Genomic DNA, 72,089 nt, shown 5'->3' on the forward strand with positions numbered 1-72,089 from the left:
TCAACAGTAGCTATTCTAATCACAGCCTGTACATATAGCAGACTTCATACTAAGACAATTGTGAGTGTTCTTTTCATACAGTGGCACACTATTCACAGGCAACGCTGTCTCCGTCGTGCAGACTGCACAGTTCACTGACAGATAAGGAATACGCCATCTGGCAAGCACGTGCGGTCCAGAGCTAAAGGGATGAAACGGGGGAAAAAACCTCACGTGTTAGCGCTGTTTTCAGCCGCAGGGAAATCACTGTAAGTGGGTTAGTGACTCAGACGAAGACCCAGACGGGAGATTCGCTCTGACTAAAGCGCACACAGGCTGAAATGTGTCAGTGGTAGCCCCCGCTGCTTTGAACGTACCAAGTAGCATTATTCTAAATTAGTCGAAATTTCTGTGTGGTCACATTTAACGATTTACACATAAGCTTTGAGTACCCTTATCTTTGGATTCTTAGTTTCAATTGCATGCGCCTAAACAGAATGGGAGAAAGGTTTTTAGAGTTTTTGTTTTTGTCACATCTAAATGTGGTTTATATTTTAAGCCAACAAATACAAAAAAAGTGTTTGAGCCAGTGTCGAAATTCTGGATATGATCACCTACTTGTCAACATGACTGTTTAATAATTCATAAAATGGGTGATTCGCCTAATTCACATTGCAGGCTGGACAACCCGAAGTTCTTAAGAATCTGCAGGTTGTCCAGCCTGCCCAAAGCCATCAAGGGATATAATGTAGCACCGATGTCATTAGAAAAGGCATCCCTGGCTGCATACCCACTGTTGAGCCATTCTCAGTTTACTCCTGTTTATATGTGTTTTACATGCCTTTATCTCAAGTAATTCTAACCTGTGCAGTTCCAGTTTTGTCCCAGTTTCATTCAGTGATGTGTACCAGCATAAGGGGGTTTGATATTATGGGATACTCTGACCTCTGCTGGCCAACCACTGTATTAGCCTAGATTTATTATTCATTCATTCATTAATTTTAAAAGCCGCACATCCTAATTAGGGTCGCGGGGGTGCTGGAGAATATCCCAGCGTTCATTGGGCAAAAGGCAGGGAAACAGTCTATCGTATGGCGATGTCTCTTCGCACGATTTATGTCTTTGGAAACCCACGCAGACGGGGAGAACATGCAAACTCCACACAGAGAGGGCACACCTTGCCAGGAATCGAACCCAGGATCTTCTTGCTGTAAGATAACAGGGCTACCCACTGCACCACCGTGCGCCCTAAATTTATTGCCTCATGTCAATTTATACTGCTTATTAATTAATAGAGCAACCTTTACATTTCAACAAGGAGAAATACTTGCTCAGAACTTTGCCCTATGGAAGTAAAATGTTCAAAATGTTTGCTGTTTGAAGTGGTTCTACGTGATTGTATAACCACACCATAATTTAACAAAGAAACAAATAAATGAATAATAATGTAAAAGTTAGTTACTGATTAACTGACTTTTATTTGTTTTCCTGCATAAAATGTCTTTCTTTTTTTTTTCACAGGGCTGCATATATTTAAGTCCTGTTTAAACACTCCATGAGATCTTTTGGAATCTGCTTTTAGAAGTTAGGTGGATTCCTATAATGTGGTAATTTCATTTAACCAGTCTGCCCAGACAGGCCAGGCACACACTGAAGGAAGTGAAAGGGAAATGATAACCATCTCAGTGCACTGGAACTCAGTCATTCAAATCAAAACAGTGCCCTGATCTTACTAAAGCCTGGTGAGACTACTGTTAATTTAATTGGACGTGGCAAGTGAGACCCATGCAGAAGTTAATCACCCACCCGATCAAACACAATCAAATAACTGAATTAAAACTGCTTTACCGCAAGGAAGCATCAATCCCTCAAAAATAAAATTACATCAACAACATGCCTCACCATCAGCTGCAGTTTTGAACTATGTAAAATGTCAATAAAATATCAAAACTTATCATGGTTCTCAGAGCAGCAGGGTGCAAAGCATTCACATTTATTTTAGACACTTTTGGCTTCAACCAATACGTCTGCGAACCCACTCATTCCAATGGCAACACGTTAGATCTTATTCTAGCTCGCGGCCTAACTATCTCTCATGTGGTTGTATCCCCCTATTCCACTGCCCTCTCTGACCATTTTCTCGTTACCTTCCAGCTCCCCTCTCCTCCTGTAGTCTCTACCGTGGTTCGTTGCTGCCGCCGCATCGATGCTTTCACCGCTGCCGCGCTTGCTAACCTGCTTCCCGCTGCCCTCACCTCCTTCAGTCATCAACAAGAGTCTTTGAACGATCTGACAGACAGTATAAACTGTACCATCCATAATGCATTAGATATGGTAGCACCATTAAATATATAACACCCTGATTTAATAACGATACACGTGTGCTGAAGCAAGCGTGCCGAAGATTAGAACGATACTGGCGCGACACTAAACCGGAGGTCTTCCACCTCGCCTGGCATGATAGCCTGATAGCCTATAAATGCGTCCTCTCTACGGCCAAATCCGCCTATTATTCAAAAATAATTAATCTCAACAAAAACAACCCGAGATTCCTATTTGATACATTATCAAAACTGACCCAGAATCACTCCCCTCAATCCAGCTCTATTACTGCATGCGACTTTGTCAGATTTTTCTCGCAAAAAATAGACTTAATCCGTTGTGATACTCAAAGTAGTCTACAAAATCAATGCACCGGTATACTCTCCATGGCTGCCCCAGAGCCTAATCAGGATGTGCACTCTTTAACCCAATTTGATCTTCCTGGACGCACTCTCCAAACTGGTGCACTCCGCTAAACCAGCCTCTTCCCTGCTCGATCCCCTACCTGCTAAACTTTACATAGAACTTTTCTCGATCCTCTGCCCTACAATCCTGAACCTTTTAAAGCTGTCAGTTAAGTCGGGTGTTCCACCCTCTCCTCTTACAACAGTCGTGATTAGCCCCCTACTTAAAAGACCTAACCTCGATCCAGAAAGCTTGAATAATTATAGGCCAATCTGTAATCTCCCGTTTCTTTCTAAAATACTCGAAAAAATTGTAGCTGCTCAACTCATCGCTCATATGTCCTCCAACAGCCTGTTTGAAGTGTTTCAGTCAGGCTTCAGGTGTTTTCATTCCACTGAAACCGCACTAACTAAAGTGACTAATGATCTATTACTAGCCATGGATGCTGGTGATACCTCAATGCTTATCCTTCTTGATCTGAGTGCAGCATTCGGCACAGTCGATCACACCATACTGTTAAAGCGCCTGGAAAATCAAATTGGCATCCGTGGCCTGGCGCTCTCCTGGTTCAAATCTTATCTCTCTGAGAGAAAGCAATGTGTCCACTAATGTGACATCTGAGTACCGAGAGTTTAACTATTGTGTCCCTCAGGGGTCGGTCCTTGGCCCTCTCCTATTCTCTATTTACATGCTCCCTCTTGAAGACATTATTCACAGCTATAACATTAGCTTCCACTGTTATGCTGATGATACTCAGATCTACTTACCATTCAAGCACAATGACCGCTCTGAATTGGCTAACCTTGAGGCGTGTCTCTGTGCCATTAAAAGTTGGATGTCTTCAAACTTCCTGATGCTTAACGCAGGCAAGACGGAAATGTTGGTCACTGGTCCCCCTGCGCATAAGCATCTTTGTAATAATCTTACGTTAAATTTTGACAACTGCATTCTCTCGCAAAATTCCACAGCTAAAAACCTTGGTGTGATTTTTGACTCTAGTCTCTCGCTTGTCACTCATATCAAGAACACTACCAAAACGGTCTTTTATCATCTCCGCAATATTGCCAAAATTAGGCCCCTGCTATGTATCGCTGATGCAGAAACCATTGTTCATGCATTTGTCACGTCTCGCCTTGACTTTTGTAATGTTCTGTATTCTGGTCTGCCTGCCTCTACTACCAGAAGTCTTCAGCTCGTCCAGAATGCTGCTGCCAGAATCCTGACCCGAACTAGGAAGTTTGACCATATCACTCCCGTCCTGGCCTCCCTTCACTGGCTCCCAATTCACATGAGGGCTGATTTGAAAGTCCTCTTATTAACATTTAAAATTCTCCATGGGCTTGTGACGGCCTATCTATCCGAATTCATTACAGCCTATGACACCCCCCCCCCCCCCCCCCCCGCGCTCTCAGGATGCTAAATTATTAGTTGTTCCGAGAGTTAAAAAGAAGTCCGCTGGCCATTGTGCCTCTGCCTACCGTGCACCCTTTCTCTGGAACAGCCATCCTAAAGAAATCAAAGAGGCAAACTCTCTTGTTACCTTTAAAACCAAACTTAAGACTCGTTTATTCTCTGTATCATATGGATAGCATAATTTCGAACTGAACATCCAGTGAGGCTCAGATATCAGGCTTTAAATAAATGTGAAATTGAACTTGAGTGCCAGTGATTATTCCAGAGAATGCAAAAATCACTGGTATAACATTACTTATTACGTTACCAACTACTGCACTATGTACAGAAACATGCTTTACTTTATCTTTGTTTTAATTTTATTCCTATTTTCCTATTTATCTTATTATATTCTACTATTTTAGTCTATGTTGTGATTGGTGTGTGCCGACAGTGTTGTTTTTCCCTCGGGATTAATAAAATATTTTGTATTCGTATTCGTAAATTTAGCTCTTGTGCTTTTACTGGCATAAATAGACTTGTAACATGATAACAAAGCAATATAACAATTTTAACAGAAATAAGCAGCACAAAACATTTGTTCACCACTACCCTACCATTTGAATTGAAGAGTCCTATGTCAAGTCATTCTTTTAGATGAACAAAGAGACAGTGTTAACAGTAGAATTAGTTTTAATTTACAGTAACATAGATTCTTGCAAAGCCCTTTCAGTATCTGTGTCACAGATCAGAGTTTGGACTGTAGCACACAGAGCAGAACAGCTTGACAAATGGACAGTCATAGTTAGTTTGTGGAGTAGGATGGGAAACTAATTGCCAACAATGAGTACATACCAAATGTGGTTAGAGATGAATAAAGGAACTTTGTGAATCATGTCACCCTAATGCCCATCTCTCCCATATGGACTGCATTTCAGATGGCGAGTTCATGGAATTGGCCAAACAAAGATCATCATGCAGTCCTGTCTGATTAGCTGTATACAAACCATATTCAACCACATAACCACTGATTGAGGAGTGAAAATCTAAATGACCGCTTTGGACTGAAACTCTCCTTTAATCCTCTAATCACAAAATAAATACATAAATTAAAGTATGCAGTAGTTAACCCATTTTTTCAGCAAAACAAATGAATAAATAAATAAATAAAAATAAGCAAGCAGTTGCATGTCAGTTCATATGAACTTACTTAAACTGAGTATGGAGAGCTAGAGCACTATTTTATAAAAGCAGTCTAAACTAGACAGCCACATATAAACCCCTCTTAGTTCAGAGGTCATTTTGCGAGATGATCATAGCTACGCATGCGACAGTGCCACCCATCGTGTTTCTGCACACACACGGGCCTTCATTTGGAGAAAAGGCCAAATATCAAGTGGTTTGGCTGAGGTAGCACTGGCAAATCCAGGTTAGAGGACATTTCCAGTGTTTTCTGACTGATCTGACCACACACTATGCCTGCTTGGGGCCTTACATTACTGTCTATCTCCATGGATACATCCCATAGACATCAGTAGAGCCTGGTCGCAGATGGAGCAGTTACATTTATTTATGTGGTAATTCCATATAAAGACTTCCACTTTACTTGTGTGTCTGGAATGAGACAGATGTTACTCCTCTATCTGATGTGCAGGCTGAAACAAAAAGACTGAGAGGGATTCTAAACATGGTTGAGATTGAACGTGTAAATGATATAAGCAAATGCACTGTGCACTTTGTATGTTTTTTGTTATTCTTGTTGTCATTTTCTTTCTTTGTTTTTGAAGAAGAAGAAATTCACTTTTTGAAGTATTAGTAGTAACTATTTTTAGTTGAACAAAAAAGAGTGCATCTCAGACCCATAGCCAAGAGTAGGGATGAAAACTCAGGGTTTTTTTTACTGGGGTAAGTGGGGGTATACCATGACCATGATTTTTTCCTACCAAAGGCATTAACTAATGGGAAACCTGATGACAGCCAGTAGAATGCCAATGGCGCAAAGTGCTGGACAGATGCGTCTTCATGCACAGAGCCTGGGTACCGGATAAACATCTCCATATTGGTAAAAGGACAGGTCAAAAACACTCAGCAGTGTCTGGAGTCTGGAGTTACAGAGATTTCCAGATGCTCAAGAGGTACACTGAGCTTTCCAGAATTGACAGAGAGGACTGACAAAGCCAAAGGGCTGATGGAGCTTCCTCTGGGAGATAAAAAGACAGGGAATAGTGTAGGAGATGACACCATGTTAACACGATCTGAACATGCCATCTAGAACAAATTTACAAGTTTCTGTCACTTTGTAAAAAGATGGACAATCATTTCTGGTTGCAAAAAATGCCATTACCCTAATACTGGGTCTAGATGCTATTGCATGTTAGACATTGCCACTCTCCAATCTCCATTCATTTTCTCTGCGGAGCATTTGGGAGAGGCTTGGTCCTTTTACTATGAATCCCTTAGACCATCCAGAAAATGACAGCACATCAGTTTCACACAAAACAGGTAGAAAGCTTTCCTCATGAAGTCATGGCATCTTGTAGGTGGGCAGCCAACCATCCCTCCCTCTTCTACCATGTCCAGAGTGTTGACCTCTTTCAGGGGTTAACAAGCATCCTGACCATCAGTGTGACACAGACACAGGAAGGGAAAAATGATAATAGGAAATGAGAGGCAGAGAGTGAGAAGTGGAACTGAAAACAGAGACTGAGAGAAGTGGAGAGGAAGTGTGAGAAACAGTTAAGAGGGAGTGATGGGGTGAAGAGGTGGAAAGCAGGACTTAGGTTGAAGAAAAATGAAAGTGGAAAGAAGAACAAGCAGGGAAGAAAGGAGAGTGAGAGAGGGAGAGCAGATCAGGAAAAGAGGGTATAGAAAGAAAGAAAGAAAGAAAGAAAGAAAGAAAGAAAGAAAGAAAGAAAGAAAGAAATTGGTCAAGAAGTGGACTGAAGGAACGATGCCACTGAATAAAGAGAGGAGAAGAAGAAAGAAGTTTAGTGGACAAATTGTGATAAAGAAAAAAATTTAAGAGGAGGGAAAAGGAGGAGGGGAGATGATGAGAATTCTTCAGGTGTAATTAAGAGTGGAGAATGAGAAATTTAAGAGTAATAGAGGAAAGTAGAGAAGAAATTGAGGGAAGAGAAAGGATAAAAATAAGCAGTGAGACAGTAAGCAGAGGGGAGAGGGAGAGAGAGAGAGAGAGAGAGAGAGAGAGAGAGAGAGTGAAAGAAAAAAGGATGGTGGATGTAAGAGGAGGGGAGGAATTACAGTGGAGAGTTACAATTACAATTTACAGTTTGGCATTTAGGAGACGCTTTTAACCAAAGCAACTTACAATAAGTGCCTCAATCAGATCACATTACCACATAAGCAAAGATCACAATAAAACTGTAGATTACTTACCCCCAGTATCACACTCCTGGAATTCTGTGACAATAAACGATAAATAAATAAACAAGACCTGCGACATAGAGACAAGGTTAGTACAATTTTTTTTTTGTGACATAGAAAGGGAGGTTAGGCAGTGGGGGACAGGTGGGTTCTGAAAAGGTGGGTTTTCAGTTTCCTGCGGAAGATGGCAAGAGATTCCGCAGTCCTGACTGAGTGAGAAAGGTCATTCCACCACTGCGGAACAATGGCAGAGAAGAGGCGTGGTCGAGAGGTACGGCTGCCAGGTTCCTGAAGTGAGGGGACGACCAGCTGACCAGAGGTGGTTGAGCAGAGAGCTCTGGCTGGGATGTAAGGAGTTTTCAGAGACTGAAGGTAGGATGGGGCAGAGCCTCTTGTGGCCTGGTAAGCCAGCGCCAGTGTCTTGAACTGGATGCGTGCTGCTACCGGAAGCCAGTGGAGTGTAGTAAGAACCGGAGTGACACAGGAGTGTTTTGGGAGGTTGAATACCAAGAGTGCAGAATCATTCTGAACAAGCTGAAGCGGCCTGATAGTGCAGGCCGGTAAGCCAGCCAGTAAGGCATTGCAGTAGTCGTGGCGGGAGATGACAAGTGCTTGGACCAGGACCTGGGCTGCTTGTTGCGTGAGGAAGGGGCAGATCGTCCTGATGTTGAAGAGAATCTACAGGATCCGCCGCGATGTGGCTTGAGAAGTTCAGCTGGTCATCCAGGGTCATGCCAAGGTTTTTGGCTGCTCTGGATGAGGGCACCACAGAACCCTCGATGGTGACTGAAGCGTTGATTGTTGGGTAGTTCTTAGAAGAAAAAAGAGAAGCTCAGTTTTCTCCAAGTTGAGCTTGAGATGGTTAGCAGACATCCAGGAGGCGATGTCGGTTAAGCAGGCTGCCATGCGTGGCTGGACCTGAAAGTCGGAGGGGGAGAGGGAGAAGAACAGCTGTGTGTCATCGGCGTAGCAGTGGTAAGAGAGACCGTGGGCAGACATAACTTGTCCGAGTGATCTAGTGTAAAGAGAGAAAAGTCGGAGAGGGGGCTGGGAGAGAAGAGGTATAAAGAAACAGAGATAGGGAGAGCAAATAAGAAAAAGGTAGACATTACAGACCAATTAGGTTTTATGGTACAATGTTAAAATGGAATGCAAATGTTTTTTTTTTCTGCAGCTTTTTTTGAGTTATTACAATGTCTATGGAGCTCCAGGTCTTAGGTATATTCTCTTTGAACAGATTCTCAAAAAATGCTCTTTTGTTCCTCTTTCCATTGCTTTTCTCTCTCAGGAAGGAAGAAGTTAAGACCAGGATGGCAGAGGTTGAAACAAAGCCAGGAAGGAGCAGAGGTGAGGTCTAATACATACAGTTTGGCATGGTTATGAAGGCTCTGTGGAAACACTGAACCATTGTGTCATCACTCCTAATTTGACAAAGTCCTCTCACATCATTACTGGGGAAAATAATAAGTAATAAAAACGTTACTACATAGTATTGCAGCTTACCTTCACTTCATCTCAGTTTTCTAACTCTCCGCATATCTTCCATGTCTAGCTACAGCTAAACAGTTATGTTCATTCTTGCAGAAAATAATATTTGTGACGTATTTCGAACAGGCTTTAGACCACATTATAGCTGAGAGAGTGCTCCAGTTGACTGTTGAAAAAGTCGGATGTCCTCCAACCAATGGACACTATGCTCTAATTTACTTGCAGTTGTAACTGCCCGCTGGGTTGGCACCTATTGCACACCTGTCTGGCCAAGGAGGGGTCTCCTCTCTCTGTGGTCCTTCTCAAGATTTCTCCCATTTTCCCATTTCCCTTTTGGGTTTTTGGGGAGTTTTTTCTTGCCCGCCATGAGGATTAAGTCAGGGGGTGCCGTCCTGTTTTGATTTTGACTGTTGTGGGCTGTACAGCCCTTTGAGACTGTAAACAGTGATATTGGGCTCTAAATAAACTTGACACTTGAAACATGAATACTACACTTGTGTTATCAGATCTAAGTGCAGCTTTTGATACCATAGACTATAATATTGTTTTAGAAAAACTTTCAAGCTTTGTGGACCAAAGTGAACAGACACTCTCCTGATTTTGATTCATCCTAACTGACTGCTACTGATTTTACATGTAGATGAGTAAGTCCTGAAGTACTCAGCTGAAGTATGGTGTTCATCAAAGCTTGGGCTGTTTCTCTTAAGTTCCAATATGCTAACACTTAGCAAACAAAAACCAGACACACACCCGAGTGTCCTGCCAGACTAAGGGCCACTTTTGGAGACGCATTGCTTTGGCCCTGCACACTAGTCTTCCTGCCAGGCTTACCCTTATTCTGCTGACAAGCTGCTCTTCCCTCCCGGAGTCCCTGACTGAAGTCCAGATAAAATACCTATTCTAACCCTACACTTTAACAACCTGGCATCAGCAAAAGCTGAAATGGACCCTCTCTTTGATTGGCTTGATTGGCTTTAGTCATTCTCCAGTTAAAGGACTATGACAGGCTCATGCTTACAGACACATGATGCCTTCCTGGCCTTGCCTTTGTCAGTTTGTCATTAGGCAGAGTGTGCAGACTTTCTTATGTCCAAGTTATTTCCATGTTGGACACCAACACTGATGCTTTTTCACCGTCATTCCATTTCACCCTTCTTGAGCCCTACTCAGGCACACAAAAATGACAGTCTTTTTGCTCTAATTCTTCTGTTCCAGGCTGCAGTTGCTTTCAAGGACAATATCACTTCACTGACACTTGCAGTCTCATGGCCTTAATGTGCCACCTTCCCATGGGGTGTACAAGGGTTTTAGAGTGTCCTACTTCTCACTTTGCACATTCAAATGGTGCTCAGTAGTGTGCCCAACACTGTCCTTTATACGTCTTATTCATAACTCCGCCTAAAATTACCCTCTGTCAGCAGAATGTGTATTAGTCATGGTCTTTCAAGTTAATTTTGGCATAATTATAGACAATTTATTCCTTGTTTTGAGTGGAGAATGAGCATCTTGTTGGTAATCTTATTAATACCTCCCCACACTAAACTAAGTCAGTAAAACAGCAATGAACATATTGGAATTAATGTTACATGTAACTAATTGCAATGTAAGCCCACTGTATAAGTCCACTTTTTTCAGTAGCCTACTATCATTAAATAACAGCATTGTAAACGTCCACAGTTTGCCCAAGGGGTGAGTTTACAACCAGGGAATGATTATTATGTCTCTGCAATGCCCTGTTTCTCTTTTTCTGCTTGTACACCTGTTCACGTTTACAGGCCTGTCCTTACTTACATCATGAAAGTGTGGTGCTAAAGAACAACCTTAGGGCCTTAGGGCTTAGTGTAGCATTTGGATCAGGGTAAAGAATGCAATCTAAATGCTTATGATCTTGTGAAGTAATGTCAATATTAAAAAAAACAACTTTCAGTTTTATTTTATATCTCTGGTTTAAAAGTCTTTAAAACCCTTTCGGTTTTATTTTATTTTTTAGTCTTATGTTTTTGTTGTTGTTTTTTTGTTTTAGTTTTAAAGGATTTTAATCAGGACTCTTTTTTTCACTTTTTTTTCTGCTTCATTACAATTTTAGATGTTTTATTTTATTAAGGATTTGCTAATGCTAATTTAATGTTAGTTGTGGTAGTATCATCTCATTTCATTTTCAGTTTCAGTGAAGTTGTAGTAATGTGCAAGTTACTGAAAATTAGTACTTAGTTATATTTAATAGTTACTTCTTTCAAAAATAATTGAATTACTTTACAAATTACTGCATATAAAAGTAATTAGTTGCTGGGGAAATTAACTTTTTGCTTTACCTCTGATTCTCTTATTAATGCATACATAGCTATATTATTTTAGCATTGCTGTGACACAGTGTGGAACAAGACAACTGTCAAATTTTATCTATCGTTGTACCCATTATCACTATGATGAAAAGTAAGAAGCAGAACAATAAAACACAATAGACATGTTTTGATAGGCCTGTTTATTGTAGCCTAACCAGACCTTCAAATCAAGCACTAGGACACAAGTCAGTTTTAATGCTGTTTTGGCAGTGTGAAATAGCAACTGTCTCTCAGACCTTTGACAGTGATAAAAGTGATTTACAAAAACATCAACACACTGTTGTTTTACCTGGTGCTTCAGAAGATTCGAATTACCAATCTTTGATGTGCATAAAATTCTCACACCTGCATATAGACTACAACTCACCAGTATATTTTTGTCCGTAATCTCGAGGGGGGGGATAATGTTCATATTTCCAGGACAGCGAGCTCACACTAATTGTCCGCCGCTGTGTGGGCTAATGCTGATTGATTGATTCACTCATTCAGTGCTCCACCGTAAGGTCGGGTGACGTTAGATCATAAACAGGATATTCGGGGAATAGGCTGCATTTGTCTGCAGTTGTCCATTAATATTTTCACGCACAACAAAAGTAACGGGTAACGAGCCCATTTAAATTTCCGTAATTATAACGGCTTTATTTAATTTGAAAAGGTAATTCGTTACATTACTTGTCACCGCTAAAACTAGTGGAATTACACTAACGCGTTACCAACACTGCTGATAGGCGCATAATGTATTTCCCAAATTGTGGAAAGCAGTAAAGGAAGTGGCAGCTTATTTTGACTGGTTCAATTTTGGACCATCACTGTTAAAAGCTTTTGGCAAATTTTATGCAAATACATTTAGCCACAAAGATACAGGCAAATATCCATGTAACACAGACAGTCATTTAGAGTTTCCCTATATTCTATTGACCTGGGTTTTTTCCTGTCCGCTGTTTCTTAATTTTTGTTTGTTTTCACACTGATGATTAATTACTGTAGAATTGATGGGACGATATCACAGCGCTTGGTTTCATTATTTACTGATTCCTGCTCTACCTGTCACGTTGTACTGCTGTTTTGGGCTCAGCATCGAACCGCAGATTGCACATTGGTTACGTTACAGCGGGAGCGTCAAAGGCGTTCAGTTTGTTTTGAACTAACTTTGTAATAAACAATGCTTTTCATCGGAAAATTACAATATGGATAGTTTCGTTCGCATCAAAGTGTCCTTTTCTCTCCTCCTCTCTGAGCAGAAATGAGACAACAAAGAATAGCTGAGTATGACAAAAACAGAGTTTTAAGAAGGGCTGCCAAGTTTTACGTTTACCTTATCCCAACCTCCTCTCCAAGACGCTAACTTGCGTACCAGATACGCGATCTCGCGGGATTGTCCCATTGAAATATCGCGGAACTTCTTGGTGTTTTCTGTATGTGTGCCACTAGTTTCAGGCAAATCCAAGAAAGGTGGAGACTTTGGGATAACTTCCTGCACAGTATTCTGTAAGGCATACCTCAGGTACGCGTGGGAGGTTGTCATAAAGGTATCGACGAATGGATTTATGTTGCTGTTAAACTTGCCTGTAAGTTATTCACATACACAGAATTCACAAACAGGAGAATTTTTTGTATAGCTAGCATCTAAGTTGCTAGCCAACGTCATCTACAGGACGGGAGATTTCACGCATCAGAGGAAGTCAGTCCTGATTCGAAGGACAGTATGGGTGAGTTTACTTGGAATTTTATCATGTTATAATACACTAGAACTTTCGCCGACTAGGTCAGTTGTTCAATGCAGTCAAATTCACAGGTGCGATAAGGTAGCTGGTACATTGTATCTACCGAAGACCTTGTGATGTTGAACGAATCTTTGACTGTTCGCTCATGTAGCAAACTGCTAGGCTCGTCCTAACCAGAAAATTCCTAAGGTTTTACGTCAGGATTAGCGGCTACACACGATGCCAATATTGACTTGTTTAATGTTAAACTAGATTCAACTCACAACTAAATTGTTGTTTGTTTTCGGTGCTCTATATGCTATTGGACTTGTACAGAAGCCAACTGACTGCCACTTTGGATGGAAAACTCACCCAGTGCTGGAAACTGGTCAATAATAGAAATGTAACGTCAATTAGTCGTGGCATTGTCGTCAACTTCATAATCCTAAAAAAGAATGTTATCGTAGTGTTATATTCACAAATGTCTGGCTGAGAAAAATAGTCTAGATTGACTGAGTTTAAAACTTGGACTTCAGCGAAGTTCTGTTTCCTTGACTTTATTTTCCTGAATTCCCAGATGTAGCACTCTTTCACGACCTTGTCGTGTATAGAACAACCCGATTGTTTACGTGAATTTACTTCATGGAGTACCCATTAATGCATAAGTCTTTTGTTTTCTCCACTTATCTCCACTTACCATTGCACCTAAAATATTCATAGCGATCAGCTATCGTATTGTGACTGCGATACATAAAATAATTTGCCGCACTTTAGCTGTTGGAAGTTGAGCTATGGAAATCGCAGTGATGGCGATGGTTCGCAGCTGTGATTTGTGGTTGAAATTCGTCGCGTTTATTCTGGTGTTGTTAACAATACAAAGGTACATTGTTCTACTGTCTGAACTTAAACTGTTTTAGATGCAGCCTTTGCGATCGTGTAGTGTGATCTGTTGAAGCCAGGTGCTTTAGGGCAGGGTTTTTCCTCGCAAGCACGACTCACTCGGGTTACACCACAAGAGTTGTGATGTGTTTGGACTTGTCAAATGACTGCTTCCCTCCTTGCAATCTTTCACAGTCTCCACATGTGCACAACTGCTCTTGGATCGATGTTCACACATAACGCCGACCTCTTGTGGGCATCATTACTTCCGTTTCATATTTTTATTTGGTTTACTGATTCGTTACTGTGCGTTTTTTGTTGTTGTTTGCTTGTCTTTTTACTTTTCCAAGCATAGGCCCATGCGAGCCGGTGTTGACTTCCCACCGATGATAGTGGGTCTTGGCAGCTCCCCCGAGTGGGCTGGGCTCGTTCCTCTGCTGGAAGAGGCGGCTGGCAGGCAGGTCGCCTGCGTGGCTTTCCCTGCTCCTCCCCTTGCCAGTCATACATGACAGAGTAGCCGATTTTTATAAAGCAGCTGATTCATAAAGGGCCTAACTAGGATATGTGTGTGTATGTATTGAGTCTGTGAGAAAAGGGAAAAGGTATACTGTTTTTAGATAGCAGATGGCCCTTTAATGAATCTCCTTTAAGTTTTAGTCTGTTTTGAAATGTAATTTGCCCCTGATTGGATGTATGTGTATGGAGGAGGCATAACACCCTTAGGACTATTGCTTGGCGTGACATAAGTAAGACGGGTTATGAAAGTATGTGGACACACACTTCTGTTTAATGTGAGGTAGAGTTTGTTTCCTCTTAACCTTATTCTGCCTGAGTCCCCATACAAGACGTCACATCAGGTCTTGACCCTTAGGCAAAATCCACAGAGTAGGAGCATGAAAAGAATAATGTTAAGAAAATAAAAAAGAAAAGGTGTTGTCATGCTTCAGGATATCTGTAACCCAGTCTTCCTCATTGTTCTGCATGTTGTTGTTAACGCTTGTGCCAAGCACATGAAGCGAATGGACTGTTAAGCTCGGCGTGCTCTTAATTCATTGGCATGCTGAAGAATAAATCTATACAATAGTCATGATCTCAAGTCCTCTAAATATTACACGTAATGATTCAAGGGCTTACACACATAGGTATTGAGCTGCTTATCTTGCATTTTTGGACCAGTCTTGTTGTTTTCTCCCTAACGGTAGTCTAGGAGATCTGGGCTGAAACATAAAATGATCAGTTTGAAATGATGAAATGACAGGTAGGACTCAGCTATAAGGTATGTTTACTGTTTACAAGCTGCATGTTATTTACGAGTCAAAACACAAATGAGAGAAACTTGGGAAGACATCTGGGGACAGTGCGAAAGGAAAGAAAAAAACATTAAATCTCTATGAACTACATAAAGGGCAAAGCTAAAGAGAGATCCTCTGCATTTTGTCTGTCTAACAAAACCCTCTTGCCAAATCAAAAATACAAACTATGTGCCTGCCCTAGAGAGAGTACACACAAACAAAAACAGTAACCACAATTAGACCTGGGGCCTGTACTACGAAGCAAGGTAACTGGCTTATCCAGGTAACTTCTGGTTAAGTTAACTCAGAGTAAGTAGTAAACCTCCTAATAGAAGACTCTTATGGCTTTGTTTTTCTAGGAGAATGAAGCCATAGGACTCTTCCATTAGAAGGTGTACTCGGCCTACTTTGAGTTAACTTAACCAGAAGTTACCTGGATAAGCCAGTTTCCTCGCTTCGTAGTACAGGCCCCACAAGTCTGGGGCAGAGGGCATGGCAGAAGGAAATGGAATAGACCGTATTTGGTTTGGTGGTAGAGGGTCTTGTTGATGGAGGCAGGTCAATGGTAACATTGTTGATGATTGATATGGTCCCGGACAAATCAGAGCAGCAAGTTTCCCATCAATTGCCTCTATAAGCCAGAGGGTGTTGGAGAGAGACAAAGACAGAGTGTGAAAATAAACCACCAGGCCACACTTTCAAAGCAACCTTTACTCTAGAATGGATTGCAGGTGTTAGGAGGTGACTTCACAATCAAGTAGTGTAGGTCTTGGTGTTTGATGCTGTATGTTTTCCAAGAGGTCATGATACCATCACACTTATCAAATCAGTTATAGATTGTTTATTAAACCAAAGGCGAAAGGTTGGACTTTGTCATCCTTTGTTAAAAAAAATTCTTAATATGTGTTGTGTGCTGTGAGAGGTTGCTGTGTAGGCATTGTTTGAATGCTTGTTTTATAACATGAACCTCAAAGAGAAAGACAGAGCCTTAGTCAGGTTATGCGTACAGACAGTGATGGGAGTTGTCGAAATCCTCCCCCAGTTTCATTCCCTCCTTACGACATTCAGTGGAATCACAGAGCGTTTGATCATCTCTCTCAGAGGAAGTATGTGAAGAATTTCAGCAGCCCCTCCTGAATGTGTTGCAAAGCTCTCCTTGCCTGAGTTACCAATCGGCACACGGTGGGGCGTGTTGGGTAAGAATAGGCTGTCCTGCTTATTGTACTAAAATAACCTCTATTGGGTATAATACACACTCTGTTATCACTGCCATAGACACATGACTCTTGCCTCTGGCGCCCAATGTTCTGCTATCGCTTAGGGCCTAAAGCAAAGAGCTTGGGTTGACTTAATGTTTGAGAAGCTTCGCTCTGGACAATTAAGTCACCCATCTGAGAAGGCCTCGGCAACCATGTCCTGTTTTGAGTCAGAAATGTAAGTTTTCCACATCTTTCCATTTTTGAGCATGTTGGTTCCTGCCCTCATTGAAAGAATGCTCCTTTCCCTCTGTGGAGAATACTGTTTGTCAGGCTTTCAGATGATGTACTTGAAACCTGAAGCTCTACTGAACCAAAACAGGACACATGGAAAATTACAACCCTCCAAAGCCATCTTATCGGTGTTTCAAACACAGACTAAGGGCAGCACAAGCATTAACAGCCGTGCCTCCTTGGTGTAGCCTGATGGCTCTGCTAACAATCACAGTCCACAAATCCAGCAGTTCATTTCCTGCATTGCTGTGTTCTTAGTGTTCCACTACCCTGCAGGCCTGTGTATGTTAGTGAGTGGTGTGCGTGCGTGCGTGTGTGTGCGCGTGCGCACGCGTGTGTTCCAGATGGTAGTCTTTGACATGTTTAGAAGGCCCTTAGGGCCCACAGTGCGACAGTGCGATTGTATCAAAGTGACCTTATACTCTGTGCCCCAGGGATGACCGACTGTGGTGTATCTTCTCCTCACAGCAAAGTCATGCAGCCCCCTCTACACTATTGATTACTGTGTGTGTGTGTGTGTGTGTGTGTGTGTGTGTTTTGGGGAAGACCATGGCTGTGGCTGTGTTATTTTAATAACCCAATGACCTGTTTAAAGATGGGCGCTACTGTGTTCCAGGATCTCGCTGTTTGTCTGGACCCCTCTCCCACTGCGATCATGTGCTTACAATACAGCTGTCTGTGGACATCAGGACTGAGGGGCTAATGACTTGATGGTCTTTTCAAACATGGGACGGTTTTTAACAAGGTTCCATGAACCCTGTTTCAGGGCAGGCTTTCTCCTCTGGCCTCTTCACCTGAAGTTGAAGTTTAAAATGTATGTGTATTTTTTGAAAAGTTTGTTTTTAATGGGTACTTCAGTGCTGCTAATGGGCATAGATGACTTTTCTAAACTGCTGAATAAGAGTATTCTAGAAGTCATGCGAGTGTTAGCACGTCTATCAAATTGCATAGAAGCAATGTTTCCCTAACTTAGTATGCTTTCTGTTTGCCAAGTCATGGATTTCTATCTTGGTGTTTTTAATCAGTTTTTGGTGATCTTTTTGATTTAGGCTATTGTTTGAGGATTGAACAAGTATGTGAATTGCGTTATGTTGCCCAAAGGTTGTGTCCCCTCTGTCAGTATTTACTTTTTGATAAAGTTTTTTTTTCCTAAGTAGTAGATGAGAAGGGGTGTGTTGAAAAGGTCACCCTTTAGATTATGCTGATTTATGCTTGAATATCTGACATTGCCATTAAACGTCATGGCAGAACCTGATTGTGTCAAGTGGAAATCCCACACTAATGTGTTTTCTGAAACATTTGGCCTTTATTTCCATCATTTACATGGCACGCTCAGTGTAGAGACTAGAGAGGGACCTGTAACTGTTTCTCTAAGCATGACAGAACGAGCTCTGCTCCTTAAGAACAAAAACAAAGCAAATAAATAAAACAAAACAACCACATTCAGTATTTGTGTATTAAATTTTTGTTTGTTTAAAAAAAAAACCGTCAGTATTTTTGAGTGAAATGATTGATTCAGCATTTGAAATGTAGCAGTAAAAGTGAGGTTATTTTAGACCAGTGATTTTTGTTCTTTGTGGCTTCAGACTCTAGAATGTCAGTGTGTCTGGATGTCTCCACCACTCAGGCCACATTTCTGGAGTAGATCCAACCTTTGGGCCAGTTTATCAAAGCGTTTTTTCTCTACCTCAAACCAACCACCAAAAGCTATACCATACTCTCTTAAATGCTAACACACCATAGCTCAGCGTTGGGCCGCATGATGGGATGATGTCATTAATGAGGTAATGCAGGAGTTTTTTTGTCAGAAAGACAGATCAGAATGGATTCCCTCTGAATTAAAAACAAAGGTGAATTTTTGTCGTCTGATCAAGCAGTTTTTCACAGATAGCTCAGCTGTAGAGCTGCAGTCAAGCAAGGACATTAGGGGCCCAATTGCTTGACCAGCTTTTGAGAGATTCTTAGAATACTGTTGTTGGTGCATTTTTGTCCAACTCAAATATTTAATGTCTACTACTGTAGGCTTGAATTCTTTGGTATGTGCTCACACTCCTACCAGATTATTTCCTGCTAGTATCTTTGTTATCTTTTCCTGGTGTTACAATTTTGAAACTTATAGTACTTCTGCATATAATTATTGGAGTGGGAAACACAAACTTTTGAATAATCAGTGTAAGAAGTTGGGAATTAGTTTGTTTGCTTAAGAGGTGCCTGCTTTAGGAGACAAAAATTGCTATGTGATGGGAGTCTTTTCCGTGTCCATTTGTGCCTGTCTGATCGCTACCAGGGTTAGCAGTGCCATTATAGCACCAGATTCAGTCTGTACATCATTATAAATACTGCCCAGTCAAACTCAGTCGATACAGCATTATAAATACTGCCCAGTCAAACTCAGTCGATACAGCATTATAAATACTGCCCAGTCAAATTCAGTCTATACAGCATTATAAATACTGCCCAGTCAAATTCAGTCTATACAGCATTATAAATACTGCCCAGTCAAATTCAGTCTATACTGCATTGTAAAACCTGCCCAGTCAAACTCAGTCTACACAGCATTATAAATACTGCCCAGTCAAACTCAGTCTATACAGCATTATAAATACTGCCCAGTCAAATTCAGTCTATACAGCATTATAAATACTGCCCAGTCAAACTCAGTCTACACAGCATTGTAAATACTGCCCAGTCAAACTCAGTCTATACAGCATTATAAATACTGCCCAGTCAAACTCAGTCTATACAGCATTATAAATACTGCCCAGTCAAACTCAGTCTACACAGCATTATAATTACTGCCCAGTCAAACTCAGTCTATACAGCATCGTAAATACTGCCCAGTCAAACTCAGTCTATACAGCATTATAAATACTGCCCAGTCAAATTCAGTCTATACAGCATCGTAAATACTGCCCAGTCAAACTCAGTCTACACAGCATCGTAAATAGGCCTACTGCCCAGTCAAACTCAGTCTATACAGCATTATAAATACTGCCCAGTCAAACTCAGTCTACACAGCATTGTAAATACTGCCCAGTCAAACTCAGTCTACACAGCATTATAAATACTGCCCAGTCAAACTCAGTCTATACTGCATTGTAAATACTGCCCAGTCAAACTCAGTATATACAGCATTATAAATACTGCCCAGTCAAACTCAGTCTATACAGCATTATAAATACTGCCCAGTCAAACTCAGTCTACACAGCATGATAAATACTGCCCAGTCAAACTCAGTCTACACAGCATTGTAAATACTGCCCAGTCAAACTCAGTCTATACAGCATTGTAAAAACTGCCCAGCCAAACCTAGTCTGTACATCATTATAAATACTGCCCAGTCAAACTCAGTCTATACAGCATTATAAGTACTGCCCAGTCAAATTCAGTCTATACAGCATTATAAATACTGCCCAGTCAAATTCAGTCTATACAGCATTATAAATACTGCCCAGTCAAATTCAGTCTATACAGCATTATAAATACTGCCCAGTCAAATTCAGTCTATACAGCATCGTAAATACTGCCCGGTCAAACTCAGTCTATACAGCATTATAAATACTGCCCAGTCAAACTCAGTCTACACAGCATTATAAATACTGCCCAGTCAAACTCAGTCTACACAGCATTATAAATACTGCCCAGTCAAACTCAGTCTACACAGCATCGTAAATACTGCCCAGTCAAATTCAGTCTATACAGCATTATAAATACTGCCCAGTCAAACTCAGTCTATACAGCATTATAAATACTGCCCAGTCAAATTCAGTCTATACAGCATTATAAATACTGCCCAGTCAAATTCAGTCTACACAGCATTATAAATACTGCCCAGTCAGATTCAGTCTATGCAATTTTGTAAATGCCACCTAGTCAAAAGTGTCAGCTGGAACCAGGGCTGTGGAGTCGGAGTTGAAGTCGGAAGCAAAATTGGGTTACTGGAGTTGGTGGTACCATGAATTGAGGAGTCAGAGTTGAAGGTTTGTGTACCCACCCTGCATCGTGGCTGGAGCTGCCATCGTTTAGAAAGATGAACAACGCAAGAAACAGGAAATCAAAAGTGAGATGTGTTCATCAAATAATATTATGAGGTGGGGAAAGGTTGCTAAATATTCAGGGTCAGAGCAGTTTCATAGCATTTTTATCGCTGGTTGTCTCAGTGTGACCCTGTAACTCTTGTACTGGGGAGGTTAGTACCCTGTTCTGGAAATTCAGGCTGGTTTGATTTGAAGAGCACAATTTTACTGTGGTCCACAATACAGGCAGTACGGTTCTAGTAGAGAAAGGGAAATTTTCAATACCTTATTCTTCAACAGCTTAAACATTTACACCATAATCACAAATGAGCAAAGTGCAGGCCTCAGTTGTTATCTAAGATAACAATATTCTGGTCATTACCAAGAGCTTCCCAGTTACATTTGTACCATGCAAATTTCCCTGGATTTGGTTTGGACTCCAAATGGAATTGTATGGAAGCATGTACAGGACAGAGTCACATCATACTTACAACCACACACACACACACACACACACACACACACACACACACATCACGTTGTATTCATTTAATGAGGGAGTGCATGAGTGGAAAAGGGCAGTGAGCTGTGGAAGCATGCGGTAGGAGAGAGCTGATGGAAACGGGTCAGACCCCTACAGACAGTCACTCACAAACGGACAAGGCTGCCGTGCTTTGATCGATCCGGCACAACAAAAGATTTCTTTTTTTTTTCCCTCATAGGTTTGTGTGAAATGACTCAGTCCATGTTTGCCACTGCGTTTATTTCTCCATTGTCAAAAACAGGAAGCTGTAGGAAGATCATGGGGAGGGAACATTGGATATTCTAGAGACAAGTGGATAGTTTAGTTCTCGAGTGAACTGTAACCTCAACCAATCACATCACACATTTTCTCCTCACTTTTTGCCAAAGTCTCCTAAATATCATTTGATATTTAAACATCTCAGATGAATGTGTAGGATTAGTCAGAGGAGTTCCACATGGCTCCTTCTTTTTTTAGACCAAACGTTTCCTTTCTTTAATCAGTCGTTCTCAGGCTCTGTTTTACAAAAGGCTTGGTCTTACTGCTTGACTTTTCTTATCAACAGCATCATTATGTAAATAAGCTAGCAGCCAGAGGCCGGGGGAGAGAGTTACCAATCAGATCCCTCTCTTTACCTCTCAGACTCAGGAAAAACTGCCACGCTCAGATTTAGCTACAGGACTGGTGAGACTGGTGTGGCTTTCTACAAACTGGTGCCAGTGTTGAGTCTATTAGATTCTGACTTGAGATGTGTCATTACACTTTGTGTCAAAGTAACAGCTGGTCCTGAAAGGTTAGAACATGTTCAGTGATGGTGTTGGTATCATTGTGAACATGTTCAGTGATAACAACACCATAGTCTGTCATAGTGAATGTGTTCAGTAATGGACCATAGTGTTGCTGTCATTGTAAATATGCTCAGTGATAGACAATGGTGTTGGTATCATAGTGAACATGTTCAATGATGGACCATGGTGTTGGTAATGGTAATCAGTTTGACATTCAGTTAGCTGAAGATAGATAAATCTCTCTCTCTCTCTCTTTCTTTCTCTCTCTCTCTCTCTCTCTCTCTCTCTCTCTCTCTCTCTGTGCAGTAGAGGTGATTGTGGAGTATGAGTATGAGGCACATCATGAAGACGAGCTGACCCTCAGACAGGGGGACATCATAACCAACGTGCGGAGGATAGAAGAGGAGGGATGGATGGAAGGAGAGCTCAATGGGAGGAGAGGCGTTTTCCCTGACAACTTTGTCAAGGTGAAGCTCTAAATAAACTCATTAATAACAGCATCATTGATAGAACTAATTTCCAAGCGTGAAAACAGCATTGGTAACTTAAACCTAAGCTGACAGTGTCTTTTATGAGCTGATTAATTCAGCTGATGGACAGGTGAATTGAGTATTTTCCTCTTGCAGCAGTGCACTTAGTGAACAGGTGCTGCACCTGTAATGACCATTAGACTGTTAGAGCCTTTTGTAAGGAGATGGTTAGAGTGTGAGTGTGCATGTACGTGTCTGTGTGCATGTGTGTGTGTGTGTGTGTGTGCGTGTTCAGTGTGGAGTATAATTGCAGCTCAGCTTTTTAATTAACCGTTACACATAAAACCAGGGCTCAAATCATATGACCATCATTCATCCATTGGTTTACTCTCCGACTGTAAATATGCATTATTTCCCATGGATACATTTGAGTGTGTGACTTTGATGTCAGCAAGTTTCTCAAATTGGCTCTGTGGACAATGAGCCCAAACCAGAGCAACATTTGATCACAAATCCTTTATTTCTTAAGGATTTCACACTTTGGGTGGCTAAGTCAAAATTAAAACATGAGAGACAGGGAAAGCACAAAAGGTGTTTTTTTTCAGCTGTCCTCACATAAAGAGAGACTTCTAAAGGCTAAAAACTTTGAAAAATGCATGTTTCATCACGTTGAGAAGACTCATACTGGCAACAGAATGTGAGGGCAGACAGGTCATTGCAGTAATCGCTCTCTTCCACACGATGATTCCGCATTGGTCGATGGGTATTCATCACAGATCCCTTACTGCCTTAGGACTACAGTGAACTTTGTTCCCAGCAATGGGCTTGTCGTTTTTCCCAGTCGCATTTAGGCTAAGGCAGGGAGAGAGTGCTCCCAGAGAGACATGAATAGTGAGGAGGTAAGAGAATCGCCGTAACTCTGATATGCCTGAGGTTTTGACAGCAGTGCTCAAGTTTAAATGTTGTAGATGTTGCTTCTGTCCCAGGAGATCGGAGTGTTGGAGGTTTTGTGCTGTGTGCAGTTTATCACCTTTGAGTAAGTGGCCACTTGATTTTGATAGCTGTGTTTTGCATGCATACCAGAAAGTGTTGGAACGAGGAAGGAGGGGGGAAAGCATCTGGGAATTTTGCTGTTTCTTTTTCCCCGTGTCAGTGTAATACCCTAAATGTCTAAAAACATTTAAAAACAAGTCTTATGAGTTTGAAAGGTGAATTGTAATGAAGTTTCATTTGTAAGGCATTATGTGAAGCCTAGATTCAGGGCTGTAAAGCGCAATGCACAGTGGTCAAACTCTTCAGTTTCTTATTATTGTAAGTTCACATTTTCTCTTTACAAATAAGAACTAAAAAAAACCTGTTGTGCTCTCAAACGGTGCTATTTGTGTCAGAGGACAGTGTCACGAGAGAAAGGGAGAGAGAAGCAAACAGAAAATGCCAGAGAGAACGAAATAGCTCTGTCTGGCCCGGTAAAGGTAACCGTGTGACAGGGTGGAGAAAACAAACTCAGTTGGATTTATCATTTACCTGAGCTGAGCACAGCTCAGCTGATCCTGTCTTTGAAGCAGGAAGTGTGCGGGCAACAGAAAAGCACCGTCAGCATGTGAACCAGGAAGCCAAGAATCCAGTCTGCAGCTCCACATTCCTCTCTCCAGCTCTCCCCAAATAGCTAAAGGTTCCTCACCTAGTCCACCTAGTCCTCCTAGGCCTTCCCACAACCCAGTCACTCTTTTTACAGCTGGCAGTCCTGCTCTCCTTAAAACAGATATATCATGAGGAAATTAATCGCTCTTTGCTGTGTGTCTATTAGCTTGGTAACAGTTTTCCTGGCTAATTTTAGAGTTGTCCAACAGGAACAGGGCAGGGCTTAGCTGTTAAGTGTGCACTGAAAAAGCGCTGCGGTTTTTCTTTGGGATTACTTCGGGATAGTTCACCTGTTCTGGAGCTGAATGCAAGGTTCTGTCTCTGTGGTTTTTTCACAGAGGTGACTCACTTTTGAAGCATGTGTGAGAGATTCCATCACTGTTAGCTGGTCAGTGCCCTGACAGCAATAGTTCCGTAAAAGAGAATACAAAGGGAAAAAAACTAAAGAAATCCCTTTTACTTTATTGATTAAGCAATAATCAACATATTCTCACAACACATTGTCATCGTGTGGCACTGGTTAAGGATAGAGATATTTAGATTGCTTTCAGGCAAAATTGTTTGAATTCTCTGCTGAAATGTGACTATGGAACAAGACTGTCACCACAGCGGAGATCACCATTTAAAAATGTCACCTGTGAAAGACCACGGTTGTCTAATCAAACAGGTTGTGCAGTGACAGCTACAGCACAAACCACTGAAGTGCAGAATGTGAGCTCAGTAGCCAAATGTCGGATGACAGGCTCTGTCAGAGCAGGAGAGAACGAATATTTTCTCTCTCTCTTTCTTCTCTCTCTCCCTCTTCTCTCTCTCCCTCTCTCTCTCTCTCTCTCTCTCTCTCTCTCTCTCTCTCTCTGTGTGTGTGTGTGTGTGTGTTTGGAACTTTGTTTTGTAGTCCTGAACAGATGTACAGTTTGTATGATATGTCAGTGCATGTTTAAACTGTGGAACTAATGAAGTCATTTGTGATCACGTCTAAAAATCTGCCAACTGTTTTTAGAAAGAGGAGAGCTAAGATCAGGCTTGTCTCAACATGAGAGGCAATACGAGTCATCTTCATACAATGCTCTGCAAGATGTAGGCCTAGTTACAGCGTTATAGATGTTACCTCTTTCTCTCTCTTGATTTCTTGCTTTGTACTTTTCTGTTTTGTTGTATGTGTTCTAGGGGTAGAGGTATGGGTATGCACCGGGTTGCTATGAGACTGTGAGAGTGTTTCCCTGTTGGTGGAATGTTTCTGATCAGTTTTTTGCTTAATATTTCAGTCAGGGGAACATTGAAACTGAGTTGGTGCTTAATTAAATGTCATCATCTCATATCTGCTGTGTTTCATTGATAAATATGAGGGGGAGAAACACACACACACATCCACGTGTTGAGGTGCAGGGCCCATAATCAGTTTGGTGAGAAATAGGAAGCAGAGTGCCCACAAAATTATGGTACTCCCATAACCCACTGTTTTACTTACATCCGGATCAGCGTGTTGATCCTGACGAAGATAATCCAAGATCAGAATGTTGATTGGTATGTTAATAATACTCTTGGTTATGGGATTATAACTGTGTATCTCAGTTAGTGATACCCAGAAAACCTTCTCCGCTCTTAAGCATTAACACATGGCCACTGTATTAGGAGATGGTGAAGGAAAGTATTTCAGTGAAACAGGATATCAGTTAACAGATCAAGGAAATGCACTGTCAAGATTACCCGATGGAGGAAAAGAGAGTAGTCAAAAATATGAGTATTGTTTTATTTTTGCTTTGCATTTTGTAGATTGTTGAGAGTGCATTTGTCCTTTCTTTCTCTTCGCTCGTTTAGGAGGTCAGGAGAGAGTCCAAAGGGGATGTGAAAGAAGCAAAAGAGGCGAAGGAGGTGAAAGAGGAGACCCAGGTGACCCGCAGGTCAGCAGGGAATGTGGCCAGTCTGGTTCAGAGGATCAGCACTTATGGCATCCCAACAGGAGGACTGGGACTGCAGCCTCACTTCCAACCACGTGGCTCCACAAAGAGTGAGTCTCTCTCTCTCTCTCTCTCTCTCTCTCTCTCTCTCTCTCTGTCACACACTCTCTCTCTCTCTCTCTCTCTCTCTCTCTCTCTCTCTCCCTCTCTCTCTCTCTCTCTCTCTCTCTCCCTCTCTCCCTCTCTCTCTCTCTCTCTCTGTCACACTCATTCTCTCTCTCTCTCTCTCCCTCTCTCTCTCTGTCTCTGTCACACTCATTCTCTCTCTCTCTCTCTCTCTCTCTCTCTCTCTGTCTCTGTCACACTCATTCTCTCTCTCTCTCTCTCTCTCTCTCTCTGTCACACTCCCTCTCTCTCTCTCTCTCTGTCACACTCATTCTCTCTCTCTCTCTCTCTCCCTCTCTCTCTCTCTCTCTCTCTCTCTCTGTCTCTGTCACACTCTCTCTCTCTCTCTCTCTCTCTCTCTGTCACACTCATTCTCTCTCTCTCTCTCTCTCTCTCTCTCTCTCTCTGTCACACTCTCTCTCTCTCTCTCTCTCTGTCACACTCATTCTCTCTCTCTCTCTCTCTCTCTCTCTCTCTCTGTCACACTCATTCTCTCTCCCCACACCCACACACACACACACATTGCCTGAGGGACAGCAGCATTGTGAAATGAGCTTGTTAATTTTCTGTTTAATCCTTGAAGGTTAGAAAGATAATGGAGCAAGTTTATCAGGAATGTTGAGAAGAACAAATGGTAGCAGCTGCTCACACTTTGTAGCGTTACGTTAAAGGCACAAACTCCCTAAATGCATAACTATAATACATGAGTATTTAAAAAAAAACAAAAACACTGTTGAGATCATTATTGCTTTGGGGGGGGGGGGGGGGGGGCAGGGCGTTTAGCACTGCGATCCTGGAATTATGTTCTTGGCCACAGTAGCTGGAGCATGTAGCTGATCAGGTTTAGAAAAGCTTGCTGTTGTCACCGTAAACTGAAGTACAAATCTAAAAATTCTCTCACTTGTATCGGGTAACGATCCCTTGTGCTGTGTTTAGTTCTTCCGTTGGAGGGATTGTGCCTGGAAAAAACTCATGGGTAATTTGCTGCTTAAGTACAGGGAAAATAAGTAAAGTGCTTGCTTTAAAAGGAGTATGTGTCCTTTGACAAAACTGTTGATGGGTGTGGTGTGTGTGTGTGTATGTGTGTGTGTGTGTGTGTATATGTATATATATATGTATATATATATATATATATATATATATATATATATATATATATATATATATATATATATATATATATATATATGAGACTGTGTGTGAGAGAGAATGTCATCCATTTCCTGCACAGTCATTTTCCTTCACATGGCGTCCTCTACAGGTAGCCTCTGGTACTAATTTTCTCAAGGCCATTGGCTGTGCTTGTTTGTTCTGGTGTAACTGGTATAACTAGTGCTGCTTTTGTTTCAGAGCCTAGAAAACGTCACTGCAAGGCTTTGTTTGAGTATGTGCCTCAGAACGAGGATGAGCTAGAGCTGAAGACTGGAGATATCATCGAAGTAACTGGAGAGGTAAGCTGTACTACTTTATTTTGCCATAAAAATAATGAATTTTAAAAAAAGTCTTGTCACTATACAGGTCAGTGGACTGAATGCATTTCTTTTGCATTAATAAGTAACTATGTGACTTTTTTAGCAGCAGTTGACTTGAGAACACTTAGTGTGAAAACTCACTTACCATATTGCTCTTAGCTGTTTATCCAGTGTGTCATTATGTTGGCAAACCATTCAGAAATGAACAACTTTAAACTGATCTTTCTGTAAACTCTCTGGTGGAACAGTGGTTTTCCTCCTATGCTTCATCTTGCATAACCAACACTAATGAGATTGAACTTTTTACGGCTCCCACATGGGTTTTTTTTTTCCCTCTCTCTCTCTTTTCTTTTCACCCATTATTTACTTTGGTCGACCTTGACTAGCAGTGCTGATGTGGATTACAGTACAGTCCACGTAAGCAGCAGCAGAGCATGTTTTGTTAACTCTGTGTGTGTGTGTGTGTGTGTGTGTGTAGGTGGAGGAAGGGTGGTGGAGTGGGCTCTTGAATGGGAAGTCTGGACTGTTTCCCTCCAACTTTGTCAAAGAGATGGACCCAAGTGAAGATGGAGAAACAAACGAAGGTTCAGATGAGTTCGGTAAACATGTACCTACACACACTGATAAGCTGTTCACAAGGACATGTCATTACATGAATACAGAGGAAGGAGGTGTGTGTGTGTGCGTGTGTGTGTGTGTGTGTGTGTTAGATTACAGGTGATTGCACCTACTTTTGTTTATGTGCATAAAATGTGCTAAAAAATAATTAGTAGACCTTTAAATCCTAAAGTGAATTAAACGTACTTCATTTGTTTTTAGTAAACTATCCATTTATCTATCTGTTCACAGAGAGCAAAGATGAATCCACTGGACCGACCTCTCCTCACCATGGCAACGGAGTGATTGCTCAGCCCAAAAAGGTCAAAGGTGTCGGTTTTGGTGACATATTCAGAGAGGGCTCGGTCAAGCTAAAAGTTCGTCTACCTTCGGAAACGGATGAGAAGAAAGAAAAAGTAGGTCGTTTGATTACAGAGAATCAAGGTCCTCTGCATGGCCACGAAGTGGGGAGTCATTTGTTAAAACTGAAACTAATGTGGATTAATCTCTGCTTCTTAAAAAGTGAACCTGTTTTATTGTCTCTGTTCATAGATGTTAACAAGAGTATTCAGTGTTTAATAGCACACTCTATTTTAGAGAACTGGACGTCAGAGCGTGTAGAGATCTGCCCATTATTTAATGTGATTCTGCCTGGCTGCAGGCAGTTCAGCGTCATATGACAATTAAATATGTAGAACTGCTTTTCTGGAAGCTTAGGTGGGGTTTTCCCTGACCGAGATGAGAAAGAAAACATGACATGTCCCTTCATTCTGTGTGTGTGTGTGTGTGTGTGTTTTGTCTCTCCTCTTTTGTAAATGGTTGTTTAGGGTAGAGACTTCCCAGCATTCTAGCTTGACCTGTTTCTCTTTGTATTGCAACTGTGTTACTATGCCAGTTACCTACATCTGTGTTTGTAGTTAAAACCTAAGGCCCTGGCTACTCCTCATGCTGTCTTTGTTATGTGGGCAGTATGTCATCACATCTTGTTTTTTTTTTGCTTGCCAATATATTTGGAAATGGGATCAGGGCTGAGTTATGAACTGATGCTCAGGCTTGAGCAAACTGCAGTAGTAATTACAGGACAAATAGCTTATCAGACAACTAGACGTGTTTCACCAATAATGTGTTTCTTTTTTAAAACTAAAAATCCCTTCTCTCTCTCTCTCTCTCTCTCTCTCTCTCTCTCTCTTGCTCTTTTTTTTTCTTCCTCTCTCATGGCACTTTCTCTTTCATGGCTCTTGTTTCATATCTCATCCTACCAAACATGTCAGGTTTATCTGTCTTTCACTGGCGTCACAGTCTAGAGTTCAGACCATCGCTCTGTGTTGAGCAGTCAGGAGGAAGACCTGGACAATATTTTGGCCTATCTCAATGAGATACAGCTGTCTCTTGCAGTTTATTTTCCCCATTCTCTCTTTCTCTCTCCATCTTTCTCCCTCCCTGTTGCTCTCCTTCTCTCCTATCCTAACCCCCCTCCTGTCCCTCAAGCTCACTCACACACACACACACACACACGCATGTGCGCGCGTGTCCCAGTGCTGTGTGTAAAATGTTCACCCTGTTCATTCCCATCCAGGCATGGCCAACCTGTCTGTCTGGCCATTCCTTTGTGTAACAGCATGTGTATGTGGCTGCCATAGCAGTAAATCCATCTGTGGTTTTGCTTCATTTTAGCCAATTCCATCTCTACCATTGGCTGCAAAGCCCAGTCATGTGACCAGCTCAGACTCTGCTAAAGTAGAGAGTGAAAACAAAACAAAAGGTGAGTTTTACTGAAGGACATGTCTCAACTTGTACCCAGTCTGACTGTTAACATCTTACATAGTCCTTTCTCAAAGAAAATAGTAAATGTAAACTTATTTGCTCAGAGCTTGTATTTTATTGTTTGATGAAGCTTTAAGGTCAGGTGACCACTCTAATGTAACCGTCTTCCAAGATAATGGCATTAGACATAATTTAGGACAGAATGTTCTCATAGCGTTGGCTCAGTGAATGAGTGTCATTATGAAGTGTGTTTTTTTTTTTTTCTTTTTTTTTTGCCATGTGAAGCAGTTAATGAATTTCCCTCCATTTTTCTCTAAAAGAATACTGCAAGGTTGCCTTTCCGTATGAGGCCACAAATCAGGACGAGCTGGACCTGAAAGAAGGAGACATCATTCATATACTGAGTAAGGTTAGTGTGCTCAAACAAAATTCTCTTTTGTCACTTATTCAAGCCCCCTTTCATTATGAAAAAAAAAAAACAACAAATGAGGGAGTGGAGAATGTGGATGAAATTAAATATATGTTTGTAGTGTGACGTGTTCAGACTAAATTAGCAGACACAATCAGGGTGTCAGACTGTGGATTTTGAGTGTTTCTGAGTGAGAACAGGAAAAAGCCATAAAAAGCCTGTGTTTGTGTCCTGCTGAGCTGTCCATTGGTGTAACCTGATTAGAGAAGAAGGCCACATGTCACACCACATACTTCAGTACAGCCTGTTCCACCATGATTCTGCCAACATACACCCCCACAGTCACACACACACTCATGATATTGATCCTCTGTTGCCACTGACAGAAAGTATACAGCCACTTTGGACTGGTAGCAGCAATCAGCACCATTAATAACTTTGTGTCAAAAAGCAGTGGTTTTTCTAACATGCAGAAAAAAGTTATTTTTCTATTAGGTGTAAAGATAAGTATTCTTACCTGATTTTTTTTTATTATGAATTTTATTTGAAGATCACACTTTTGTGCTAATTGGCAATGTTTCAATTAAGAGTACACAAGATGAGCTGATCACAGCTGTTCAGTTCAAAATGAATTGAAAAATTGCTCCACCTAGTGGTGTTTTTACAGTAGAGGGATATTAGCTCCTATGCATTGAAAGCACCTATTTGTTTATTTATTTTATTTCATTACATCATATTGACCCTGGTGTTGTTAAGAAGGAGCAGAAACATGGTTAACTTTGGCCGAATAATGTATATGTTATTAATTTATTGATAACTATTGATTCATTGATGCTAATCATGAAGTCTAGATGTGGCTGACTCTGACTGGGCTTGTGTTTGTCCTGTAGGATACAGGGGAGCCAGGCTGGTGGAGAGGGGAAGTCAACGGCAGAGAGGGAGTCTTCCCTGACAACTTTGTGATGGCCATATCAGACACAGAGAAAGAGAAAGATGTATGCCCACAGTAATGAATCGAGCGGTGTTTTCAGTTATAGACACAGCTAAATTATTGAAATGTCATGTCTACAATGCTTGTATTTGTGAAATCGGAGTGAGTGACTAAACAGGTGTGTTGCGACTTTTTGCAGATTCCAGCATCTAGAGGTTCTGTCAAAATCTCTCCCAAACCTGAACTAGAAGAGGTATGTGATTCAACTCTTAATCTCGTGTCTTACATAAAGATCTCTTCTGTAACAAGTAACACTCTAGTACACTCAGTATTATAAAGACATCTGTTTCTGAATTGAGGAGGAGGAAAAGAGACCCAAATGTCCAGGCTGTAGGAATCTTTGCTGACCGACTTAACAATCAAGTTGTTGGGCATTTGGCACTTGTAAAGATGTCTACTGTTGAATCAAATTTATGCGTGCAGCTCTCAGGGGGACACACCTGGCTGCATGTTTTCTTCTTTCACCTCAGGAATAAAAGGCGTAGAAATGAATGCATTTAATGCAAATGAATGCATTGCTCTCAGCTGACACGGTTAAATGTGTCTTATTTTAGACAGCCAACTGTTGAATACAAATGCTGTTGATAATAGTGTTGTACACAAGCATGCAGAATGTGGTGCTGTTTGGCCAGTAGGATGTGGTTGGAATGACACTGCAAAGCTGATCTAGTTAAGAGAAAATCCAGATTGCTAAGACGCACCATTTTCATCAGTTTTCAGCCAAGCCAATCAAAGCTATCTGTGATATTGAATGCAGAGGATAACATTCACCCTAAGACAGAAAGATAATCCATCAAAGCAAAACTGCAGATTGTACAGATTTTTTTTTTCTTCTTTCGTTCTTCGTTGTACTGAGGGAAGAAAAAAAACGTATCTTTGACCGGGAAAACTGTGGAGAGTAACGAACCGTGAGATTGGTGAATCATTACACTTCTTGCTTTTTTCTTTTAGACAATTCATCTCTTCTGTTCACCATCTCTCTTAATACCAGGTTACTTGATTGTAGAGTTCCCATAGTAGCCATGGAGATGGCATTTGTTTGCTGTTATTTATTCATGATTTTATGATGAGGTCTTTCATCTATTTGTTTTTAAAAGACATGTATTTAAAATGTTATCACAGAAGACCTAGAAGTTGTTGTTTGTTAGCCTAACATTTGGTCAGTCATTTTAACCGCACAAAGCCAAACTCTGTGAAACACTGCTGTGCAATCTGTAGATGTCATTGTGTTTAAGCCGTGGCCATGGACATCTATAAGAATGGACAATTTATTTGTGTGGTGTAGAGGTTGTACATTGACATTCTCTTGCGAAAAACTTAAGTGACCCCACATGCTTCTTTTTCTCTCTCTCTCTCTCTCTCTCTGTCACACACTCATGCTCTCTCTCACACATACACACACACAGAGAGAGAGAGACTTGGAGGTCAGTGGGTGATTTGCTCGCAGCGTGAATGTGGGTCTCTGAATGTTTGTCTTTGTGCTGGCCAGGCTGAAACAGAGGGAATAGGATGAGCATAAACTCGTGATGTTGGCTGAACGGGGCAAGACGTCTGTCTCAGGGCTGCCAGTCTATTCATTCATTCAGTGGAGGGACAGCACCTCCTCACTAACTGTATTTAAGGCAACAGTTACCATATTTCATTTGCCGCACACCCATCTGGGAAATGGGAGGAGAATGCATTGCATTTGTGCTTGATTTAAAATTCTACATATTGCATACTTAATTTTACTTTTGACCCCATAATAACACTAGGATTTTATTTAAAAAAAAAAAAAATAGAAAAGAAAAAGATAGTCAAAAGAATTCCTCCTGTAAATACCATTTAAAAATGTACTTAACTGAATGTGAACGAAAGTCTATAGAATTACTATATTACTATCTATAGAATTACATGTTGTCAAAGGTTTGGTAAAGAAACTGTATGTAAGAGAGCCGTGATTCCGTTTTGCCAAGCCTTATCCCTAATGTGGTGGACTGGGAGCCATGGGGAGGATGAATTCTGTGCCTGTGCTTGTACATGTGTAATAACCCTCAGTGGTCCCGTATATGTGCCCATGCACTCATGCACACAAGCATACAGATAGTGGCTCTGCTGCCTTCAGAGTAATGATATCCTATGTAAGGGCGAAAGTTGTAGACCCACATCAGAGTTTATCAGTGTGTGGAGGAACAGATGACTGCTTAGCCAGATGTGAGTTAATGACTTCTAATAAGTTCTAATTAGCAGTAATTAACTGATTGATATGTCATCATTGCCCTTGTAGATAAGGGGCTTTAGGATTTTAGATTGGTCTGTGTTTGGTACGGTGCTCTACAGCCGTGCTTCTGACCTGTTGGGGATGACAAACATGCACTAATCCAATGTTAAATGGATTTATTAGTTTGTCATTGAAATATAATGACACGCTTACAATACGACAAAAGATCCCTCTATTTTTTAATCTTGCCTGATTCTGATATTACATGCATAATCATTCTCTTGGCTATCGCATCACTTTTGTTTGCTGACGTTTTAATTTAATCCATTATTTTTAATTTAATCTGTTGAATCCGTGTCATGATGAGAAATTCTTCTTGGTACACGATTTTTCACAAACTATTCTTCTTCACAATGATCTTTAACAATTCCTTTGTGTCTGTGAATCTTTGGTTTGATGTGCCTGATACTATACTTTAAGACCTGCGATGGCTCTTATTTTATTAAAACTTCTCATTTTCTATTTTGCAAATGGCACGATTCAGTAGATCTCTGACGCTTGAAAGGCTTTGTGAATAGCTGTGAGAAAAAATCCAGATCCTCACATGAACCGTGGGGCTGTTTTTACTGCTGAGCTGATTGGCGTATATTGGCCTTGATTCTGTACGTCACACTCTTGATTAACCGAATCAAGACAGATATGTCACACGGAGAGAAATTTTCATCATTATGCTGATAACATTAGTACATTTTTGGTCAAAACCAGTATTGCCCATTGAGAGAAATGATAATTGGGAGGGAAAGAGGGTCGGGAGACTTTTGGTTAGTCTTCAGTTTTATTGATTTAATGTTATCTAACGGAAACCATTTGCAGGTGGGATAGACAGAACAAGACATGAACTGCTGTTTACTGTCTTTTAACTCCCTTGGACCAGAGCTGAGAGACAAACAGTCCAGTGTCATTTGGAGAGTGATGTCTCATGTATCCTCCATCCCCTAAATGGCTACTGTGTCTTTTCCCTGTGAAGTGAGTGTTTTGAACAAAACAAACCATGGAAATCACGCCCCGCGGTTGTTCTTGGAATATGCGATGTGGCAAGTCCCTCCCAAACAGATGTGTCGAGATGCAATGATTTATTTATTTATTTATTTTAACTTTTGAAACAAAAGCCTGATGCCTGACGCTACTTTTCTTAAAAAAAAATTCACTCATTTTGCAGACATACCAATTTTTATTTACCCCCCATCAGAGAAGATGCAGCTCAGAGTGATGGCATCAATGTCATTGGAGTTTCTAATGTGAAAGTTAGAGCATTGTGTATGTGTGACATTTTGATCTCTGTTTGCATAATTGAATGTTAACCTGTGTGACTTGTCAATTCTAGAGTGTTCTTTGATGTTAAATGGGGAAAATTATCTTGTTTGCCTTCAGACATGTCTTCTTTTATTTCTTTGCATAACTCTTAAATTGGGCGCAAAAGAAACCACAGAGGGGTTCTATCATTTCTACAGCGTTGGTCTACTTTCTCCGAATCTGAAGCTCTGCCCCTTACAAACGGTGGTCTGTTGTTTTTTCTGTTTCAGTTCAAGGCTCCGATTATCTCTCTTTTTGTTTCCTGTTGTGGCTTTTGTGATAGCTAAAGATGCCTTACACAGTACAATTATCTCAGATTCCTTGCATAAAATTATTTATGCAAGAATCTCAGTAAAACTTAGTGTGAATATGTTTCTCTCATGGTGTTTTAAATGCAATGTGACCATTTGATAGGCCATTTGTATTGCGTTTAATTCTCAAAGTCTCCTGTAGTCATGTGCATTCTGTACATTGGAGCATGTAGAGAGCTGAAAACCCTGTCTATGTGCACATGTGTCAGTGATTGAACACAAAACAGAAATGTTTTGGTGCTTGTTTACTGGTTTGCTCACAGAACAGTTATTGACAGGAAAGGCCAGATTTACTGTGCATCCTGGGTAACCCTCTCCATCCATGCCAAACTGACACAGTGTCATGATCATCTGTTGTCTAGGAGTACTTAACAAGGAAATTCTAATCCTCGTGTTTGCTGGTGCTGTTTGTAGGTTTTTAACACGAGCCACTATTTCTGTGTGAAAAATCTGTGAGGAAACAGTCTGTACATTCATGGGCTTTAAATTGGTTTCAGGAGGCAGATCACCGTCTATTAGGCTATAAATTAAATAGATTGTTTTGGAACAATTGATTTAACGAGCATTTACTTCTCTAATGACCCACTCATATATATACACACACACACACATTCACGTACATATACATATACACATACATGTACAAACAAACACATACTGTAACATGTGTATATGTATACTTATAAACATATAGGTTAACATGTAGTAACAGTTGTGGTGCAGTTCAGACTAACCCTGTGCTTGATCCTCTGTCAGTGCTTAGACTCTTAACGCTGGTCGTTGTTATTATATATCCTCTCATTGTCATGATGAACAGTTCCTAAGAGACAGAGGTGTTTTCTGTTGCTGCTTCGAATGAGAGATTGTCAGCTCTCACCCCCTCCTGTCATTTGTATTCTGAGACAAGGATAGATGCAGAGCAGCACCTTCTGATTGTGCTTCATTTACACATCCACACAGCTATACCGTACAATGCCTACATTTTCAACACGAACAATAGAAATTGGTGCCAGGTGACAGTGATTTTGCGGCATAACGAGCCGCTAAGCCCACATCTATTGATGTTACCTCCATTCCATTTAAGGTTGGTGAACCTTGGAATGAAGACCTCTTAAAGCAAAGAAGATTTCCCCTGCAGAGAGAACGGTTTGACCTTTTGAAAACCACGGGGCCAAACTAATAGATCCATTAAAGCCTGGATTCAAGCAGGGACCTGGACATTGTTGATAAATCTTTAAGTGACTCAAAGCACATCTTTAGTGTTATTGATGGGTGAAGTCTTGCATTTCTTTAGACAATGCTCTCTTTGTTTTGTTTGATATGATTCTTAATTAGGGCATCAGAGAATCCAGTTTTTTTGTCTGGTTCTTGTTCATTAGTGTTCTTTAGTTTTTCAGCTGTGTAGCATGTCAGGTGTGGCCTTATGCCTCTTCTCCCTCTCTAAACTACCCCTGTAATCCCACACAGCCTGACTGCAGAGCTATAAAACAGACCTTAACATTTTGACTGTCACTCATGGGCTATGTTTCCTCTGTTTTTCACCAAATGCATTGATGGCAGATGAGTCCATCACTCCTACTCCAATTATGAGTGTGATATTTTCAACTTTATTTATTTATTTATTTTTGGAAAAACCTTTTTTTTGTTGTGGCAAAACAACCTATGCTAATGAGCGCAAAGCAGTGTACCTGATCTTCCCCAAAGTACGCTTTAAAGAATGCCTGGTGTCAAATCAATAAATCCTAAAATAGTGTTGAGTGCTTTTATATTGAATTGTAGGCACAGGCTTATAAAACCTTGTACACATATCTGTTTTGAACATGAAATATCCGTTGTTATGTATCTGATGCCAAATTTAGCCATTGTGGGACGCTAGGTGGCGCTATAAGGTGTCTGTTGAGTTTCAGACTTCACACCTTTCATCTTCTATGGATGGGCTTGATAGCGATGGAAAACTATTTTTACTGTTCATTCAGCTGTTTTTTTTACTGTTCATTCAGCTGACCTAATCAACAATTACAGTGCGGCCTTGGTAATCGTCGCTTGTCGTTATGGTTATTGTTGCGTTAATTGTTTTGTGAGAAAACTCTTTTAAAATGATTTTGCAATCTGGAAAAATAAACAGCTGGGCCCTATATTTTCATGACAAATCAGTATGAATTAATCATATTCGGAAATACGTTCACCATGTGAGAGATGTCAATAATTAAAACAGTGAGCTGTGTTTAGTCATAGTGACTGATGAAATACATATTTCTGTTCATGACGTACTTCTACTTTCTCTACAGAAGCCGAGAAAGCCACCTCCACCTTCCAAGTCAATAGGTAAGAGAGATCTTTGTATCATTAAACTCTGTACATGTACTGATGATGCTTGTCTGGCATTTTTACTTTTCTCATTTAAATCCACACAACTGGTTTCTCAGATAAACCATATGACCCATTGATTTAAGCTGAAACGTTTTCTGGTTGGTAAGCCTTTCGTTAATTCTCCGCACAGAGTGATTGCTCTTCACTTTGTGGAAACTTAGATGTTTAGCGCAAAACACTTAATTGGATGCTCAACTGTCGATAAGTGGAGAGGATGCTGTGTGCAAATGATCAGGGTCTGAAGGTTTCCAGCAGATTTGATTGACAGGCCAGCTGAGCTGGAAAGTAACGTGCAGCGAGGAGTTTGAAGGACACATGCCATGGGTCGGGCTCTCACACGATTGGATGAATCGATTGGGCCGCTCTCACCTGGAGCAGTTTTCTGAGAAACACCATGGGGTGTGCTGGGAGTAGAAGTGGGGTGGGTTGCCCCTGAATTGGTGCGTGATTTAATTAAAGCACAGTGTGTTGTTGTGTGTGTGTGTGTGTGTGGCCAGAAGCAGATGCCTTGGCGAGATTTCACCAGTTGAAAGATCACTGAGCGTATTCTTTCGCAACTCTCACAAACTGCCACTCTCTTTAACTTGAGTGAGTGTTTTTTGCAGCACGAGTTTTCACAGAGCAAGATGGCTATCAGTGCATCATGGTTTTTGTCTTGTAGCTTAGGAGTGTTTAAAAACCCAGAGCTGGCACACAGTGCGCGTGCTCTCTCTCTCTCTCTCTCTCTCTCTCACTCTCTCTCTCACTCTCTCTCTCTCTCTCTCTCTCTCTCTCTCTCACCCCTTACAGACATAAAGTCCAGAACTAACTTTTCTAGAAATGCTGATGGTTGCCCCCTTTCACACTTGCACTCCATTCCTGGAACATTGCTGGGACAAGCACGTTTGCACATGGCATGAAAATGCTAGAAAGGCAGGATAAGACATCAAACATAAGCAGCAGAAGATGTTTTGTTTTGAATAAGACGGTGGATGAACGGATCCTGTTGAGTATCGGTTTGCTGACAGTGTTTATTTACAACACGTTTTGTAGAAAACTGATATTGTTACGTATGGTACTGCGTCGATCTATTATTGCTGGTTCGCTAGCTTTTGCTTAGCCGGTTTTGAATCTCTCAACTTTCCCTAAGCAAGTCACAAAACAAATACGTCGTCAAAACATCTTCCTCTCATCCAGCAATGGCTTTATTCACACTTAAGTTTGTCTGGAACTTCTTCCAGATTTACAAGATCTGCTCCCAGAAAACTGCTGGGTCAGCTTTCCCAGAATTTATATTAACCAAGTATAACCCTATTTCTCCATTTTCAGCACTGTATCCTTCACGATATAGCACAGAAAATGGAAAACAAGTGGCAAAATCAGATTGCTGCATGTCTGTGCATGTTTAATGTGTCCAAGCATGCTTCTAGGATGTCCTTACAATTTGAAATTTGATCATCGGTAGTGTACACACAGTATTTCTTCTAAACTGCTTATCTCTCATTTCCATGCATATATTTGTATGGAGTTAGTCCAAATATTTCTTCATTTATTTATTTTTAATATGATGTCTCAGTCAATGGAGTTGTTTTAGAAGCATGCTTGTTTAAAAATACACAAACAAGTATGTAGACATGCTTATTTTGTTTCTGCCAGTGCAGTGGTTTCATTTCCATCTGAGCTTTTGAGGAGACAACTAATGCGACACTGTGCTCTCACCCCTGTTCCACTTTGAACTTGCAGATAGTTGCAAGGATTTAGGGTTTTTTTTTTCTTTTCTTTTTTTTGCCCACACAGGAAGTGTTAGTCATTGTTAGTCATTGCTTGCACCTCTTTTGATCTGTTTTGACTGTAACCTCGCGCGTTGCTTTGTGTTACTTGCTGCATGTTCTGGGCAACACTAAGACACAGACACAGACAGACAATAATAATTAACATAGCCATGTTTCGATTTATAGCCCCAAAGCCGGACCCACCCAGCGTTGACAAGAAACCACCGCAGTCCAAGCCAGAAGACAAAGGTAAGAATTGATTGCCTGAGTCTTTAAGAAATGGTAAGATGATGTCCTATTCTGTAGTCGCACACACACACACGCGCACACACACACACACACACACACACACACATTCACACTCACACACACACTTTGTGCATGTCAAGAGTTAATAAGCCATGTGATCACCTCTCAGACACCTGGCTTTGCATGGGTCAATAGAAGTGTTATTATCACAAAAAAAAGTTATTGCTTGTTTAACACATTGACTGACTGATTTGTGTGTTTCATATCGATAAGTTTAGATGGAGTACAGGTAGAACAAAAATATGTTGATATTTTCAAATAAGTCCACAGCAGGCCATTGAGTAGACACTGGATCCTCTGTTTAAAGAATATTGCTCTAAATCCCTGGACACACACTCAGCTTCTCATTCCTCTTTAGTTCCAGAAATATAAGCTACATGACTGTGTGACATGTTGGCATCAGGCACACACTGGTGACAAATTAATATGGGTTTCACTGCATGCATCCCGACGTAGTTTTAACAATATTGCAACAAAACATAAGTCTGTGGATCTGGCTGAACGGAGGTGCTCTCCTTTAGGCGTGTTCATGTCATGTTGACTTTTTTGGTCTCCTGCGTGATTCTGCCATGCTGTCCTACGGCCTGCACCAGCACTCACTCCCTCACTCTTTCACGTGTCTGGCAGCATGTTCTCGTCGACCTCATAAAAAACACATTGTTGGAGTGATTATGATTTTACCCATTTACACTGCTTTTCAATTGCCTGAGCGCAATTAAGTACAATCAAATCTCAGAGAGCAGCGACACCACTCCACAGTCAGCTTATGAACAGACTGAGGCTTCAAATTAAGACTGTCAGCAGCACTCTGTCCACAATGAAACCACTGGGTTTGAGAGATGTCCGCTACACAAGCCTGGACATCTGTCAGAGTTTGTTTTTATTCAAACACTGTTGATAAATAATTGAGATGTCTTGTTCAGGCAGTGCAGTTTCAAAATGTTGTGAATTGAGTGGGTTGTGAAGATGCCATACAATCTCACACAGCACTCTCTGATTGAGAGCCCATTGAGAGCCTCTATTTTTTAATTTTTTTGTATTTATTTATTTATTTATTTATTTGGCAATTTATGACTAAGGCAGTCTTCCCACTATTGTTTTAGTGTTTTGGTTAAAACAGACATGGAAGAATAAAGAAAAGAATAGATAGCAGAGTGTTTTGGTTAAAACAGACACCGAAGAGTAAAGAGAGGAGTAGATAGCAGAGTGTTTTGGTTAAAACAGACATTAAAGAATAAAGAGAGGAGTAGATTGCAGACCCCAGTTAGGCTGAATGATTAGGTGGTCAGAAGCAGTCATTGTTTTTGTGGTGAAGAGTTCTTTACGGTAAAGCATCTCAGGTCTATCTGTTGGAATCATCTTGTGTCTTTCCTGACCTACTTTAAAGTGTGTGCGGGTGTGTGTGCATGTGTGTGCATGTCTGTGCGTGCATGTATTTTGCAATTCATTGCTGAGCTGCCTTCACTTTGCTGATGTGACCCTTTTTACAGATTTGAGTAACCATGATATGCCTCATCTTTGTAAGGCTGTAAGGTGCTAACTCTGTTTTTCAGGATCAAATGTCTGATCATTTCTTTAAAAAAAAAAAGGCCTTAACATGCCACTCTAATTTAGTCGAGCTCTCATCAAGGGTAGCGTGTTCTAGATTGTTCTTTCACCGTGTGTCTCATTTTGGTCTGTAACAAAGCTGACGCCAGCCCTCCTCTTTCTCTTCTACAGTTGACAAACCATTGCCAGAACACAAAACCTCCAAGCCTGCTCCAGTTGTCCCTCCCAAAAAACCAATTCCCCTTCCCGGGAAAGGGCTCCCGCGTCCAGGATCAGTTCTCCCCAAACGCCCTGACAAACCTCTCACTCCATCTCTGAGCACCAAGTAAGTGGTGGTTTTTTTTTTGGTTTGTTTTGTTTTGTTGTGGTTTGTTTGTTTGTTTGCTTGCTTGTTTGTTGTTTGCTCCTTATTGCATTATTCCTGTCTAGGGTCAGGACCATTTGAAAGTTATATTATTCATAGGGCCAGTTGAAAAAAAACTTTTACATACATACCAATAAACAGCATCACATTGTTTGTCTGTGAACCACAGCCAGTCAACCTTTGGACCTCGCCTGGGTTTTCTAGCTAGTTTTCAAAAACCTCAGGCATATACATTCTTAATATCTGATTTAGCTGCTCAGTTAAACTAGCTTAATGTCACGAAGCCCTTGTAATGCAGGCTAGCAGCTTAACAAACACACACAAACTGTTTTTGTCTCTGGGTTTCTCTGTGTGCTCTTTTTCGTTTATTTGAGGAAATGTCTTACTTCATTTAGTGAAAGTATGCATATTTAAAACTCCTGTTGCACTTTCATGGGCTTATTGTTGCTGCTGATGCATTTCTGTCAGGAGTTGTAAAGGAGTGTGCTTTGGCACAGGTGGTTAGGGGAAAGACCACGTCCATTACAGACATACACTAACTGAAACTTAACTTAAATGGACGTTTCTATGTTTTGATAGGTTTCCCCTAACAAAAACAAACAAAAAAAAGAAGAATGCCGATTCTTTTTTTAAAGAGGGTGATTTTCCCTGACTTTTGCATTATTTAAGCATTAAAAAACTGTCAGTTTTGCAAGATCGTTGCTTAATTCATTAGATTCTTGTGTTCTTCTCATCAAATTTGTGATGCAGGATGTAACGTCTGTGGGAGCATTGCTCCACCCAAAATGAGTTTCATTAATTAGGTTTTTTTTCCCCACTCAAAAATCTGATTACATTATTTCCTTTCCTTTTTTTGCTTTTTTTGTTGTTGTTTAACGTCCATGTTGTCTGTAAGGAAAGCAGTTAAAGCCATATTTAACCATTCAAGAGCCCAGGGACCTCAGAAATGGTCCATTTTCACCTGCATCCTCTGGTACTTCTGGAAGTTTTAGAGGCTTAAATAATATGTCACACACAACTCTAGGGCTGAACGATTTGGGGAATATCTAATTGTGATTTTTGCGACAGATACTGCGATTTCAATTTGAAGCTTCAGTTCAATATTCACTGTGCAATAGATTTAAAACATGTGATGGAGCATTACCACATGAGATACCATCAAAATATTAACTGTTCTATATTCTAATGCAAAGATTATTACTTAAAGATATGGAATTGCTTCCAACATGTGTTTATTGCATTTTTTAATTGGCATAGAACATAGAACAATCGAACATGTAAGGGATAATGAGTAGTCTGCCGGTCATTATCAAAAAATAAATCCCGACAGGACGAACAGGACTCTGCTTATTATACGGTTACTTGCCAAAATGATAAAAGAATCTACACACAATGTTTCATTTTAATTATTTTATTGCCTTTTCATGGCTTCCGCTGAGAAAAATAGTCCTTCTAGCAAACAGAACTTTTAAGTTGCAAGTGTAGCATAGCAACATAGCTACCTGCAGACTCGTCAACTTGTTGCAGATAGGCTGTTTATTTCCATTACAATAAGTGAACGGACTACTTGCGGAATGATATAAAGATGTGAATCAGAAGCACAAAACCCGTGGCCAATGGCAGCGGTCATGAATTTTTTTCAGCTGTCATTATCAAGAAATATCAGACCTCCAAACGTTGGGATGGCCCATTCAGTTCAATGGAACTTTCTGCAGCATTCTGAGGAACCTTAAGTCAGACGCGCTTCATAACGTATATATCCTAAATTGCAGCCTTTGCAATTTGCTAATTGCATTGTTTCAAATTGCGATTTCGATTTGAAATTGATTAATCGTTCAGCCCTACGTCATTCATTGGCTGGTTTTTCAGCCTGTTGTAAATAACTCCACATTAACCTCCTTTGGTCGGACTTGGTTTGTGCTGCATCCCACATTCAATGATATTTGGTGAACATTTCATTGATTTCTGTTAACCTTTTGGAGCCTTCTGTTTGTGGTCCCTTGTCACTTCCAGTCACTTTTTAGAGGTTAATATCGTTCGGCTGCAGCTGAAACTCAGATGAAGCAGTTCTAAAAACCCAGTAAAGGTTTTGACATACAATGACGTGAGTAAAATAGAAGCTCACCTTTGGTGGTATTTCCCTTTGAACTAGTGGAAGGTGCTTCTTAGGAAATTGAGTGTGAGGCTCAAGAAAAAACAGGATGAGACCATCTCCTCTGCAAATGATGAGCACCAGACATAGATTCACATGCAGAAATTTGCGTGGTATTTTATATGATTTTTCTTTCATTTTTTCTGAACTTATTTACATCTGACTTTCACCTATAAAAATGAATACAAAGATATGAAAAAAAAATGACTTGCCACCAGATGGGGCACCAGAGATTTTTTTCCCCCACATAGAGCCGCTCATTTTTGCATTGTCCCAAATGTGTTGTAAGAAAGCACCTGTGTCTTCACAAATCAAGAAATGCAACCTTTTGATTAATAGAAGACAGTGCCTTGAACTCTTATAAAAAAAGAGACCTGGACTAACTGTTGCTGAAATGAAAGAGGGGTGTGATGGAGCATTTGTGGCTTGCCATGTTCACTTCATTTATTTAATACTAGTAGTAACTAGAGCCCGACTGACACAGGATTTTAAAGACCGATACCGATTTGGATATTTGAGGATTTTAAAAACCCAGTAGTGATATTAATGATATATTGGCCGATGTTCTTTTTTTTTCCGAAACACATAACATAAACAAAGATTTCCCCTAACATTTCTCATTCTTGGTTATTTTAAGAGTCCTCACCGAGATGACATGACATAATGCAGTTTAAAAATAAACTTTTTTTGTTGTCAAAAATGGTACTTTGAACAAAAGCACAACAAAATATATGAAAGTTTTGATAAATAATACAGTAAACTGATACTATGACCTAGAGTACATGCTGCTGTCGAATGCCTCTTATACTGCATGACTGTCTGCAACTAGGACTTGCGACTTTGGGATTTCACACTACCTGTTGAAAGAGAAGCTAGATAACTTTGTTTGGCTACCATCAAGCCATGTTGAGATGTCTCCTCTGGTTTAATAATTTCCCATGCACCGACTGTAACTACAGACATGCGAGTCGCAGATATATTTAACATTGCTTCATTTTGTCAGAATAAGTTAAATGCTCATTAATGTTAGTGGTCTTCCACTGATAAACATGGCATTAGCTAGCTTTGTTTGTAACCTAATTTAGCAATGGACAGCGTTATAAGCTGCTGTAAGCGATGCTTCTAGAGAATTTTTATAAGTGACGAGGGAGAAATGATAGGACAGTTGTTCGTTTACTCGTTAGAACTGCCACACTGTTTCATAAATAAATCTACAGTCAAGTTTGTCAGCAGCGCCTACACCACTCAACTACTATAATGTTATGGTACCGGCTTTCATGTTACTGCAGCAAAACCAGGCGCGGCTGACATGAGTGTCATAACATGGTTGGAGGATCCATCTGTAATATTCACATGAAATGTATTGGTAAGACTTGTTTAACGGCAATATTATAAATATGAGATGGTAACAAATATCCCTATTAGATGCCGAAGTATACTTGATTGTTACTGATCCATAGCATGCGCAGACAGAGTTTGTTAGTGCAGTCTCAGGCCGTGTGAAGTACGCCTTCCTGCAAGACAGTCATGTTTGCCTCCTGAACACTAAATGAATACTTTGAGTTGTAGCAAGTCATTGTCTGGAATTAATCTAGGTACATGTTGTATGATACAAGACACCATCTTCCAACTCTCCGTTTCTTTTTTAATTGTTATTTATCGGCCATTAGCTCTTATCGGCCGATAATATCGGGATGCCGATTTATTGGTCAGGCTCTAGTAGTAACCTAAAAGGCTGGGAAGATTGACACTCCTCAACAAATTTATGGAACTGATATGTTTTGTAAAACAGACACCTTGAGAAGTCCTGACTGTTGCTAAAACTATTGTATAGATTGTTCAGCATTTATACAAACACAGCTAAGTTTGCATAGTCATAAAAGTAATCCAGCCCCTCACTCCTAAAAATTTCCTCTTTACAGGCACAATGGCGAAGTGCCACCCACTCGACCCAAGTCAGAATTTGAGCCAACATTAACCAGCAAACCAAAAACGTTACCTGGTGAATTGGGAGAGAAGAGCTCAGATGTTGGTGAGTATCTTGAGTTAGAACCACACCATCTTTGTTTGTGTCCTTTCATTGCTTTAATTCTCTCAGACAACAGAGTTACACATGTTCAGTGTTTAAATGTCTGCTTTTGTCAAGATGCTGAACTCATTTAGGCCCAAATGAAGCTTACAGCATCCTTCAAGTCACATATGCTCCTGGAGTTTGGTGGCACAGAATAACACAACCGGCTGGTTTGGGCATAAACACCTTAGCGAAGCCAAACAAGTCAATGCCTTACAGGATGGAGAAAGCACTGTGCTGCTTCACACGGTCAATGTTTTGTATCTAGTTGACCTTTCCGTCGCCTCCTTCATTTAACAGCTTGGCTTTTCACAGCTTTTATGTAGCCGACGTAAGCAAACGCGCCTCTCAAGATGGTGCTTTGGAAAGGATGGGGGGATGTGTGTTGAGGTTTGATGCTGAGTTTAGACAGCAGAAAACCTACTGCAGTCTCGGTGGATCCCCCCACACTCACACACACCCCTCCAAATGCATTCTGAGCTCACTCTCACCCATCTGTGCCCATTATAGAATAGCAGTCATGGATTTACAGTGTTTGAAACAAAGCCAGGTTTACACAGCCTGATATAGAAAATACAGCAAACCACCAAAGAGTTCTTGCTTTTCTTCCAGAGAGGCATTCACAAACCAATCAGTTTAGGTCAATAGGAGGTTACTCCATGGCTTCCCCCCTGACAAAAGCATTGTCCGCATAACTAAGAGGTTTTCCTGGGCTTAAATGGTAATACAAGTGGTTGATGCATTTTTAATGAAGCAGTGCTGAAAACAATTGAGACCGCAGTCCTTTGTAGCACATGGACAGCTTTGCTGGTTTAGTATTGCGCGGCTTTATCATATATATGATTCCACTTTACAGCACAGTAAATATTTTGCTAGCCACAGAAAGTCGATATGTAAATAGGCAGTCAAAAACTTCTGGCCCACGTACAAGGCCTGATTTTGAAACCTGGCACATTTGAATTTGTAGTAACTGAATAGGCCTGGTTTAGAGGGAAAGCTAATAAGACTCTTGTGGAGAGAGAACTGATTTGTACTGAGTGGACCAGGGCTAGGAGAGCAAAGGAGGCTAAGAGGCTGTACTTCACCAGGGAGCAAAGATCCACAGAGTCTGATAAAAGCGACAAAAGAGCTTTTAAAGCCAAGTCATCTGAAAAGGTCACACACACACACACACACACACACACACACACACACAAAATCATTCCACTCCATTCCTGGAGTGTGCATGCCTGCTTCTGTAGAGCACAAAGTGCTGTGTTGATTTCCTTATGTGTTGTTAATTTTCAAATCTGAAATCCTGTCTGGGCCCCTGACCGTATGACTAACATTTCTCACTGTGTTTGGAGACTAAAAGCAAAGCTACGAAAAGTGAAAGGTCTTTGAAGAAAGGCAAGCATGTTCTGTGCTGTGTTTTGTATGGTGATCATTGGGCTTCTCCTTGTTCTGTATCCTGTGAAAGATAATTGTATTAGTCAAGGTCTCTGTGGCAGCACACAATCAACTCCGCAGAAATGTTTGTAATAGTCTTTCTTTGAATACGTAATGTGTATTCTCAGCGAAATTTGTCTGACCAACCTAAACATGAGTGTGATCTGAACGTTCAGTTAAAATTAGAATTAGCTAAGATTTCTTTATTTTGAATAGGGCTTGATGGTATGCCGTCCTTTTGTGTGAAGCTCCCACATCTGTCAGTTCATTATTGATTGTATGTTATGGGACGGCATACAGTGGGAGGAGCATATTAAGGAACTGAGGAGGACTCCATGGAGCTCTGCCAGTTTGAGTTGTTGTGATTTTGTGACAGAAAGTGTCGCCACTGTCTCTGGTGTCCTCTTTTCATCTACAAGTGGAGTATGTTAAGTGATCAGTTTATTACGTGTACCACCATGAACATGGATGGCTCCTACAGACAGTTGGTCCCATGGCTGCGGGTTACCAAGTAAAGCATGCATACAAGCATGAAGGGATCCAGTCACAGTTCAGCTGAACGTCTGTATGGGCAAAGTGAGTGACCTCATTGAGTTTGAGCGTGGTGCGATCGTTTGTAACAGGGTTGCAGGAATTGAAACAGCTGCCCTCATGGACTTTCCAGTGCCTTTATCTTACAGAGAAGAAGTGGCTCCAGTGAACAGGTGATTGCCAACTTTGGACATCTGTGAGGTGCTTTGACAAAGCCTGATTCCTCTTACATTGTGCTGATGACAGAGTCAGGACTTGTAATTGGTGGCATGAATCCACTTACCCATCCTGTCAGGTGTCAGTGGTACAGGCTGGTTGTAGCAATGAAAATGTTGGATAGAATGTTTTCCTGGCAGGCCCAGCTGAGCAATGTTTGAACACCACAGTATGTCTGAACACCACTGGTGAAGGTGCATACCTACATGGCTGCAGTTTACCTTCCATCACATGAACACTTCCAAATAGATAGATTCCTTTATTGTCATTGCACAGATTACAACGAAACTGAGTAGCAATCCTGACGGTGCAGTCACACATAACAAACAGCAGTTAAAAATAGGAAAGAATTCAAACTAAACTAATTTAAAATGCTAAGTATATAAATTAAATATAAAATGTATATATTTGCTGTATAAAATGTATATATTTGCTGTGTGTGTGTGTGTGTGTGTGTGTATATATATATATATATATATATATAAGTTGCAGTTGAAATGTAGACATCTGTGCAGCAGTGTTCTATAAATGTAACTGTTAGTATTGTAGTACGTATAGTCACACAGGTCCCAAACAGTCAGTGTCAATGTTTTGAAGTGTTCAGTTCTCATGTGGCATGTGGCTCTAGGGTAGAAGCTGCCCTTAATGTCTGTTTGTTTGTGATACGATGGACCTGAAGCATCTACCATAGGGCAGCAGGTCAAACAGATGATGTCCAGGGTGGGATGGATCTTTCAGTATGTTGGCTGCTCTACTGAGGCAATGAGAGCTGAATAAGTCCTCCAAAGAGGGCAGTGAACAGCCAATGATATTCTGGGCGGTATTGGTGACCCTCTGAAGGGCTCTCCTGTCTGCTACTGAGCAGCTGGCAAACCATGCAGAGATACAGTATGTCAGCACACTCTCACTGGAATAGAGGTAGTAGGACACCAGCAGTTTCTTCTGCAAGTTGTTTTTCCTGAGGATCCTCAGGAAGTAGCTGTGCCTTCTTGACTACTGCGATGGTGTTGGTGGTCCAGGAGAGATCTTCAGCAATGTGTGCACGCAGGAAGCTGAAAACAGGGACCCTTTCAACACAGTCCCCGTTGATGTATAGTGGTTCAAGGTCTGCACTATTCTTCCGGAAGTCTATTATAAGTTCTTTTGAGTTCCAGCTGGATAATGTACCATATCACAAAGCATGTCTTGTCCTAGAATGGTTCCAAGAACCAGACTTAGAGTTTACCTGAGTGACCTGTGCAGTCCCCTGACTTCATCCCAGGAGAGTGTAATTGAGGTGAGATAGAACAGTCTGTTCACAGTATGAATGCAACACCATCCAATCTGCAGCAACTGCATGATACCATTATGTTAGCATGAACCAGTGCATCATTGAAGCAATGACTGGGTCTGACCTAGTACTAGACTGTACTAGACTGTACTTAATAAACTGGAAAGTGAGTGCATATTGCACTATGGATGTGCATTGTGGTAGTTTTGTGACCAAGTCTTCCTGCTGTCTAAGGTGTCCTGTTAAAATCTATGAGTGGATGATATTGATTTTTTTTTTTTCTTTTAAATATGTATGTGCATCTAATTATCTCTGGTCCTGGGAACCCACAGGATAGCCAAACAACTAATAAGAACTGATTTTTCTTTTCTGAAGTCAACTAATCAGGTTGTGAAGAGTTGACTGGTTGAATCAGGTGCACTGGTGTGCAGTTGGAGCAAGGATATACTGAGCAGTTGGTACCCAGAACTTAGGTTGAGAAATGATATTTAAATTCTTTTTTACTGTTTTGTTTTAATACCTGTAGCAGATCTCATGAGTTTCGATGATGTCTCCTCTACTTCCGAGAAGCTCTCTCATCTCACTGCAAATAGACCAAAGATGCCTGGCAGGAGACTGCCAGCCCAGTTCGGCGGAGGCCAATCTGTAAGTGGGACCTAAACCTCTGTTTTATCCATCTTAGGGTTTACGCATATTTGGGTGTATTTCAAAAGGCCAAGATCTCTAATATTTACAATTTCATAACTAACAAAGTAAAAAACAGAAATGGCATGCAGGAGAGGCTATTTCTATTGGCTGGTCTTGGTTTTAAGCGAGTTACATGAAATAGGTTCCAAGGGGCCAAAACATTGCTAGCTTTGTAAAGTAACTCCTGGTCTAACACAGCATCCTCCTATTTTTTGTAACTTTTTTTTTCTTTTAAGTATAAAGCTTCATTAGAGGAAATTTCTGTTTGTGTTAGGTGGAAGGATAAGAGAGCTGTCAGGCAGATCAATAGAAAAATCAAAGTGTCTTTGAGAAGCTTCTGGCAAGAGGTTTTATCGGTGCAGCCTGTTAGGACCAGATGGACAAGCTGTCAGGGGCTCCAGTGTTTGTCGCTTTTCTCAGGCCACTTGTCTGTCTGTGAAAATGTGCTCTGTGTTGATTTGCAGCCAAGCAGAGAGACCACAGAGAAAACTCTGAAAGTGGAGGAGGAATTGGATGCCTCTAGACCAAAGTCAGTGGATGTTCCAAAGGTAGGCGGTGCTTTTATTAAATTAAGATGATCCCCTGTTTTGTTTTTTGTTTCTATTTTTCATTAGCAGTATGAATGTGGTAAACAGATATGACTTTGGCAAACTGGCTCTCTGGGAAATATCCAGCATGGAATTATGTGGTGGAATTATGGACAAATATTGTCCCATTTTTTGCTAATTCCTGCTAAATCAGACCCAGAAGCCTCCCTGCTGATCTGTTTGATTCTGGCATCCCCGTGTTTTCTGAGAGCCTCCCTCCGATCCTTTTGTTTATTAGAAGTTGTCCTAATGCCCTTATAGTGATTAGTCATCAGCCCCTAGGTTCCGTTTTTATATTTAGATGTCTTTACATTAAGCTCAGTGAAATCTAAGTGAGAACTCAGTGTCTAGCACTAGGACTATACTGAGCAGATGGTCCTCATTAAGAGAGAGAGCTAACAGAGAACCTAGCAGCTCCATCTCTCGCAGCTACCTCCAGCAAGCTCCAATTATACACTCTCCGCCCGACAAATAGGCGTTAAATTTATGCAGAAAATCACTGAATGATTCTTAAATTGAGAGGAAGTAGAAGCTCGGCCTTTCTGCTGAAAGCTCTTTATATATATATATATATATATTTTTTTTTTTTTTTTTTTTTGTAGCCATACTTGATTCAGGATCACCTGCTGTTTGATTTGAAAGCCACATATCAAGCATAGTTAATCTTGCTTATCAGACCATCAAACAAAGAGGTTTAAAAGTCCATAAGTTTCAAATGAAGCATATCTCCGGTTCTCCATATCCTTTTTATTGTTTTGAAATGAGACATTGACCTCCCTGACCCCACTGCCATAAATATCAGCGGCCTCTGAGGATTTAAGCTTTGGACATCCAAGGAACTCAATATGACTCCTCTGCATTTCATAACCGCTGATCTTCGGAGATGTAGGTCAGAATGTGAAAAATGTGGTTGGTCGGTTGTATACTGGTGTAGCCTGATTCTGTCTGTGTGTTTCATCCAAGCAGCCGTCCATCTCCACACCCTCGCCCGCCCCTGCTCAGAAAGCTGCCCCAGTCACAGCCACCGTCGCCACCCCGGAGCCCAAGCCGAAAGCCGAAGCTGACGAGGAGAAAGGAGCCGAAGTGGAAGACCTCAGGGCCCAAATGAAGGAGCTGCTTCTCTCCATAGAGTTACTAAAGTCACAGCAATCGTAAGCCAGCATGCCACACAATTATGTGCTTCTTTACATGTTATCAGTACCATTTCAGTACATGTTTGGAAAGTGACTGTGTCTGTTATTGTAACTGGATTGTGTTCTGTGAATGATTTTAGAAGAAAACTAACCTGTATATATATCGCTCAGTCTGGTGTCTTGAATTTAAATTTATGCCCTAAGGAAAAAAAAAAAAAAAGATCCCGCTGGGCTGTTCTGATTGATTCAGTGCATCTTAGTTCAAACGCTGTTGTCCTCATTTCCATTAATCAAGTTAGGAGACAGAGTGGGAAAAAATGTCAATCTGTTTTCTTTTGCACTGGCAGGAGGGAGCTTGCTGAGCTGAGGAATGAGCTGGATGACGAGAAGCTGAGGAGGGTGACCCTGCAGGTAAATTCATCTCCACATCCATCAAAGACGCCACATGTTGTTAGCGTGGGTTAGCATGATACCTGGGTGGTCAGGCCACCACCTCCAGAAAAGGGTGGAACACTTACGCCCTGTAACCCACCTCAACACTGCATAAACTGCAGATAAAGATCATTGTGGCAGTCAGCTTAGATCAGTTTATTCTTAAATAAACCTAGCCTTAATATGATAATGCACAGCAGATGCGATGCTGTACATTGCTGTTCAGTGTTCCAACATCCCCGACCCTAGCCATCTAGTTTCCTAGTAAACTTCCATGTACTTCCTAAGTAATAGCTTAGAACTTACTATACATTTCTAATGGGTACTTTCCAAATAACTATATTTTGTTGCCATCTAGTTTCCTAGTAGGTTTCTATGCACTTACCAGGAAATTATTCAATACTTCCTATTCATTTTTTTTGTTGGCACTTTCCTAATAACTGTACTTTTATTACCATCTCATTTCCTAGTTAATACCTGGTAATTAGCGAACTGTAAAATAAAGTCTTACCGGATTTTCTTAGATTTGTTCAGATACAAATCATGGTAAAATCCAACAATAAAACTTTAAAAAAACACCCAGTAAAACCAATCTCTTTCTCAGTGACTAACTTTCCTGTTAGATTTAGACAGAAAAGTACTGTTTGTTTACACATGTGCTCGAGAACAGTAACTGAAAAGAATCGCGTGTGTCCGTCCATCAGATGGAAATAGAGAAACTGAAGAAGGCGATCCAATTGACGTGAAGACCGTCTGCAAAGCTTTGCTGTCAAACGGAAAGAGGGAAAAAGAAGATATCGTTCTTTAGTCCTGACATCTTTTTATCCACTGTCCTACTCCACGACTGTAATATTAACATTTTGCACATACTGAAGTTTTTTTTTCTAGCTATAGAAAGGTGTAATTAAGACAGATGTACATGTTAATTTTTTCTTTCTTTTCTTTGCCATGACAAATTATGGAGGCCTTACTTTACTACTGTGCTGGAACTACAGTCTCGACATTTGTTTAGGGAATGTCAGAGAACTGTTCTCAATACTACTGAATCTGTATAATGTAATTGGGGGATTCCTTTGTTTTTGTATTTTATGACGTGAAAGTAGATTTTTTTTTTTTTTTTTTAAAAAGCTACTATGTTTTCTGTAACAATATATCTATCTATATTAGCCTCTCCAGATAATTATGAGCTAAAATAATGATGCATATTTGTTGCTATAGCAATGATGTACGTATTGCTATGTGAAAAATGAGGTTGTGTTTCCTTTTATTTTTGTTCTCCAACATTCCTATCCAGGGTAACACTTTCGTGCCTCTTTGATTGTTTGTTTGTTTGTTTTTTTGGTTAAAATGTGTTAATGGGAGATCTCATATAGGCGTATGTATTTGAGAGAAACGTATATACAGTATATCTCAGACTGCCTAGACTGACATCATCATACATATATTTTTATGGTATACACATTGAAAAACAAAATATGAAAACATTGGTTTTGTTGCTGTCACGTGATTTTTTTTCCCCTCCTCAGAAATCGAGAATAACTGTAAAATGTCATAAATGTCAGGGTTTTATTTGGGTTCAGATCATAATCCACTTCAAAAATACATCTGGTTTCTATGATAAACCATCATAATCATGCTATGCCGCAGGACAGTGTATGTCATTGTTTAGTCTGTTTGTTTTGGTTTTTTTTCCTCCGCCCTCTGTTTCTCTCTTCCTGTTTTTTCATGTTCCCTAATATGAAGACACCAGCCTTCAGTCTGCATAACTGGACACACAAATCAGTTTGGTTTGCTGAGATAATGCATTTTAGAGCTGTTCCTCCTTGTTATGTCGAAATCCAGAGAGGAGCCTGTTCAAGAAAAGACTCTGAGAGTGCTGAAGTGGATATTCATTCAGTGGAAGATTGCTCTTCTACTGTACTCTCCATATACTTCTTACTTTCTTTTTTCTCCTTTTTTTGTCTTTTTTTGCTAGACATGGGAGTTTCATTTGTTTTTCAACGTTCCTCTGCAGCCATGCACGGGAGAGACTTAAAGGGTCGTAAAGCGATGATGTTGGGTTGGTTCTGAATAGTACTCTTGTATTCTGAAGAGTTGACGGGTGTTTTTAGGGTGGGGAATATTGGGCACAGCTCTGGTGGCGGTGGCGTTGTAATCTAGATCCGTCTGTTGAATATCATGTTGTGTGCATGATGGAGGGGCCAACGCCAGAGCACTAAGCCTTAATGATGGCTTTTTGGGAGATGAGAAGAAAATCACACTAGAAATGGAAGGAGCATGAACTGTGTGTGCGTGCGTGCATGTGTGTGTGTGCATGCTCCTAATCTCCTGCTCTTTATCAACAGTGCCACCCAAACACGTATACATCAGCATTCCCCTTAAATACTGGATTGAATGTTCAAGATTGCACAAAATGATTGCTCACAGATTTATTGATATTCCAGCTTCCCCCCGCCCCTCGAAATACTGTGGATGGCCTTGTCAGAAATGTTCAGATTTTTTCCTCTGCATTACAGACCTTTTTACTTTTAAGAAATTTGACCACAACTCGCTGTGCAAATATGTGGCTAAGCCGACACTCACAAACTTACAGTCTTACAGTCGACCAGAAAATGAAATGAGTTTGTCCATGGAAGTACACTAGGCAGTGTACTTACTCCTCAGGCTCCCCCATTCCTTACACAGGACGGGATTAAACGTTTGACATCAGGGGCCCTCTTTGTGATTGTCTATCTGTGAGTGCGTGTGTTTTTAGATGTGCAGTTTTTGCATGGAAGTGTGTATGTGTGGCATTTTTGAATTCTTTCTGTGGCTTTAAAACGGAGCAAGATGACATATTGGTCTCTGCAGCAATAAACAAAAATGAAATGCATATTCTCTCAGTTTCCATTTCTCTATGTTGATCAGATATACTCTGCTTTCCCACGCCTGTTCTTTTTCCCACACATGTGATGCTCTGTAAAAAAAAAAAAAAGAAAAAGGACCAATTAATGTAAAATCACACACTTGCCCAGATAGTCTGTAATTTGGCTGAACATTCTATATTTTTTTTTTTTTTTTTTAAAGATTGAGAATCTTTTGTTCCCATTTTCATTCTCTCCAAGTGATTGTTTACATGAATTTTTTTATGACATGCATGAAATGAGATTTTGTTTTTCAAAGTGAATAAATATTGTTTACAGAGCCTTTGCAACCCTGTCTCTGCATGAGGGTTAGATGATTATATTGTCATTATTCTTCAGACAATAACTGCTTATCGGACACAATCAGAACAAATGAATGTACATGTTAATTTTCAGATAAGGAACACAGCAACACAAATACATCCTGTGTTTTTTTTTTTGTTGTTGTTGTTTGTTTTTTGGGGGGGGGGTTAGTTTTCCGCTTAACGATTGCAGAAGTTTCTCTCTGAAGCTGTGGGAGTTGGAGCAGACAGACAGAATGATAAGTGTTTTTAAACCTGACACAGCGGGGTGACAGACAGCTCTGGGTGACATGAGCAGTAGAGAGTGTGAGCCAGTCAGAACCAAATGTGACTTTCAGAGACAGTCTTCACTGATGCTCTGACATATGGCTAATGTCTGCAAGATGTCTCCTCTTGGCTTCCATTTTTCCTCTTCTCAGACTGTGATTTGACCACATTACAAAAGCGTTTTTCAATGCAGAAGGTCTCACTTCATCAATGATGAGAAAACTGGACTAGCTGAGGCTTATGGAACAAAGCCTCCTTCATCACGTGTCTCTGTCAGCTTCACAATATGCTTCATCAAGAGACATCTGGACCCACTTAGAGCACCTGATTGTTGGTGTAGTAGTTAACATGTGACTGGACGGTGTGTCTAAGAAACCTCTGACAGAGGTTATGTGGTAAACAACTTATCAGATCAGAATTGTTTGGGGGAAATCTCAAACAGAGTGCCTTGCAATAGCTACCAAAGTGAGAAACTTTAAAAGACAGGTGATGCACACAGTAGTACGTAGACATAGTATGTCACCTGTGCTTAGAGCTAAGATGTGAATTAAATGTGTACAGGTATTGTATGCTGAAATTTGGAATCGATAAAATGGCGTCTAGTGAAATATTGAGATTCGGTCACAGTCATGAAACGGTACAAATCTTTTTTCATTCAAAAGCCTATTTTTGAAATAGATTGTTCACAGTAATAACTATAATAGCAATAACACACCCTTTCCAATAAATGAAGAAATGCACTTTTTTTTAAGTAATGGCTCATTGCTGTTTGTTCAGAATGGCTGTTTGAAAAAAAAAAAAAAAAAGCTACCTGTTTAGCTTTTCATCAAGTTATAAATCACATGCATCTGAAGCTAGAATTAGACAGAGAGGAGCCTTAGGAAGACATAAAGATTTAAACTTGTAATAACCTATGGCTTTTCTCTCTCTCTCTCTCTCTCTCTCTCTCTCTCTGACCCCTCTTTCTTTTTTTCATTCTCACATTTGCATGGTTCCCACTGAAACCCTTACTCCACATTTCTGTAATTAATATTTTAGAGGAGGACCACTCAAATTGCATAACTGGTGATGTGTTGCTGGAGGGTGTAATTGTGATGACTTCTCATCTGGATTAAGTATGACTTGCTGTCTATGATGACGTGAAAATAAGAGTCAAGGGCAGACACTGTGTAATTATACACTATTGTGTGACACTTCTTTGTCCTTTGGTTGGTAGGTTATGACGGCTTAGAAAGTATACACTTCCTTCCTCTCCCAAGCATCAAAATATCTCTCAACTAGTCTCTTTGCCCCCCCCCCCCTCTCGTTTTATAGAGCAATGTATTGCTTTAGCATATTGCTGTAGAAGTTTATGGATAGTGTTAATTTCAGCTGGGTCTTGTGGTGGTTTGTCATTAATATGACTTATATGGTTAACAGTGGCTCTCTTCAGTGAATGGAGTTTCCAGTTTTTCTTTGTTTTTCTGGAGAGGGGGTCAGCTGACAACACATGAAGCGCTTGTGTCTCGCTGAATCTTTTCCAAAGATCCAGGATGCTCCAGAAGTCTCATGAGGTTGTTTTTGTATTCCTTCTGGGAAATAATCCCCAGAAATAACCTCATGAGAGACTTGATGACCCGACTGTTAATTGGTGCACCAGTTCGTGACCCTTGAATGTGTCCATGCCAGCATTCATACTGGTTTGACGCTATTGACTGTTTCCTCTGACTCATTTGTACGTGAAGAGCTGAACTGTTCAACCTTTGGAATCAATCGAGCATTGTTTTTAATTTATTTATTTATTTGTTTATTTATTTATTTTCTTCATTATTTTAATTAAACTTAAGTCTAATATGACTATCTCCCACTTTTTCCTGGAAAGTCAACTGCTTCCAATCAAACTATATATTTGTGAAATTAATCTCATGTAGCCTTAGCTTACAAAAGTCAATGTCGGTGCTGAAAAGGATACATGCTATATCTGTATCCAAACAGCTCTATGTGCTGCTCATGTGTAGGTGTATGTTCTAAGATTTCAGCAAGTTAAAGCTATGAAATGGCAGCATCTTGGTAATGCGTCTTCTTCCTCACTTTTGAGATGCCTGTTTACTTTCATTGTTCTGCACTTAGAAACTCAGCAAACTCTGCAGACATCAATACGGATTAATGACTTTGCCTCCAGCCACCCCTACAGACCCCCACCATGCCCATCCCAATAAGGGCCTCAACACCGATGTTTTGTGCAATGAAACATGATTGTCACCTCATGACCTGATGGCTACATGCTGTTACCTGTTGGGACTGAATTATCGTATTTTGAGCTGTGATCAACACAAGTACTTTTTTCTTGCTGAACTATTCTTTTAGTAGGACACATCAGACTGTTGGCTGAAGCTAAAGGAAGTTTTAAAATACTTTTTTATTTCATTCATACACCTACTTGCTTCAATTTGGAAAGTTCTGAAAAATATCTATATTATCTAGTTATTAGGCTAATGGTATTATTACAGTCAAAATGGTATAACAAAGTCATTCGTTTGTCTAACTCTACACACTCCCTTTAATTCTAAGTATACTCATCTATCTATCTATCTATCTATCTATCTATCTATCTATCTATATATCTATCTATCTATATTATGTCCATCAGAAAAAGATTTACCTTCTGCACATGATATGGCTTAGACCTCTGTGAATCATGGTAGTGGTCATACAAACAGTAGAAAAAGTAGTAATAACGAGACATGTTATTTTTTGTCATCTTTATTGTATCTGGCAACCCAAAGAGCGAGTGAGTGAAAACTGTATATCAGAAACAGAATCAGAAGGATAAGATGATAATGAAAACTGCAGTTCTGCATTACTGCAGTGAACTAAGTGGTTGGTTATTATTTCATTTCATGCGCTGAAGCGGAATCTCTTTAATGACGCTTGGAAAGCTAATTGAACTGAGTATTCTAACCGGAGAGAGGTTCAGAGATCATCTCAAGCAGATCTTGTGGAAGAGATTTTTTCACCCTTCTTGTTAACGCTGGTTGAGGCACAAAATGTACAAAAGCCATTACTTGCAAAGGTGAGAGTGGAGTGTTCCGGAGTTACAAGCATAACCTTAAAAAGTCTTGTACCATTCAATTTTTTTTTTCTGAATTACGCAGAGCTGAAATGAATTCCATGAACTGCAGTGTTACTGTGGGGGAGATGCCATACTTCCAACACTTTTTCCTATTTTGAATCTTTAAGTCCAAAATAAGAGAGGGGTTGTGTGTTTAATATCATTTACTGTTTAGGCTACTAACTGGAAATAACTTCTATCTTGGTGGAATTTTCTTGGAATTTCTTCAAATTAGGTTTTTATTCCCTGTGATAGTACAATTTATTTCCAAATCAACATCCTCCAGAATGTTGTCAACTCCAATTCAAATTCCAAGGCCTTGGTTGATGTTACCCATCTACTGACAATTTTATTTCAGAACTGACCCTCACCCTGATCCCAGGCCTTAGTGATTCCTAACTGCTAATTGTGTATGCATTAACTTCATGTTTCAGGGCTTTGGAGGAAGGCTTAGTTTTTGTATGGGGTTCAAAGTTCTGAAACATGAAGATAATGCATACACAATTAGCAGTTAGCCCTGTATAATCACACAACTGGTGTCCAGCATCTATATGAGGGTCACTGACATACGTTTTCAGGCTAAGGAAATCTCATTGACACTGGAAACCAGCACATCTGTAGACCCCCCTCCCCCACCTCTTCAGCAGCTCTGAGTATCACATGGCTCTGGTCTTTATACTCAATGGTCAATCGTCCTTCATTTACTTAACACATATGCTGTAAGCCCTTTCTCCTATGTGTTGACTACGCATGCTTAATGTGAGCTTCAGATCAGTTACATATGCTTTTATATGTCCACAGTCCTACTTCAGTGTCTCATTATCAAACTTGTACATCTGCTTTGTCCTCTGCAAAACACTGAAGACTGATTTGATGCTACAGAAAGGGGAAACTGTCACACTGTTTGTGCTAGTTCTTTTTGGGGGAATGATTCCAAGTATAACAATTTATTTTGCTTTTTGGGGGAGTGGTTCCAAGTATAACAATTTCTTATTTCATGTCTTTAAGGAAAAAAAGGTATCTTTTCTCCTTCAAACATTGTCTACCCTTTACTCTGAGCCATTCTCCATATCCATTTCACTGAACATCCATGAATTCCAATCAGTTTCAGCTGTCACAGAGAGCTCATTGTTTTCTCAATTAGAATGTAGTAAAGCAGATGATGGAAAGCATTTCTAGGAATTCAGTTTTGGTTTTGGTATGTAGAAGGCTATCTGACTGTGAATGCAAATGGAAGCAGTCCCCAGCTTTTAACAAATGTGTTATAACTTGCGTGGTAGGTATGTTTTCCAAGGTTTCAAAGTTCTGTAAAAATGCCTTTCCTGTTTGTTTTTAAGTGCATGTTGAAGCATTAACAATCATTTGTTCTGAATTATCTGTTGTTTTGGTTGGACTTTTGAGATCCAGTTGGGGACTGTAGACCTGTACCGCCCCTGCTTTGGATTGTGAAAATGCAAATTGTCATCAGATAGACAGTAACTAGTGACAAGTTTTCATGAAGTTCTTGAAATAATACACAGACTGCTGTGCAGTCTGATTCATTTGTAAGTGGTCATTCTCCTCTATTCACAAGAGTGTTTTAAATAGGTTTTTCTTTGATGTATCCTGACTATGCACTCCCCAACATGAGAGCAATGATTGATTTCATGGTTTTATGATCAGTAAGTATAGATACCTTCTCTGTGAATCCCTTGGATGTCTTGCCACATTTGTCCTTGAGGTCTGTAAGTATGTGCTCTCACTGACAAAAGAAGCCTGCAGTCTAACTTGCTTCTCTCTATGAGAAATCACAGAATTTACATTTGAAGGCAATCCTCACCCTGCCTGCAAGGAAAAATCTGGAATGAGTTTTAGGGGAAAAAATGGCACCATGACTGACTATATTTAATCACTATGCCACCAAATAACAACAACAATAACATGGTTAAAAGTGCTTGAGTTAGTTATTACTAGGCTATATGGTTTAAGGCTAGGGTTAGGCTTGCTACTATTAGGGTGCAGGGCTAAGGGCTAGGGTTAGGCTTATGGTAAGAGTTAGACTTGGGTTAGATTAGCCCTGATTACAAATGAGATTGTCCACCTTTGATATGCCACGCCAAATTATATACTCCATTACTGTACATAAAATGCACATATGTGCTTGTGTGAGTGCACATGGTTTTCATGCATTCCTGCACAGATGTAGCCAGACACACAAAGCAAGTGTGAATGCATTAATGCAGTTCTGTTGTAGGAAGACAACACCTCACTGATCAGCTCCACAAACTGTCACTGAGAGTGAAAATGTAGCTTAGAGTGACAGACACCCTTGTGCCTACTGTTCTCAAATAGCCTTTTCACTGGAGGGAAAGTACTTCTGCACACATTTGACAGCTTTTTTTCTTTCTATTTTATTCTACATTGAAAATTACTGCTCTATTTTAAACCTCTTAAGCAGTTTGATAGATTTTTATTATGCCACTATACCCATTCAAACATGATCTAAATCCTACCTACGATTATAACAAATAAGGATTGACACTACCGGAGTGTGGATATGGATTCACTCCTCCCTCTTAACAATTAAATTCAGAACATTTAAACATTTGTAGGAAATATTTGCGATTTTAAAATTGAAATCACAAAGGTGAATGAATGTGAAGTCTCTACAGTGTCTTAAAGAGAAAAACAAACAGACAAAGGAATGGAGGGAGGGGTGGTTGAAAAGAATACTTAAGTATGAATTAGAAACCATGGATCTGTGGCCCACATAGGATTTGAGATACAGAACAGGTGTGAAGGTATAGAGCTTGAAGAGTGAGGCAGCAGGCTGTATTCCATATGCAACTCCTGAGACCACGACAGAAAGCAAAAATCACTTTAAATTCTCTGTCAGCCACAGAGCAACAAGACACAAGGCTGGGCCAGGTAATATCAAGTCATTTATTTCAGTCTCTGGAGCAGGACATCTGTCTATGAGTTTTTGACTGTTGCATTTGTCGGCGAGAGCAACCGTTTCATGCCCACCAAAAGTGAAGAGTCCGACATCATCTGCAACTATGACTGCATTCATGCTGTGAAGAGAAAAATGTAAAAAAAAAAAAAAAATCATTAACGCCCGCCTTTCAATTGCTTTAACAACCTCCGGTGCACACACAAGCACACACACATACACACATACACGCATATGCACCTGAATTCATCTTGCACAAATATAGCTATAAATGTAAGATAGAATACTGACAACTCGGAACAGCTCAGCACAGTCATTTATTCTGAAGTTCCAATACCACTGTGCCAAAAACAGAGGATTGTCAGTACAAGAGGATGTACTGGACTTATTATTTACCTCTATAAATTGTTGCAGCACAGATTTTATAGATTGATTTTGAAATCTTCTACATATCAAATTCCCATTAACAGCAGCATTCAGCTTTTCCTATTTGTGAATTTGAATATATGGGGGTTTTCTTTCTGGTTTTTTTTCCAAATAATTTGATGGTATTCAATTTTTAATGTTCCCCCAAAATATTTTAAGACTAATATATTTTGAAAAGGTACTTACTCTTGTGCTTTTGTATTTCAACTGCTCTGCAAACTAATTACTTTGTATTCATGTTATTATGTTGGTATCACTATATATTAAATTAAAAAAACTACTCTCCATAAGAGCATATTCACTGAATGCATTCCCCTCAGGACTGCTGGCTTTTTCACCTTGAAAGTGTGACCTTACAGAATTTATACATGGTTTCCATTTTTTCTTGGTGCAAATGAATACATCTGCTTTGAGACCCAAATTTAAATTATGGAGCACCCCTCTAAGGACTGATATCGAGAAGGTAACAGACTCTTGGTAAAATGTGTGGGCATGTACTAAGCAACCTGTATCAACCTGTAAATGCGTCATTGACTCTGAATTACGCGCGCATTCACGCTCGTTTTAACGAAACTGACAGTTCAGAACATTTGTGTTCGCCGCTCTGTCGGGTCAAAATAGTAACATATTCAACCGCTAAGATCAAGGGCAACCGATGTCATAACAGCGGGTTACCACTGGGCTGTAAGATATAATTTGTTTTTCATACATTGGTGTTAACAGTGAGAAAACTTCTTCCTCTCACGGTGCGCGTGATGTGCTAAAGAGCTTGAACGCACCCAGCATATGTGTATTAATAATGTGGCCGTTATTCATATATATATATATATATACTCAGCAGTTATGGTGAAGTACTTGGAAACAATGGGACAACAAGGGCTTAGTGCAAAAGAGGTGCGATATTTTGGCTCAAAAGCGTTTTATCAAAAGGAGGGCTTGGATAGAATCTGTTTGGTGGCAAAAGGACCGCTGTCATTCATGACTGCACTGAAAACAAACAAACTAACTACTTAATTAATTAGTAAATAAACTGAAACCTTTTGACTAGCGCTCTTAATTTGAATTGTATTTACAAGCTTAAAAACTGTTCATTAGTTTGGCTAACATAAACATGGAATATTGAGTTGTCACAACAATTTCAATAATTTATAGTCATAATGACATGGAATTATTATAATAACTAATGGGTAAAAGTGTTAGCGCAAGCAATCACATATTGTTCTTCTATTTCTAGTGGCTCGACACGGTATTACACATTCCGGTCGTTTTTGGCGCCCTTTCTACTCCCGCAGTTTTCACGATATCCATTCCATTGCAGCTGCAATAGGTCTGTTCTAATGCGTAGTAGTGTGCTTGTACAGAACTAATTGATTGGTCCACTTGTTTTTTTTGTTTTGGGTTTTTTTTTTTTTGTTTTTTATTGGCATGTTTAATTGCTTATTTTCCAGCTTACTGTAGGCTCTTGCCGAGTCTGTTGTCACTTTAGCGCGCCGAGCGCCAATCATGGAGTAACTTCCCTAACTTCTCTCTCAAACCATCTATCTTGGATTAATGTTAACGGACGGACTCTAATTATGATACAACAAAGCAAGATTCAAATTCAGCCGCAACAATATCTGAAATAACGTTTCACAACAACGAATCACTCCTTGGATCATGTCCTAATGGAGACATTAGCTTCCCGACTGAAACAAACACTGATATAGCACTCTCTAGCACTCCTAAACAGCTTCTGCTTTTAGCACACCCGCCAAGAGTTGAAAGCCATCCCCCAGCTGTAAAAAAGAAACAACTTTCTAGTCAAGAACTGTCACAATCCTCGGACCTAATTGACACTGAACATAGCATTGTGTTGTTAATAGAAGAAAAACTTTAGCACTTGGAAAAATTTAGCAAACTGAACATCCTTGACACACTCCTAACCCGAGGTCAGCGCAAAGGGCTGCTGAACCTTCAAACCAGGTCAATCTAATATTTAATGGAATTCCAGAGGCAAACAATGAAATTCCAGAGGAACTGCTTAAACATTCGTGAAGAACGAACTCGGCATCCCAGAAGAGACTGTAAACATTACTTTTGCCCGAGTCCGCCGGTTTGGGGAAAAAGAGAGCATATACCAACGCACCTCAAACTTCAGCAACATCCATCAGACCCAAGCCCATCGATGCTAAGTTTCAGCAGCATGAATCGGACCCAGGCCCATCGTAGACAAGTTTGAACATTTCAAGCAGGGCGAATATGTCAGAAGCCCCTCTGATTATGGAGCAACGCAGTTATTCTTCCCATTTACTACAACAACCGAAAGAACGGCAACCGGGTGAGTCTGATCTCTGACAAACTCTATATAACTAATTTAAGGATCCAAATATCACCCCTTGGCTAGAGTGACATCACCTTATACCAACCCTTGGAGCCAGTGTCTGTGAACTGAGTGCTGCTGAAAACATAACTGTCTAATCCTGATAGTGTAATGGTTGGAATATGGAGTTCTTGAGGGAAGAAGGTGGAGAAAATAAACCATGTGTGTGTGTATACAAGTTCTTGTGCTGTGTTACAACTGTATGAGGAATGATGTTTATGAGCAGTCAGGCCAATGGGTGACGTGCATGTATGGCGATACATGACATTTAACATCTGAACTTTTTTTTTTCTTTTGGTCACCCCACATTGCACCTTTTGTGTACTATATGCACATACACTCTCACCCACTCCTCTCTATTAACTTTACTTAGCTTATAACTCACCTTGAGTTAGCATTAATGTCACCATACCTATACTTAGCTGAGGAATGTGTGTGTACATGTGCGTAGACATGTGTTTGTGTGTAATAATGTTTCAGCGCCTTATATGTTATTCCTCCTCTGCTCCCTTCCCCCGCTTTTTCTTCTTCTTCTTCTTCTTCTCTTCTCTATCCCCGCTTATAGCTGAGCTGCATTTCCAGTGTGCAGTCCATGCACGTATGTTGCCACTTGCTCCTCATGAATTGCTTTGAACCCGTTTGCATCTCACACTGAGTTAGCCTACTGCATCAGGCATAAGTGTAATGGTATCTTTGTGAGTGTGTAAGGGGTATTCTGGGCTGTTTCCAAGCAATATAAGATCAAGATAGTAAAGGTGGGAATAACAGAGTAACTCAGATACGGTACTATCAAGATACGTTACCCACGATAACGATGGTATCACAATACAGCGATTCTGCGATACTCAGTACATTGCAAGACAATAATCTACGATACATCACGATATCTGTGTAACTGAAGAAGAAAAAATACCCCCAAAAATGCAAAAAGCAGGAATTATGTATTTATTCACTGAACTGTGGTGTCAGTTTCACAGAATTTGACAACTGAGCTGAAACAATGTACAACAAAGTGCGTAGAGTCTTAGCTTAGTTCCTCTTTAACACACACACACACACACACACACACACACACTGACTGTGACTTGTCCATATCTATGTGTGAAAATTGATCAAATAATGTGTTTTTCCCCAATAAAGGATACGAGGAGACATTTACAAGCAAAATGATTTAATTTGTTTGAACACAAAAAGTACACTAGGTTCTTAATTATTTCTGCTTCAAACTATATTTATTTAATACTTATTTATATTTAATTATTTATACTTTAAACTCTATGAATGGTATGAACACCTCTATGATAAATTAGTTCTTAATTCTAAACGGCAAAAAAGTCTGGTTAGTCCGCTTAGACAGAAAGGATATCACTGGTCCAGCAACTTTTGCCCTTTGTGCTGACAAGTGGATCACGTGATTTTTTTTCGATGGACAGCATTGGTTCAGTACAGTGATTGCATCATCGTCATTGTTGTTGTGTTATCAACTTTTTTGCGGAAAAAATTAGAGGCTGCTTTGGCTGAATTTTGTAATACTTTTTATTCGCACACGTGCTCCTAAATACATTTTACAGTTCGCACACATTTATTTTAGTTGCAAATGTGAATGAAACGCTTGCACTGTCGAGTCCCAAGCCATGAGGAAAGTAACCCACAACTCAGTTCATCTCACTTGAATCTTCTAACCAGGCTCTCTGATCTCCAGACTCAATTCCACTGATGTGCCCTTGAGCAAGGCACTTAACCCCTAATCTGCTCAAGCTGGGAGGAAAGGTGGAGAATAGGCATGTTCTGAAACACAACAGCTCAGACAATGCAGCCTCAAACCTTTATTGCTCTGGGGAAGCTAGTCCACTATTGAAATGCTTCAGTGCAACTGCCTTTGATGTGTGTGTATGTGTATGTGGGTGAACTCAGTAACACATGCAGTTGCCAACCCCCTCTACCCCATCTTCCCCACTTTATTCTCTTTTCCCCTTCTCTTCTTCCTGCCATGTATCTATCTCTATCATTCCATTTCACCCCAACCACACCTCTCTTTGCCATCATTACTCTTTATTAAGAGTCTTACTATTACTTCCCAGTACCTAGCCATTATCGCTTTCTCCCTATCTTCCTTATCTGTCTTGCCCATTGTTTTAAAAAAAACAAAAAGATGCTATAACAATGGCTTAACTCCTGTAATATTACAACTCTACTCCAGGTCCGCTATACACAGTCTTCAAATGACCTCCCAACCCCATTACCAATCCCCATTTATGCCAGTGTTCTTTACTCTGAGTGTTTGTATGTCTCTGTGTTTATGTTACATGTTCATTTTGGTTTTGTTAAATGTTTTCACATTCAAAACCCTCCCCCACATGCATCCTTACTGCACATTGTGTAATTCAATACTAATCACTACAATACCAGTCCCATGGTACGGCCAGTGAAAATAACATCATGGAACTGTCACAACCCAACACTCCTCTTCCCCAGAATTCTAATGGACTCTTATTTTGGTAGTAGTTTTGTGTGTATTTACTTCCTGGTTTGTTTCATTGATCCTTGCCCACCTGTTTCTTGTTATCTTGTTAAGTCCTGTGTATTTAAACCTCTGTTTTCTCCCTGGTCTTTGCGAAGTCTTGTGTTCCCTCATTGCTGAGCTGTGTTGTATTTTGACTATCCTGATTGTTTGATTCTCTTGCCTGTTCATCTGGATATCACCTCTTGAATTTTCTGTGACGTTTTTGCCCCGATTGACCTGGTTGTCAGATTTCTATATGTTTTAGTATCATCCTCTATTAAACTCTGCAACTAGATTGCATCATGCTTGGTGTTTTGTGACAGAAGACTTTGCCGCAATCGAGATCTTGCGAAGTTTATCTGGTATCGCATGTTCGGGAAACTTTAACGGCTTTATTAAAAAATGACAGATCCTGAAAAGAGTGCAGCAATCACAACAGATATGCAAAGGGATATTGACCACTTGGCTGCAGTACAGGGTGAACAGGGAAGCAGACTAAACCAGGAGGGGGAATCTGTCTCCCATCTTGCTGAAGCGTTTTATGAACTGAGGGCTCATGCGGTCCAACTTACTGCTCTGGTACCTGCTTCAGCTCCTGCACCTGCAGCTCCCTCTCCTCAACTGGCCAACTCAAGCTCCGAGCTACATCTCACACCACCTCAGCAGTGTGATGGCAATCCTGATTCTTGCAGAGGTTTTCTTACACAGTGTTCTTTGACCTTCAAACTTCAACCCTCACAGTCTGTTTCGGAGTGGGCTAATGTAGCATTTATCATTTCTTCGAAGAGCTCTGGAATGGGCCACAGCAGTTTGGAGGCAACAAATTCTTGATTGTTTCAGCAATGATATGTTCATGCAATATTTAAGGCAAGTGTTCGATCATCCTGCTAATCAGTGTGAGGCAGCAAAACACCTTTTTACTCCACTCACCCAGGCGTCTCCACGTCCACCCCACTCCTCTTACCATGCTTCTACTGAGGGAGAACTCGTGCAACTAGGAGGCACCTGGCTATCCCTTAAAGAGCGACAGTGCCGTCTTGAAGATCCTCTGTGTCTTTATTGCAGTAAAGCTAGCCACTTCGAAAAGCACCTGTCCCAGTCGCCCGTCAAGGTCAGATGACCCACCGTGTGAGTACCTTTTTATGTCCTCATGTGTCACCTCGCCAGTTTCTACTTCCTGGAGTCAATTTCAAGTCATTGTCTCTGCTTTAATTGATTCGGGGTCTGCAGGTAACTTCATAAGTATGCATCTAGTTCAACAACTGCAAATACCTACCACCCCTTGCTCTCCTCCACTACCAGTGAAAGCCATAGATAATCATAGATAACCTATTGGTTTGGGATTTATCACTCAGGCTACAGTCCCAGTCACTCTCAAGGTGGGTGCTCTTCATTCAGAAAAACTCTCCCTATTGATCATCGAGAACATCGTTAATGAAGTTATCCAAGTCTTCCCCTGGCTTGCTTTTCATGACCCCCCCCAAATCTCCTGGTCTAATGTTGAACATCACTCCAGATGTTCCTTCTGAATATCAAAATCTTGCAGCTGTCTTCAGTAAGAAGAGTGCCACCTGTCCTCCTCCACACAGACCCTGGGACTGTGCGATAGACCTGATTCCTGGATCTACTCCACCTAGAGGTCGTATTTATCCACTTTCACGACCTGAATCACAGGCTTTTTAAGCAAATGTTGAGGAGGCACTTGCTAATGGTTTTATTCATCCTTCCACATCTCCAGCAGCCGCTAGTTTCTTCTTTATTGAAAAGAAAGATGGAAGTCTCTGCCCCGTATTGATTATAGAGGTTTAAATAATATCACTGTGAAGTTTCGTTATCCTTTGCCTTTGGTACCTTCAGCAGCGGAACAACTTCATAATGCACAGTACTTCATTCCACTTGATCTTCGCTGTACATACAACCTCATTCAGATCAGAGAAGGGGACAAATGGAAGACCGCCTTTCATACTGCTTCGGGCCGCTATGAATACCTTGTATTGCCATATGGATTGGTCAACACCCTTCAGTGTTCCAGGCATTCATCAATGAAATTCTTTGAGATGGCAAATTCATGATTGTGTATATAGATGATATTCTTGTTTATTCTGCAGATCTCAGTGAGCATGTCACCCATGTCCGCCACATACTACGCAGGCTCCTAGAAAAGCATCTGTATGTCAAACTGGAGAAGTGTGAATTTCACGAGACCAAAGTTCAGTTCCTGGGGTATGTCGTGTCCTCCCAAGGAGTCCAAATGGATGAGGGTAAAATCAAGGCAGTTACTGATTGGCCCAAACCCAAATCTATCAAGGAACTGCAGCACTTTCTGGGGTTTGCAAACTTTTATTGCAGATTCATTCAAAACTTTAGTTCTGTTGCTGTTCCTCTTACCTTCTTTTAACACTAGAAGCGCCGAGTGCCAGTCATTTGACCGCTGTGACGTCTTACTAGAAGCACCGTGCTGGTTTGACCTACTTATACCGAGAAGCGCCGAGCGCCTGTCATCTGACCGCAGTGACCCAAAAAAAAATAAAATCTTTGCACTCGGTCAAATTTCAGGACCATTCTTTCATGACTTTTCCTAGATTTGTGCGTTTTATCACCCAGCATCCTTAAATTTTCAAAATCATCCCCGTACAAGCTAATTTAAAGCGATTTTGCTTCTAATTCTGTGAAACTGCTGTCAGCCTCGCGTTCGGCCATGTTGTTTCCTGCCTTTCAAGGCTGCGATTCTCTTTTCTCGCAGCAGATGGCGCAAGGGTTTGCTCGTACTAGTTTTCTGTCTTTTTATATATATATATCAGGGTTTTATATATATTAATATATATATCGAGAGTTATAAGAGTCATAAATTAATATTACATAATGTGCAAAAATGACGACAATAATTTAATAACTATGAAGCGCATTTTTGTTTCATGTAGGCCTACATGGGCGTATCAGTTGTCACAAATTTTTGCACTAGCCTACTTGAACCGTGCGTAATTAGTCATCATATGACTGATAGTTCGTGTGTAGACTATGGTAAGCTTTATTCTCATGTCATGACATTACATTATTTTAGAGCTGCAAAAATAATTTACAGTATTAAAATGCAAATGTTTTGTAAAGCGGATAAACGTATAATAAACGCATTTTTGTTTCACGTACAGGGGCGTAACTAATTTTTACATGACTTAGATAGTTGGCAGGAATTTTGCGAATGCTAATTCATTCAATATAATAACACCCTACGCAAGAGACGGCACAGTATGGGTTGAACCTCGGGGTAGAGCACGAGAGTGCAATATCATGAGAGAAACCCCAGGGCCCATGTGTTATGCCAAGGACAATATTACAAGTCCATTGAGCAGTTTAGTGTGTTTGACTGACACAGAAATGTGGTGAAAGATTCAGAAATACTCTGAAGCAGAAACTGATCGAAATGATGCTGATAAGTTCAAACTGCGGGTCTCCTTTATTTGGGAGGTATTACGGGCGGTAAAAGCATGAACCCGGACGACTACTGGTCTGCTAACGTGGGAAATCCCATTTTCAGAGACGGATGTCTCGACAGAGATTCCACGATATCATGCGCTATCTGTGCTTTGATGACAAGAATGCAAGGGCTGCCCACCTTGTGACAGATAAATTATATTTTCGATAAAGTATTGCTTCTTACACACCTAGTGAGAACATAACTGTAGATGAACAACTGTTCTCTATCAAGTTGTTACTGTGTCGTTTCACACAGAACATGGCCATTAAACTAATTTGCTATTAAATTCTGGGTGGCCGCAGATGTTGAAACAAAATACATGTTGAACGCATTTCCCTATCTAGGGAAAGATGACAGTAGGCCGGCAGTAGGCCGAAAATTTCTTCACCTCGTTGGCACTGGCAAACAATCTTTTGGTCTATGTTGAAGGGAACTTCTGAGTTGATTGACCAAGTGATTCATGACGCAGTCGTTAGGAGGGGGTTGGGATCACACCTAGGCTGTTGTTCTAGGCTGTCGGTCGAATATCTCTCCACTTGAAATGGGAACACAAAACAGCGAGGTACAACATTCCCTACTTGGACAGGCTGTGTAAAAGGGGTTACAGCATCCCGACACACAGGATACTAAATAGCTCGAAAAGTACTTTATCTATTTATTTACTTAGTACATTTTTCACTGTATACACGATCGTGTGTATCTATCTTGTATAATGTATAATTCATTCTTTCTTAAGTATTTACTGTAAATAAACTACACAGCTGTCGATTTACCAAAAAGAAGGGCTTTTTTTCGTGCTGTAATTTAGTTTCAATAAATGGTAAAGATTTGCCCATCTTATGCTACGTTATTTACTCTAAAAGCCTACACGCCTGACACAGCTTTGTTTACGAAAATCCATTGCGACATACATATTTTGTAAAAACAACATCCATGCATATTTATTCATTTCCAAGCGGTGCCTACATTTTCTATTACATGCGTGGAATTAGATTTAGCTGAGACTCATGATAGACGGTGGTAGGCTACTCATGGTATGAACTAGTTTTGGCCAAATCATTCTAATGCGGGAGACTAACAATAGACTATGGCACTCTATTGGGAGGGGGTTGGGAGGTGTTACTCGTAGGTTCCTTGGCAGGCTAGGTGTTAGGCTACTCATAGCCCACTGAATGCCTTGAAAAGTCATAGTGTTTGCTTCTGTCATGGCATAGAATGATCTGTTAGTTGTGGTAGATAATTAATTTATTAAAATGCAAGTGTAAAGCTTGATATGCTCGGCTGGGCTTATTATGTGGTATAGGCGATAATTTCACGGAGACAGACGAGTTCGGAACTGAAACGCTGTAGTCTACTTCTCCAGCGCTACCCAAAGCAGTCTCACACTCTAAACTTCAACAAGTTTTGATTTACACGCATTGTAATTCTCAACCAATTACTGCCTGTCTTGTCATTCCGATAGGTTGTTCTATTGAGTAAGCATAGAGTCCAGTTTATAGCTTACTCCGTCACCCGACATGTCGCCCAACAATTAGAATGTTCAAATCTGTAATCGCTCCCTACAATAGTTAATTTACAATCACAATTGTCTGATTTTTGCACTACCTGGACCGTGCCCTTACAATAAATTAATCATTAGGGGCAACGACGTGATCATTATCAGTCGACAACTGAATGTTGATAAAGTCGGGCTACGCATTTACAGACC

General features: G+C 40.5%; 1 protein-coding gene across 3 annotated transcripts; it reads left to right on the forward strand.

The window, feature by feature from the left end:
• The first annotated feature begins 12,834 nt into the window (after positions 1-12,834).
• cd2ap (CD2-associated protein) lies at positions 12,835-54,993 on the forward strand. Of its 3 annotated transcripts, none has more exons than XM_030771465.1 (19): positions 12,835-13,021; positions 22,310-22,470; positions 25,933-26,122; positions 27,528-27,628; positions 28,128-28,248; positions 28,499-28,662; positions 29,921-30,008; positions 30,331-30,419; positions 31,310-31,414; positions 31,550-31,603; positions 37,563-37,599; positions 39,582-39,644; positions 41,424-41,577; positions 45,691-45,800; positions 49,811-49,929; positions 50,436-50,519; positions 51,522-51,709; positions 52,039-52,102; positions 52,828-54,993. In XM_030771465.1, exons 1-19 carry the CDS (start codon positions 13,018-13,020, stop codon positions 52,867-52,869), a joined length of 1,938 nt encoding a protein of 645 aa, XP_030627325.1. In that variant the 5' UTR covers positions 12,835-13,017; the 3' UTR covers positions 52,870-54,993. The 3 variants fall into 3 exon arrangements, with proteins under 3 accessions (XP_030627325.1, XP_030627326.1, XP_030627328.1); XM_030771466.1 differs by having other exon boundaries at positions 49,814-49,929; positions 51,525-51,709; XM_030771468.1 differs by having other exon boundaries at positions 28,128-28,233.
• Positions 54,994-72,089: the final 17,096 nt, after the last annotated feature.

The sequence above is a fragment of the Chanos chanos genome, chromosome 4 (genome assembly GCF_902362185.1).
Source record: "Chanos chanos chromosome 4, fChaCha1.1, whole genome shotgun sequence".
Taxonomy (NCBI): domain Eukaryota; kingdom Metazoa; phylum Chordata; class Actinopteri; order Gonorynchiformes; family Chanidae; genus Chanos; species Chanos chanos.

Excerpts from the sequence above, each read along its gene's own strand:
- cd2ap (XM_030771465.1), top strand. Across the intron at positions 26,123-27,527 it reads ACCACGTGGCTCCACAAAGA|AGCCTAGAAAACGTCACTGC; the intron begins GTGAGTCTCTCT and ends CTTTTGTTTCAG. Across the intron at positions 52,103-52,827 it reads TGAGGAGGGTGACCCTGCAG|ATGGAAATAGAGAAACTGAA; the intron begins GTAAATTCATCT and ends TCCGTCCATCAG.